Source organism: Schistocerca nitens, chromosome 9 (genome assembly GCF_023898315.1).
Source record: "Schistocerca nitens isolate TAMUIC-IGC-003100 chromosome 9, iqSchNite1.1, whole genome shotgun sequence".
In the NCBI taxonomy this organism is placed as follows: Eukaryota; Metazoa; Arthropoda; class Insecta; order Orthoptera; family Acrididae; genus Schistocerca; species Schistocerca nitens.
Genome location: NC_064622.1, coordinates 457,881,400 through 457,953,488, shown reverse-complemented (window position 1 = coordinate 457,953,488; position 72,089 = coordinate 457,881,400).

Genomic DNA, 72,089 nt, shown 5'->3' with positions numbered 1-72,089 from the left:
TGAATTAATCGACTCCGCCGTGATATCAAGGCCGCCATCAACACACATACGAACGAGCAGTGGGCCCAGAAGCTTGCATCCTTTACTCCTGATCCTACTCTCTAGGATGCAGCGCGCTTCTTTACTAAGTGGAAGCACGTCACGCCATCGTTGGACACGACGACAAGCGTCGCCTACACGGCCGAGGATAAAGCCAATGCCCTCACATGTCTTCAAGGCGAACTTCGTCTCTCTCGATGACCCAGTGGACGCCCAGCACATCAGAGATGTGGACTGCAGCCTCGAGGTTTATCTTGCAGCTGAACGCCACGATGACGATCACCTTCCGATTTTCATTGTAGACGAGATGACCTCTTGCATCAAGGCAATGGCCAACAAGGCTCTCGGCGCCAACGACATCCCTGGGAAGGAGCTTAAGGGGCTCCGGAACGCCCTATACTTGCAATGTTAAAATAACGCTTATAAATTACATCTTTCCTCACAAAGTATTTGAGGTAGGAAGTTGAACTTTTTACAGATGATTTATTGGAATTTGGGCTACAACTTAACACAGGGATTTTACAAAATTTTAGTTCAGTTATTAAAGATGATTTTTTTCAATTGTAATGAAAATTCACAACATTTTTTTGCAATTTTTTATTTATATATTCAAAAATATACAGTTTTTTGGAAAAAGGCTGTGTTAAATTATGCAGAAGGTACTGTGTAACATTTACTGAAAGTTTGAAACAAATATGTTTGGAAGATCCTTAGAAAACAAGTAATTAGTATGAGAAAATAAAAGTTTTGGGAATCGAGCGACAAAGATTGGATTAACTTTTTAGTGCATTCCAGGTCCATAGGATGGATTATCTTCATCCTCTGCAAACTCCTCCTCCTGTTTACTCTTGCTTATATTTCTAGACTCTTTACAGCCCTGTCTGCAGCCCGAAGGCGTTCCTTGTCTAAAACAAGCATCGCTCGTACCATGTTAGAACCTATATCTTCATTCCCATATTTCTAAATACCTTGCACCTTACAATGTTGCCATCATTGAAAGTCGCAACAGCATCATACACACCAAAGTGAAGTGTTTCTATTCCAACAAATACAGTCTTGGGGATTCTCGACCATATAACACTATTTAAACTTTCATTGGGGTTTTGAGTTTTTCTGTGAATACACTTTTTCAACAGTTCAGGTGCTGCTAAGTCTCTGAAAATAGGTTTTATCACCTCCATTATTGCATGAGGCAGACTATGCTTATGAGTGTACACTTCACCAGTTAGCAATCCTTTGTTATATTTACACCAACTGTCTTCTTCTTTGGGACACAAGCTATGTTGGGGATTTTCATCGGTTGAAGAAGTATGAAAAAAAAAAAAAGAGCCCAAACAGCCTTCTTCATTTCGTCGACACTTTGTGTATTTTGCCTAATAGCCATTCCATAATAGTTCTGTATTTTGTCAATTACACTGTCAGTTAACCTTCCCTTCCCATCCAACCCTTTACCATCACTGAGTTTTTGTTTTTTGTACGAAGCTTTCAGTCGCCGAAGTCTTGTTCCCATTCGCTTCTGTACGTGTCCAATACACTCAAATTTCTGCACTACAACATCATCACCATAGGGCTTCAGTCCTCGAACATGTTTGAAACTTTTAGAATCACCGTCACCAAGGTAATTAACATATCGCACTTTATCACACGCCTCAGAACGCTGGAATATACTGGCAACACCAGCCATTTCCATTCCTCCACTACTGCCACTATAGTTAGCTTTGCAATTATTTTCATGTGTACCTTTATATTTTTGTGGACATCTACAATACTTTGATATTACTGCTACATCTAAAACTTTCCCTGTATACATACTGGTGGCAGATACTACACCATGAAGAGATGTGTGTCCCCGTTTATGCCAGGTACCATCGAACGCTGCAGTCAAATCTCTGTTACCATTATTTTCCATTACTGCCTCTTCCACAGCGTTCTTCATAGATTCTATACAGACATCTTCTACTTTAGACCCTATTAATTTATTATAGGTCGTAAATTTGGTTGGGGGATTTGGAAGATTCATGATGCCACAGAAAATTGCACCTGCAGTAGCACCCTTACCAACTGAACGCAAGGAATAAACAAATCTAACGTTGTGTTCGTAGATTTTGCTACCATTTTCTTCAGTTGCAGTTACTGCAACACTGTTCCAAAAGGTGGTCATGTATGAACACTTATCACATTTCACTAGCAAGAACTACGTGCTTTATTATGGAGAGTTCCAACCAACTTCACTACTATGAATATATCTTACACAGTTTGAAAAAATTCCTTTGAGAACCGACATATCAAATATTTCATTCACATCCGATTCGCCCATAAAACATTCATAGTTTTCACTCATTGAACCAAGCTTCTTCTGTGAAGTATTTTCTTTCCCACTTTGACTGCTATGGGCAGGTGTACTTGAGAGGTTAGGTTCACTCACTTGGTTATCGTCTTTATTGTTTACACTAATAACACATACCTTTGGCTTTCCAACATTTCTCCTTTTCTTAAAAGCCTTCAGAGGATTTCTAATAACTTTACTTTTACTCATTATTATACTTCAACAAAACAGAGACTCAAGAAACAGAATTAATTACGAATATTTTCGAGATAACGACAGAGTAAATAAACATGACACAATCGACAATCACACCAGCGATATATATTGTACCATCACAGGTTAGCCACAACACATACTTTATCTCACATCACTAAAATGTACCTGATGAACACGGACGTTAATAATAACACCATTTGACAGCAGTTTAACAGCGCCACAGTGGGTCACGCCCATGTAGAACACATTTCAAAAAAAAAAAAATTAAAAATAGTTGTAGTCTTCGGAATTGAATAAATTATATATCTATTAAAAGGTAATAGTCTGCAGATTCAGAAAACGCAAAAAAGTAAAAATTGAACTTTTCATGATTTTGAGCCTTTCCGGAGCCCCTTAATGAACTTCCTTCTGTAACATATAACTATTTGTCACGTCTCTTCACCGCCATGCTGCAGAAGCATATCTATCTGGCTGCCTGGAAGCAGACTGTCATCGTAGCCTCTCAAAAGGAAAAGACTAGAAAAACCTGAACCACTGTCGGCCAATCAGCTTGCTTCCACAGCTCAGCAAGGTTTCTCCTACGGCAGAAGCTCATCATGGACCGTCATCGGATGTTACCTCCAGCGCAGTTTGGCTTCCGGGGAGGCCACTACTCCACGCAGCAGCTCATTCGGGTTGTTGAATATATGACTACTGCCTTCAACAATAAGAAGTGCTGCAGTGCTATCATTCTCGACGTTACCAAAGCTTTCGACAGTGTTTGGCATTCTGGGCTGTTGTGGAAGTCCATTTACGTGGATTTCCACGCCGTCTCACCCGTCTCATGTACAGCTATCTGCGGGGGAGAACCTTTGTGGTCCACATTGATGACAACTTCCACACTACGACCCATTGTAGCTGGCGTCTCACATGGTTCGGTCCTTGGTCCGATCCTGTACTCGCTGTACACTGTCGATCTCCCTACATCTCCCAGAGTGGAACGAGCGATTTACGCCGATGAACGGCGATCTTCACTCGAAGCTGATGGCCCCAGGCAAGGTATCACAGACTCCAAGATGCCTGCACTGCCATAGAAGCATGGGCGACTCTATGGCGAGCGAGGTTCAACGCACGGAAGAACCAAGCTGCTATCTTCACATGCAAGAGGATCTCACCCCAAGATCATCAGCTACGACTTTTCGGCGACATCATCTGGACGTTGATGGCCACCTACCTCAGTGTACTGGTAGATAGGACAGATTGGCAGTGGCTCAAATGGCTCTGAGCACTATGGGACTTAACAGCTATGGTCATCAGTCCCCTAGAACTTAGAACTACTTAAACCTAACTAACCTAAGGACAGCACACAACACCCAGCCATCACGAGGCAGAGAAAATCCCTGACCCCGCCGGGAATCGAACCCGGGAACCCGGGCGTGGGAAGCGAGAACGCTACCGCACGACCACGAGATGCGGGCGATTGGCAGTGGAAGGGTAGCCCACAACATAGACAGACAACAGTATTGACAATTACAAGCACCCAAGCTTTAATGATCTTCCAGCAATAAAGGCTCGTAACAATCTCAATTAAGCAAGGACATAAACTTGGTTACAAACATATGTTAACCTTCAACCAGCGATTAACCCCAATAAAGAATTACCAACCAATAAAACGTAGATGAAGGACTGATTTACAAGAATGCTTAAATTAAGTAAAATCATGAAAGTTAAGTTACAAATTTTATGTTAAGCTTCAACAGGTGAATAACCCCAAATAAAGAATTCTCATTTAAATAAAACATAGATAGGAAAATGTCTTACCAAAATGCTTGAATTGTGTAAAATCATGAAAAGCTGAGTTACAACTTTTCTCACAAACTACACTGCTGGCCACCGTAAATGCAACACCCTGAAGGAAGCATCCGAATCAAGTGAAATTTACACCATGGGTTTGCAGCGATGAGATATGCAACTGATTAGAATTTCAGCGCAGACGCACATCACGCGCGCCTGTGGCGCCACCTCATAGCGCCATTTAAGGCTTGGCGATTTCGACGAGTGTACGTTCGGCACGTGTGTTTACCTTGTGGTTGTTTCACAAGACGATCAGTTATGCCTCATAGACAACAGCAAACATCTTTTGATCAAGTATCAGAGTTCGACAGAGGAAGGATAGTGGCTTACCGAGATTGTGGATTATCATACAGAGAAATCGCTAGTCGTGTTGGACGAAACCAAACAACTGTAATGCGGATATGTGACCGTTGGATGCAGGAGGGTACGACGGACCGACGTGGTCGATCGCATTCACCTCGGTGCACCACTGCACGTGCTGATAGGCAAATTGCGCGCATGGCAGTGACGGATCGCTCAGTGACATCCCGAACCATAGCACAGCACATTGCGTCTGTAACGCATCATCCAGTGTCTGCGCGTACCATTCGACGCCGTTTACAGCAGAGTGGTCTGTCCGCAAGACGTCCATTGCGTCTACCATTGACGCAGAACCACAGACGTCTCCGTCGCCAATGGTGTGATGACCGACAGATGTGGACGGCAGAATGGAATGACGTTGTCTTTACTGACGAGGCACGCTTCTGTCTGCAGCTCCACGATGGTCGGATTCGAGTGTGGAGACACCGTGGAGAGAGGATGCTGGACAGCTGCATTATGCACCGCCACACTGGTCTTGCACCGGGTATTATGGTATGGGGCTGTATTGGATAATACTCTCGCACGCCTCTAGTACGCATTGCCGGTACTTTAAATAGCCGGCGCTACATATCCGAGGTGCTGGAGCCAGTTGTCCTTCCTTACCTTCAGGGCTCGGCCACAGACATATTTCAACAGGATAAGGCGCGACCACACGTGGCACGCATTGTCCAAAGGTTCTTCGTCAATAACCAGATTGAATTGCTTCCCTGGCCGGCTCGCTCTCCGGATCTTTCGCCGATAGAAAACATGTGGTCCATGGTTGCTCAACGAGTGACCCAGATTACATCCCCAGCTGCCACACCAGATGATCTTTGGCAACGTGTGGAAGCTGCTTGGGCTGCTGTATCCCAGGAACACATCCAACGTCTCTTTGACCAATGCCGAGACGTGTGGCAGCGGTGATCTCCAACAATGGCGGCTACTCTGGCTACTGATTCTGGCAGGAACCACATGTCACAGACGTCTGTACACGTAATCATTTGATACTTGGTCAACATGTTATCTACAAAATAAATCTTGTTGTGCTACCTCTTGTCTTTCTTGGTGTTGCATTTACGGTGGCCAGCAGTGTACTTAGGAATTTACAGCAAATAAACAAGTTTGGTTTCGGTCGCTTGGACTTGGCAGTTACCTTCTGGTTAAACAGATCACTCAGAGCGGACGACCGCCCCAACGCTGGTCATCAACCGACATCGTCACGGCCCAGTGGCCACCGTGCTAAAACAGACTAACGTTTCGGTAAGCGACCGACAGCAACACAGGAGTAACAGTGACTGAAAGTCGGCGTACGCCTTACGAAACACGGCACACCCTGAAGCGGGAGCAGGCACAGCTGACTAGCGACCATACAACCGCGAGCAAACAAATCTCACGACGTCCGTACTAACGCGGGAAATGATAGCGAGCGACAAGACGCCAAGCGCAAAGCAGCAACCGTGCCACAGAATGTGCCCTGTCTCCTTGTCTATGGTAGTACAATTTATAGCACACAAGAAACGATTTAATAATGGCATTAGTTCAACGCAAGATCAGTTAACAGTTAGGTCCAGTAAAGATTTACCAACGGATTTACCTTCAAACCAACTTCCGGACCACAGGCGGAAATTAGTAAACTTGGCGTAAGTTTTCACCAGACCGATAAACAAGAAATGAAATTAAACAGTTGCCAAAAATACAGTCACGATACGCAAGTCCTTCAAGACCTTGCTATCTTACTCACAGTTATCATTATCGGCGAAACATACACAAATGAATGACAAGAAATTCACCATTAAAAGCAAAAACACAACACACAGCAAAGGTTAAATTAATTAATTTGCAGACGAGCCGGTCACTGAAAGCTCAGTTCCACAAGATTAGGACTAACTTCACTCGGCAGCAATACATTTGTGTGCGTGATAACTAGGTTGCCCAAACAGGGCTCCAAAACCTAAAACAACAGGTCACACGTTAGCTGTCTTGTTCTCGGATACTAGGCACCACCGGGCTAAGACAACAGCGACGAAAAAAATCTCTGAAATTACAGCTGCCTGCAGCAAAACAAATGAGTCAGGGTGCATGAACGTAAAGCACAAGCCACTGTTGCAGCCGAGCGTAACCTTTTCTATGTACATACGGACAGAACAACACACGTGGGCATAAAGGGAGCAGCAGATGCGTACCAAGCAAACTATACTGCGCCAAAATACGACCCACGTCACGTCCACGAACCGAGGCACTGCTCCCGGAGCTGATGTCTGCTCGCTGGCCTGCCGCAACTCTCTGTCCCCCGGAAAGCGATGCTGACTACCGCCTTGCTCAACGCTCCCTTCTCGGCCGTGCACCTCTCTTCTCTTGTCGCCTCAGAGTGCGGCCGCAACGTCCGTTCTCCCCTGCTGTCCGCCCCAGACTCCCGTACTCGCACTCACTCCCTCGTTAGGACCCGCTCCGACAGGAGGCGCTCGCGATCGCACATAGTGCCAACCTCGACCAGAGGAGTAATCGATAGCGTCTTGCGCCCGAGAGCCGCGCCACGGCTCACTCAGTGTTGTCATAGATCGCAGCTCATCTGGCAGCACCAAGTCCAAGAAGTTCGACGGAAAGCTGAGCAAGGGCTGGGGGCCTTGAGAAAAGGCTCCCGAACGAGCACTCGGCACTTTCTGTAAATAACGAGCTATTTATTTATAGAATGTTTGTTCGATCAATCATGGACTATGCCCGTGCTGCATGGGGAATGCGGTGCACAGGCATCTCCACTGCCTGCAAGCGCAACAAAATAAGGTGCTTCGCCAAATCTTCCATGTTCACCCGCAGTTCCCTGCAAGATATCTTCACGAAGCAACCCAATAAAAGGAAGTCCTCACCCGATTTCAAGATATCGCCGAGAAGATGTATCGGAAGGATGCGGCTTCTGGCAATCCCCTTATCAGGAACCTTGGGGGTCCTATGGACGACAGAGACCTCTATAAGAGGCCTGTTGCACTGCTCCATCGTTAAAAAACGGCAGTCGCAACATGAAGTAACAGAAGTTCCCACAGACAATAACTTCCCAATCCACATCCAACGACGTAAATAAAGAACAACCTTAAGTCTGTCCTATCTTACCCTACAATAGTCACAGTAAATGCCTTCAGGTAAAACTACATTTCCCTGCTAGAAGTAGTTTGACGATGGTGGACCGGAGGGTAACTCACATACCTGACATCGCCCACCTCATGTGCAGCCACTTGCTCTTTTTGACCAGCCAATTGAATGGACCACTACAGCCACTTATGTAGGAGTAGTAGTCCTGGACCGTCAGCTGACCTGGAAGGCCCAAATCACTGCAGTTCGTCAGAAGACATCGCCGAGAGCTGGGACATTATACCCTACACTCAACTCTCCCTCCTTGTTCCCTGTTGACAGCGATCTGCACCTTTTCTGCAACCGCACCAGACCAGTTATGGACTATGCATGTGAGGTCTGGGGTAATGCTGCCACCTCTCAAGTCCAGAAACTTCAACAACTTCAGGACAAAATTTTGAGAAGCCTCCTAAGTACCCAATGATTTTCCTCACCATCTACTCCATGAAGCTATTGGAGAACCTTTCGTCATGGGGCAATTCCAGCACAATGCGCACAGGTTCTATGCCACCAACTGCTCTTCTGCCAACCCCCTCGCCCAGCAGCTGGGACGACCCAACGATATCAACGACCACTACAGGTAGCACGTTGCCCTGACTGAATAATTGCACGTGAACATCAATTTCTCCCCACCACTGATTCCTCTCCCAGACTCACGCTCTAAATCGAGGTGCACACCACCACTCAACTCCATCTCAGTGGTAGGATATGTCCCTCGGGTAAAAACTGTAGTGGACTGACAAGGCAGCCAGTCCACAGTGACGGGTAGCCGAAAGGGCACACGTACACACACGCCGACTGGCGCGAAGTCTGGAACAGGATTCGTAATGAATGTGATAAAGAAAAGAACGTAGCTACTAGAACACTTAACTTTTATATCGTCCTTTGGTATACAGCATTCTTGATGATACAAGTGAGACTATCTTGAGATACATGCAATGGTACAAATGGCGCCTTGCTAGGTCGTAGCCATTAACTTAGCTGAAGGCTATTCTAACAGTCTCTCGGCAAATGAGAGAAAGGCTTCGTCAGTGTAGTCGCTAGCAACGTCGTCCGTACAACTGGGGCGAGTGCTAGTCAGTCTCTCGAGACCTGCCTTGTGGTGGCGCTCGGTCTGCGATCCTGACAGTGGCGACACGCGGGTCCGACATGTACTAATGGACCGCGGCCGATTTAAGCTACCACCTAGCAAGTGTGGTGTCTGGCGGTGATACCACAAAAACTACATTCCAGGTAGACTTGGGCTCGTGCCTGCAATCCAGAAGAAATGGGGCCACGCAGGTAACACACATCAGTCTCTGAGCAGCCTAGCTGTGTGTGCGCAACAGGAGCGTGGTGTTACAACCCGTCTTTCCTCCTGGCAAGTAACAAGCAAAGTTGTCGTGAAGTAGGACGTGATAGGAGATAGGCGAGAAACCCCAGGCTAGCTGGGGTTAGGATATCTAGCGTCGGGAATGATGAGGGGCCAGAGCCTCATCCCTAGGAGCCTGACTGACAGAAGCCCTCCCCCCCCCCCCCTCTCAAGCAGGGTGTATGTCTGCATTCCCCTAGGCCAAGAACAAGGAGTAGGGAACAGGCAGCTCTCGCGGGTAGGTCTGAACCTAACCAAAACCCCCGCTGCGTCGACAGATTAAGAAGTTCCAGGTGCAACAACACGACACTGAAATCGCAGCCAGCTCTGACGCCAAGATGGCCAATCACAGAACGACAAATGACGGAAACAAACACAAGACGAACGACGACGATAATCACCAAAGAGATGTCGACGAAAAATACACCAGATATTATCATTCCTCTGACCCTGAATCAAGCCAACCAGAAGAAATGGAACAAGACGATGCGGAAGCGGAATTTCAGACCCCACCTCCACGAAAGACCATCAGACAGAAATTACCGATGACAACAGCGCACCACACAAACAGTTTAATGTACATACGGAAAATCGTTTTGAAACAATAACAGGACATGCACAACCTACAGACACCACCGGAACTGCAGATACAACAACAAAAAAACCGTCTAACTTGCCTCATACTACACAGAAAGAAATAAAAAATACCACCAATTACAGTAAGTATGAAGGCCGCTATTTAATACTTAACGCCGCATTAAAAAAGTGCATGGAAGGACCAATTAAAGCCATCTACAAGGGTAAAACTATCAAACACCACTTTAAAACTATCAAGGACCAAAGAACCGCTCTGGATTTCTTCCGCCATCATACCATTGATAACTATACACACCAATCTCAGAGCGAACGACACCTCAAAATAGTCATAAAAGGTCTTCCCGAAACGATCACAGAAAAATAAGCACAGGAATATCTCAAATTACTAAACTTTCAGCCACACAATGTACACCAGTACAAGGAGAGGGATAATTACACCAAAGATTTATGCCTTATGGGCGTCTTTTCATCGACTGAGTTGGTTGAAGAGCTGAAAAAAAAAAGACTAACGTACGTCGGTAGTCTGCGAAAAAACAAGCCGCAGATTCCTCCATCGTTGTTAGCCAACACCCCTGTCTCGATCTCAACATTCACTTATGATGACGACAAAACGCTCTTAGCATACACTCCCAAGAAAAATAAAGTCAGCCGGGTACCATGAATGCATTTCGATCGGGAGGTAGACAATGTCTCGAAATTACCAGAAATAATTCGATTTTACAACATGACTAAAGGAGGGGTCGAGGTATTAGATAAATTGCTTTTTCTCTTCGTGAACGAAGAATAGCACAATCGATGGCCGATGCGCTGATTTCATGGCATCCTTGACATCGCTGGGGTACACGGCCTGGTTCTTTACAAATGGAATATGAACACGTAGTCATATCCCAATACAATTCGTTCGACTTTTCTCAAAAACTTAGCCACTGCGTTAGCTACTCCGTGCATGGAGGAGAGATTCGTTAACGAACGTCTTCCTAGGTATTTGAGAACGAATATAGGAGAACAGGGTGAAAAGCTGACAAGACCTGCTACTTCTTCAGCCGCCAGTACGACCAAAAACGGAGACGGTGCGACTTCTGCGTCATCAACAGGAAAGCAAATACGTATTTTACTCCCTGTGGGAAATCTATGTGTGGGGAATATAAAATTGTGATAAACAATTGTGATTATTTTATTGTCTTTTATATTTTATTATGTGGTGTTAGAATTGTATATTTTGTTTGGTAGCATGTCGATATATTTTGAGTCTGTAACTAAGGGCTGAATTTACCGGACTGTCAAACTGTAACGACTGAATTTACCAGACAGATAGGTCCCTAACTTCCCGACATCATCTCTCCAACGTGGCCGCAAAAATGAAGACCTGAAATAATATCATTCAGAAGTTTGTTGGTACCTCCTGGGGTTGCAGCGTTCAAACCCTAAGATCAACTGCTTTGGCACTATCATACTCTGTCGCTGAATACTGTTGTCCAACTTGGGTGAATAGTGCTCACTGTAGCAAGATAGATGCGCAACTCAACCAGACAATGCGACTTATCACAGGGTGCATATCTAGCACTCAAACTGTATGGCTACAAGTTTTAAGTAACATTCAACCTCCAGCTCTACGAAGATCAGATGCTCTCCTGAAGCTCTGGAGAAACATTCAGAAGAACCCCCAGCTACCAGTACACAGCGATATATTAATAGCAGAACATCAGCGTCTGAAGTCAAGAAAACCACCTTGGCGAACTGCACTACATCTTGAAGCCTCCGACTTTAACATCATCAACGAAGTATGGGAGAAGTCAGTGGGAAGAATCGTCAAGTGTTCAACGGTCATCTCGCTGAAAAGCCTTCCATGCGAGTTCCAGGTTTCACACTCCCCAGACGCCAGTGGAGAACCATCTACCGCATCCGAACAGGACAAGGGAACTGCGGATATCTAAAGCACAAATGGGGCTGGGCAACATCTCCAGATTGTGACTGTGGAGCTGCCCTGCAAACAATAAATCACAATGCTGGTGAATGCCCGAAACGAGCATTCGTGGGATCGATGAATGACATCAACCATGCATCACCTGAAGGCTCATAAATGACATCAACCATTTATCACCTGAAGGGCTCAACCAGATCAACAGATTGGACTTAAATACTTCAGACATTTGATTCTGTACCTGTATTTTGCTTGTCATCTCCTACACTGTATACTTTTAAAATTATGTATTTGATTCAGCTCTGTATCATCATACGATAAATATATAAATCCGTTATTATTCAACAGGTACAGATTCGAGTAATCACAAGGCTGAAAAAGTATTTCCATTAATTGCTCAATATTCTGCACCTTAGAATGGCATTCAAGTGAAATTGCTTAAATTAGTTTCGCTGCCAAATGCAACAGCCACTACAGAGTACACACTGTATTAGAAGAAAATAAAATTGATAAATGTTTTTGCATTTTCCGGTGAGAATGCTAACACTGATTTTGGAGGAGTGCGACGAGCAGGTACAAACAATGTATTTTCTAGGCTGAAAAGTGAAATAAACGAAAATCTTTTAGTAGTTGGCTGCCCTGCTGAGATACTAAACAATGCTGCCAAGACAGCCGCTGATGTGATGAGTGTTGACGTAGAAACCTTTGTATATGGAGAAGTAATTGAAAAGTTTGATTATACAGTACGAACGGAACGTCTAAAGGAGTTTTGTAAGTTTGAGGACATACGAGTATCATGCATTTTCGTCACATACAAAAACAAGACGGTTATCTTTGTTTGTTGCTGTAGAGAGAGTACTTAAGTTGTCAGACGCTCTTAAATAATTCTTCCTATTGGAAGAAAAGGCACCTAAATTTCTGACAATCATCTTTCAGAATCCGTTAAAGGAAGCATGTCTGTGGTTCCTGCATAGTCAGTTGAGCGTGTTTCAGAGACAAATACTTAAACTTGGGAAAGCCGACAGCAGTGTTATAGAAGTAGCTGCGATTTTGGAAAATGCTAGCAGAATAATAGTACGTCGTAAAGAAGAAAGTTTTATTCCACTCAAAGTGACGTCTCTCTTGCAGACAGCGAGGTTGCATTAACTAATGAAATTCAAAAAATTCTTGTTGATGTAAAACAGTCTTCCGTTTTTAAATGGATGTTGCTGGACGCAGAACCTGAGTGGAGCGATGTGACAAGGACAATAACATTTGTACAAGGTAGACGATTGCCAGTACATGATAATTTATTATGTGACCTGTTTTCTTTATTCAAGCAGTTCAATGAATCAGGAGTCAACAAAAATAGCGATAATTGGGGTAGTAATTCATGTCAGGAGAAATGGACATACTTCTTTCGCCAGACTGGATGCGAAGAACAGTATTCTCAGTTGCTGAATCTGTGTGAATTCGTCTTCAGTAGTCCAGGGCATAATGCAATCGTGGAACGAGTATTCTCTCTCATGAATGTGCAATGTACTGAGGAAGGAAACAGATTACAAGTGCCAAAGGTCGAAGCAACATACCGAGCGAGGTGGCGCAGTGGTTAGCACACTGGACTCGCATTCGGGAGGACGACGGTTCAATCCCGCGTCCGGCCATCCTGATTTAGGTTTTCCGTGATTTCCCTAAATCGCTCCAGGCAAATGCTGGGATGGTTCCTCTGAAAGGGCACGGCCGACTTCCTTCCCTAATCCGATGAGACCGATGACCTCGCTGTTTGGTCTCTTCCCCCAAAAACCAACCAACCAATCGAAGCAACAATTACATGTGTTTTTAATTATCAAATGAGTTGCTCTAAGTTTTATGAATACATCATACGGCGGAAAGATCTTCTCTCCACAGCTCAGAATTCAGATAACTATGAGGCGTAGGATATCGAATTATGTGAACTTTGCACTTCAACATAAAGTGTTTCAGCTGACAATTCTGTATCTCGTATTAATGTTTCAAAATAAAAAATTCTCTGTTACCAGCACTAATGTTGTAAAATATTATTACCATCTGAATGTCCTCCCTTGGGTTTTATTAAATTAATTACAGTACAAAGTGTTCATTTGTTTATCTATTTTACTGAATCAGTTGAATACAGCAGTAATTTGCACAAATATTTCCACTTTTTTAACGTTAAAAAAGTGTCCCGAAATGTTCCGGTTTATGATTCACAAATTCCGGCCGTCTTTAGTTAATTTTAGAGAAACGCCACGGTTTGTTAGCAAAAACTTCTGGCAACCCTATGTTGCGCTCTAAATCTCTTTTAAGTGGCTACTGGCGAAGGAAATGAACATTTGTTCGGGAAGGGGAAAACCAGACAATGCTCCAACACCTACCCCACCACTAAGACTAGCACTAAACGCTAGTGGCCGTGAGACCGCATCTAGGACGGCAACGGTTTGTTTCAAGTACAGAGCTGCAGACCGACGAACCGCCATACAACATCGATATCAGAAACTTTTTTCATGAGTGACTGCTTTCAGTTTTTATATACATCTATTTATGATTGCTTATTAGTATTGTTACAAACGCCAGCTTTTGCGTAGTGTTAATTTGAGAAAACAGTCATTAATATTTCGACACCATATTTGTAATCCTGTTCGAAATTGGGGCTTTGATTAAGCTTTTTAAGATGCTCACAAGCAGCAGAGCAGCGTTAAACCATCTGGAAGGAGCGGGTATAGAAAATAAGCGTGACCCCTGCCGACTTCATGTGCCGGTAGGTCTAATTCATTTTTGTTTCACTCTCTCACTAATGACCGACTATAATAGCAGCGAATAAAAGAACAAATGGGCGAGAAGTGCGAGTATCTCACAGCTCACAAACATGTCACACGTGTTTGAAGTAAACCTCTTCTTATTGTGGTTAAAGCCAATACCCGAACCCACGCCTACAGAACGGACGGAAACAGAGGGGAACCTCTTCATCTAAAAGGAACTTTTCCATTGTGCATCTACACAGTGACTTAATTTTTGAGGTGGATTTGAATTCTATATTCTATAAATACATGAGACTGTAGAATACTTGCAATGGTAACCTTATAGATACTGACGACGGTACTGTGCGTGGAGCCCAAATCGAAGGTAATGTACTGTGTCACGGAACCAACACACTTTCTGTTGTAATTACAATCAATTAAATCTAATTCATTGTTCGAAAAATAAGTACTGTTTATAAGACATTCGAATCGATTTCTCAATACATTTTACTTTACTTAGACCGACAGCAAAACATATTGGCGATACCCGCTCTAAGCAATAATTAAAATTAAAGAGCAGCGAAGTCGCACCTCACTGGACCTTAGTAGGCCTACATGATTATTTTAAGCAATTGTTGCTAATGCAAACTTTTTCCTGTCGAACAGAGCGCTATAAATAGAGTCTTGCTATTATTGTCGATGGAAGGATTCATTCAAGCATCTTGCGATTTGTTAATGCCCTGCGGTGAGCAATCATGCACGCTTTTATGGCAAAATGCGATAACTCTGCTTCTAGGCTGTGTACAAAGATGAAACATATATAAGATTTTTTAGTTTTTTCGTCATGCAACTATTAACATACCGACAGACAGACAAAAAGTCTAAAAATAACTTTTGTTGTCCATTTCCGTTATAATGACCGCTCACATTAAGTTTTCTTAAATATCTCTTATGTATAGACATCGTCCAATTACAGTTTTAGTTATATGTACAGATGAGAAACCGGGAAAGAGAATTTACATGTTTATTGCTAACGATTCTAAATTTCAACAGTGGTTTGAAAATTGTCAGTTAAGGAAATACTTATCACGCTTCGAAGGAGTTGCCCTCGGATCAACAGCTAAGGATACGCAAATTTGAAGGCCAATCCTTTGGATGAACTAGGGACTTGGATAATCGAATCGACGGCGCCTTCTGTTACTACCTCCCGCCATTCGGTCGTATAAAAATAAATAAATATTAAATTTAATCACCACAGAGTTACTGAAAATCTCGGAACGCGATCATTACAGGAAATCACACGTTATCATGCGAAGTGAAGAACTCCCAGACGACCGGAAATGAGCACTCATCCACCCACTCCACAAAAAAGGAGACAAACCTGATGTGAATAAGTACAGAGGAATCTCCCTCCTTTCCGTTCCTCACAAAGTCATCTCCGCTTGCCTCTTACAACGTGCACAGGAACAACTCCTATATAGATGAATATCAAGCAGGGTTCAGACCACACAGATCAGGCACAGAACATATTTTCAACTTGAAGTCTACTCTGAAAATTCGAGCTACACGAAATCTCCCAATCATCTGCACATTTGTAATTACGACTCCATCGGCCGACAATCCCTGTTTAACACTAGAAATACCAAGCACGGGCAAAAATTGCCCGTACATTTTTATTTTTTCAAAATGTCATAGCAAATATCCTTCTATGTTTTTGGGTCTTTTTCTGTTTATTTATTTATTTTTTTTATTTATTGATTTATTTAACCTGGCAAGATTAGGGCCATCAGGCCCTCTCTTACATCTAACCAGGCGTTCTGCTTATTTTACATTCATATGTTTTAGTAGGCATGTTAAACTACATCTAGTACAAAAAGTGAAATAAACAATTTGAAAGGTACACCTGGAAAAATACATACATATAGAGTTTATATTCTTAGATCACAAGTACTGTTATAATTAGACATTATTGAACAGACAGATTTGAGATAGGAGTGCTGGCAGCAGGGAGTATGAGGGAGACTCATGGTGAATGGAGGAGAAGAATAGAGAGACATGATGAAACATAATTAAGGAAATATAAAGGAAAAGAATATTGCGTGGCTAATAGAGATAGATGAAGAGGAAGGCATCTCAGGAGCAACATAGGAGACGCTAGCTTTGCTATTTGACAGATGAGGGGATTGTCCTTGTACATTAATTTTGTGGAGAACGTTATAAGGACGATAGTAGGAAATGCTTCAACTTCTTCTTAAAAGCAGCAGGAGATTGAATTTTGCGCAAGGTAAGGGGCAGTTTGTTCCAGAGGCGGACAGCGGCAACTGAGAAGGAGTTTGCAAAAGTTTTTGTTTTGTGAGTGGGCACAGTTAGGATACCAAATAAGAGTGACCTCGTGTTTCGATTATGATGACATGACAGGTTTTTAATCTCTGAAGCAAGGTACTGGGGTGTTTGCGCCTCGAGGAGTCGGTGGAGTAGACATAGAGTGTGGTAGTCGCGCAATTTGTCCGGCCGCAGCCACCCTAGCTGGGAGTATGAAGCACTAACATGATCGTATCGGCGAATGTTGCAGGTGTAACGCACACAGGCATTCATGGTTAGCTCTAGCCGTCTTTTGTTTTCACTGCTCATGCCTTGTTGAATCACATCACAATAGTGGAGGTTCGGTAGAACGAGTGCTTGCACGAGCTGGCGTTTCAAGTCCTGTGGAAATATGTTCCGAAACTTTTTGAGAGCATAGAGACAAGCAGACGTCTTTCGGCACACTGCGACTGTATTCTCCGCCCAGTTGAGATGCTCATCCAAAGTTACACCCAAGTTCTTCACTGTTTTCTGATATGGTATTGGAGTACCGTCGAGCAGAATAGGAGGTAGCCGTTCGCGGAAATCTGAACTTATTAATTTCTGATGGGCTATTAAGATTACTTGCGTCTTTTTTGCATTTAGTTTAAGCCCCAGGTTTTTCGCCCATGTCACTACTGAAGACAGATCATCATTCATCTGAGCGATTGCAGTGTTTACATCTTCAGGTCTGACGCTTAGGTAGAGCTGGAGGTCGTCGGCATAGAAATGATATTTACAGGAGGACAGAACCGATGAAATATCGTTGACATATAAAGAAAACAAAAGTGGTCCTAAGACTGATCCTTGTGGCACTCCCGAGGAAACATGTTTCCAGGAAGATTTTTCATTTACGCAGACAACACATTGCTGTCTGTCTTTTAAGTAGCTTTCAAACCATCTCATTGCACTTTCAGAGAAATTAAGCTGTTGCATTTTTCTGAGCATTATGTCAAAGTTAACAGTGTCAAAAGCTTTGCTGAAGTCCAGTAGCGTCAATATTGTTGCCTTTCGATTGTCGATGGCATATTTCAGGTCATCAGTTACTTTAATTAGAGCAGTGTTTGTGCTGTGATGTTTACGGAAACCGGATTGAAATTTGTCATATAGGCTGAATTCATGCAAGTGTTCAGTGATTTGGTCATGAACAATATATTCAAGTGCTTTGGAAACAGCAGGCAGTATGCTAATTGGTCGGTAATCACTAGGCAGTTGCGGGTTTTCGATCTTAGGGATGGGTCGAATTAGGCTTCTTTTCCATGCAGTGGGATATATTCCGTTCACGAGGGAAAAATTAAATATGTCAGTTAAGACAGGCACTAAGATATCGGCAACATTCTTAATCATGGTTATACCGATACTGTCGTTGCCTATTGCATCAGAAGAGATTCTCATTATTGCTTTTCTTGCCGTATTTGTTGTTACATGTTTTAGATGGAAGGTATCGTTGTTAGTTATCCTGTTTAGGGATTCTTGTGGACGGTAATTATCAGCTGTGCTGGTATTCAGAGGTGCAGAGAAGAATTCATTTAATTCGTTAGCTGACACATGAAAAGTGGTTTCCGATTTTGCCTTTCCGACCCCCAAGCTACGGAGATTCTTCCATAGAGTCGTGGGCGTCAGATCGCTGCATACAAGGGAGCGAGCGTGCCTGATTTTAGCATTGCGAATGCATTGTTTCACTCTGTTCCGTAGCTTTCTATATTCTTCGAAACGCTCGGGTTTCGGATCTGCCTTGAAACGCCTGTGGGCAGCATCCCTATTAGTCATCATTTGACGTAATTCAGCTGTCAGCCATGGAGCAGGAGATTTTCTTACACGGATTGTGCGCACAGGTGCATGTTTGTCATAGAGGGCAGTGAGTTTATCACCAAGTTCATTAATTTTGCCGTCGATTGTGGGTTTTCTGATTATTTGATGCCATGAGATTTCTGAGCAATCGGCTGTTAGAGCGTCAAGGTCAATACGTTTCATGTTCCTACAAGTTATGTAACGCGATTTGATCCTTGGGGGCTGCACAGAGTAGGCCAGGAATATTACATCATGTGCTGAGAGGCCAGGGGCCGATGTTTGACCAACATCTCTTACTTTGTCAGTCTGTTTCGTTGCGATTACGTCTATAAGAGTATGACTGTGCGCCGTATGGTGTGTAGGTTGTAATGGAAGAATGTTCATGCTATTGCAACTAAACAGTCTTCTTAGGTTTATTGCGGAGGGAGTGTCTCTTAACAGGTCTATGTTCAAGTCACCCATTACGATGACATGTTCGTATTGACATTGAAGTGAATGTAATTCCGACTGGAAGGAACTCATTGAGCTTATTTTTGGCGGCTTGTACACGACGCCAGTCAAGAATTTCCGACTTTGTATATTTATTTCAATGAACATGAATTCAGCCTCTTTTTCTTCAACAGGATTTGACGTACATAAGACTTTCGCTTTGAGATCTGTTCGTATATACGCGCCGACGCCGCCACCTCGCTTTTTTGATCTGTCTGCCCTAAGAAATGTGTACCCTGGGAGATGAATAGATGCAGAGGATATGTGTGGTTTCAACCACGTTTCGGATAAGAGGATTACGTGGTAGTTTAGTTGGTTGAAGAGGAGGCTAAGTTCTTCGTAATGTGCAGGTAAAGACTGGATGTTGCAGTGAGCTGCTAAAAGCTCTGACGCGTTCCGCTGGGCAGCCTGAACTAGGGTGGCAGACTGGTTTGTCCCTTTGTTAGGCACTACCTGCCGCGAGGGGCACTGGCCGCTGCTTCCGCCAAGTGACATAACACAGGGGTGTCCGAGATTTTGCGCGCGCTGTGTGTGACACCGCGAGTGCCGAAAGAAAGGCGACTGCTAGAGATTTCCTGAGGTTGCGGGAGTATAGAAAATGGATTAGTGGTATTCGGTGCAAGGAGAATATGACCAAAATAGTGACGGCTGTGTGTCACTGTGTATCCTCTGTCGTACGAGGAGAAATGTAATTAGCGTATTTGAAACAGCTTAGGGTGGAAATAAGGGAAAAGGGAGTGATTTAAGAGGCCGATGCTGCCAGCAGAGAGAAGTAAGCTTAATAATTAATAGATTATCGTAGGAAGCTAGAATTAAATTGAAATTTACTAAAGTGATGCTGGTAGTGATTATCGTAGCTGTCTGTTACCTTATAAAAATTTAACCATAGAATTATAATTGCAAGTACAAAATAGGAATTTTACGCCCAAGGGCACATTTTGCCCGGGGTTGGTACTCCACGCGACCGTAATTCTTATTATCTTCCCTACAACCACCAAGCATGGGCAAAATTTGCCCGTACGTTTTTCTTTCTTTTATTCAGTTGGCAACCTCGAACAGGAGTTTTACAGTGGTTTGTTGAGCAGTGTAATTGTTGAGTTTCACTTTCATTGTTGATTTTAGACTTGCCATTATTGCTATTAGCAGTTTGCCACAGTAGAACGACGCCTTTATTGTAAAGTAGATTTTGTAAGATGAGTTATAGAGGCTTGAACGACGCGGAAGTTCTTGTAGATCTGTTACTCGACGACGAATTATCAGATTTAAGTGATTTTGAATCAGATCATACAGAAGTAGAAAAGGATTCCAGTAAAGAAGCGGAGGACCATGAAGAAAAAACAAACCCTGCAGGTAACGCTCCAAATAAATATGTAACAAATTCTGGCAGAGTGTATCTACAGAAACTCCAAGACATAGTAAAAGGGATTTTGGTAAAATAGTCCGTGAACGTCAAGGAATAACGAGTGCTGGGAAACTAACAAGCATATGTGAATCATTTAAAAAGAAATTCACTCCTGAATTAGTACGGGGAAAATACTTGACCATACAAATGAAGAAGCTGAAAGAGAAAACGTATCTCCCGTTAGCGATTCTGAAATATATGCATTGATGGGAATTTTAATTCTAATGGGAGTTTACCAGGACACCAATATTTCTTCATCTGATTTATGGTCAAATTTATTGGGAAGAGCGATTTATAGAGGAGCTATGGGTAAGACAAGAGAATATCAGCTATTGAAAATTCTTCGCTTTGATGATAAAGGCACCAGGTCAAAAAGACGTGTAAGTGACAAATTGCGCCGCTGCGTGAAGTATTGAATGGAATATTCCCACGGTACTTCAGAAGTGGACCTGACAATGCAATTGATGATATGTTGTGTCTTTTCAGAGGCAGTTGTCCTTTCAAGGTTTTCCTCAAAGACAAACCTGGAAAATATGGAATATTAGTCGGAACGCTTTGTAGTGCACCTGAAAGATACATCATAAAAATGGAAGTGTATGCTGGAAAAGACAGTAGACCTGCCAGTGAAGGAGGTCCTCTTGAGATTGTGAAGAGACTGGAGGAGCCAATAAAGAATACAGGCTACAATTTCACAATTGACTGCTTCTACACTTCTGTGAAGTTCGCGGACATTCTCTATCAAGACTACAAACTTACATTGGTTGGGACACTCAAAACAAACAGAAAACATGTACTGCAGGAACTTTTAAAGACGACAGCAGGCAAAGAGCTGTATTCCTCCAAATTCGCATTCAAAGACCCAGCTTCTAAGAAGCCGCCAGTAACAATTGTCTCTTACATCACAAAGGAAAAACTAAAGAAAAATCTGTTGATGTTGTCTACACAACATCGTAATTCAGGGGTAGAAGTTGATACACCAAAACAGAAAACACAAGTAAACCTGTACTATAATTCCACTAAGGGAGGAGTGGAGGCCGTAGATCAAATGGTTAGGACATATTCTACAAAAAGGGGTACGAGAAGATAGCCACTGTCATTGTTCTACAGCCTACTTGATATAGCTGCAGTTAACTCACACACACTGTTCAAGATGAATGCGCCTAAATGGAATGAAGGGAAACCAAACGCCAGAAAACAGTATTTCCCTGAATTAGAACACGAACTTTTGAAACCATATGTAGAAGAGCGAGCCATGGATTTGAAAGGACTCCAGTTGCCTATTATTTGCGCGATGGGAGAGATCCTAGGAAAGAAACTAGAGATAAACAAAATTGGTGCAAATGAAGAACCAATTAGGAAAGCAAGGTGCTACTTATGCTTGAAGAATGCAAGTAACCAGAGAGCAAGAGACAACATCACAAAAAGCAAGTTAACATGTGGAAGCTGTGGGCGCCATCTGTCTAAGACTCATTCAGAACCAACCATTTTGTGTGCAGGAGGTAAACGTCATCTGTAAGTGAAAAGTGTTTTCCGAGAGTTTTCAATGTACAATGACATATATTTTAGCAAGTGTTTTCATTTCTGTTTTTGAAACTTTCTCTCAATAACAAAGCTGTATTATTCAGTTAATAGATCAAAGAGTGCGTAGAAACTTTAGACAGTCTTTGTATTCAATTACAAACCTTCTTATCTTGTTTACACAAACTTTCATTGACCAAGATTTGACCGTTCTTGGTTGTTATATTCACCCTATGAGTGTTAAAAAATTAAGCTTTCAATTATGTTGTCACTATTTCCTGTTAAACTAATATCTCAATGGAAACAGAATTATATAAAATAAATACATATAAATACATATTACAACAAATTACAAGATTTACAACTTACTGTAACACGGGCAAAATTTGCCCTTGGTTGGTGCTCCATGTAACCTAAAATACCTTGGTGTTTCTAGGGTTAATATATTCAACGAAAACAATCTGGATCCAAAAAGACAACGGCTCATCCAACAAACCCTAACACACACAACTTCCGAAGTCAAATTCAACAGAGAAATCTCTCAACCTTTTTCCATCAAGACGCGTCCGGCAGGGCTATGGCCTCTCTCCACTACATTTCAACATCTTTTTAGCCAAAGTCATCGAAGAATGGTGAGGCATGCCGGCTTTGCAGCTATCGATATTCGTTCAGAGATGCTAACTTTTCGCCGCTTGTGAGTCGGTCGCGAAGTAGCGCGGCATTGAGCGGATCGACGTGCGAGTGCGAGAGGTTCGGTGGACGTGGGGGGGACGGTGCGATTGCCCCGGGGAGGGGGAGGAAACCCGGTCGGAGAAGAGGTGTTGTGAAAAGGCATTGTACTGGCGACAGTTGTAACGGCTTTGTCGTGAGATCGTCTGCGCAGCCAAGCTGTTGGTGGCCGCTAACCGATTACATTTTAACGGGAGACTGTACTGGTGACCTACCTCTCTGATGCTGTTGGACGATTATTCACTGACCTGATAAGGTGACATCATTCTATTCATGTCTTCCACTGGCCACGCACATTCTACCTTCCGTACTGCAAGTGTACCTCACCTGATAAACTATTAGCGAGTGCTCAGTTATGAAAATCTTTTAAAGTGCGTACTACCGACAGATGTCTCTACAGTCACGCAACCAACCTAGCTGCGGTGGATTATGGGAGCGTGAATAGTACGACGTTCAGAGCAATTTTCTTCTTTTCGGGTGGGTTTCTTGCGTTTTGTCTGTGCAGCAGAACAGCGTATATATATATATATATATATATATATATATATATATATATATATACATACATACTCCTGGAAATGGAAAAAAGAACACATTGACACCGGTGTGTCAGACCCACCATAGTTGCTCCGGACACTGCGAGAGGGCTGTACAAGCAATGATCACACGCACGGCACAGCGGACACACCAGAAACCGCTCATGACTCCTAAGAAGAAGCGTAAAGTTGGTGATAAGTGCCGTCTGTTTAATGAAGACTGGACAACCAAATATTTCTTTACTGATGCAGGAAATAAAGCCGCATGCTTACTATGCCATGATACAGTTGCCGTATTCAAGGAGTACAATCTGAAGTGACATCACGAAACAAAACACAGTGACTTTGGCTGCAAACTTTCAGATGAAGAACGAAAAATAAAAGCAGTGGAGTTCGTGAAACGCTTGAAGAAGCAACAAGCGTTATTTACGAAGCAAACACCGCTTCAAAATAGTGCTACAGAAGCAAGTTTCATGGTCGCCTATAACCTTGCTAAACGAAACAAACCTTTTTCGGATGGCGAGTTTATTAAACAGTGCAAGGTAAGAGTGTGCAAGTGTATTGTGTCCTGAGGTTAAAACCAAATCTGAGAGCATTTCGTTGTCAAGAGGACTATAGCGCGGCGCATTGATTTAATTAGTGACGGAACTTGCAGACCAGCTAAAGACCGTGAGCGAATATTTTGTTTGGTTTTAACTGGCAATGGACGAAAGCACAGATATTGGAGACACTGCACAAGTACTCATCTTTATCCGTGGAATTAATGAACATTTCGTCATCAACGAGGAATTACTTGGTATATCCATGAAAGATAGAGCCACTGGTCAGGAATTGTTAGAATGTGTTGTTAATTGTGTGGAAACAAGTAGCTTATCCCGGAACAAAATGGTAAGCATTATAACAGATGGAGCCAGAGCTTTCTGTGGGAAAAATATAGGTATGGTGAAACGTTTAAAAAACAAGTTACAAGCCGAAGACACAGACAGTGATATTTGGGATTTTCATTGTATTTTACATCAGGAACGTCTCTGCAAGACTGCACTAGACTTAAAGCATGTGGTAGATCCTGTTGTTGGTGTTGTGAACACAATCAGAGCAAGGGCACTCCATCACAGACAGTTCAAATCTCTTCTTGAGGAGGTGGGGACAGAAAATGAAGATGTAATTTACCATAACAGTGTGAGGTGGTTGAGCTTGGGCGAAGTATTAAAAAGAGTCTGGGCATTGCAGGATGAAATTATTTTATTTCTGGACACTAAGGAGGTATCTCATGATTTTGTTGCAAAAATAGGATGTGAAGAGTGGCATTATGAGATAACGTTTGCAGCTGATATTTTTGAAAAACTGAATGAGCTGATAGTGACATTGCAGGGAAAGGGGTTGTTTGCTCATTAAATGAGGACACATGTCAAAGCATTTAATACAAAACTAGGTCTGTTTGCAAGGCAAGCAAATGAAGGCAAATTTTGTCATTTCCCTTTACTAGGGAAACAAAGTACCTTAGGAAGTGTATCAGCTAAGATTATGGATTATCTGCAGAGTTTAGAGGCTGAGAATTTTAAGAAAATTGGCCTCAATTTAATGTTTTAACGTATCCCATCACTGCTGATATTGACACTGCACCACAGGAGCTGCAACTTGAACTGACTGACGTGCAGGCAGATCACGCAGTGAAAGAAATGTTTAGCGCTGTAACTTAATAAATGAAAATGAACACAACCATCTTACTTGAGGATGTCAGAAGGAAAGATGAACATGTGACTTTAGTCTTATCAAAATTATAAGAAGTATACTTATACCCCTTTGCTTCTGACTCTTTCATTTATATCTCATGATTTTTATGATACCTTTTATGAAATGTAAAGCTAACTAATCAATGCATTTTAACGCTTTCACTGCTACTCCCGAAATTGTAACTCTGTGTGTGATATGTGATTAGAAATAAAGAAAACTTGCAATTTCATAAAAATTTTGGGAACACTACACACACACACACACACACACACACACACACACACACACACACACACACACACTTCTAATGCCTGAAACGTTTATAAGGTGCGGCCCTCCGCTAACCTCTGTGTGGCCCCCGAGCCAAAACAATTGCCCACCCCTGCACTAGATGGTAGAGCAGTTGACATTTCTTGATCTCACATAGTGAGGAAGTAGTCATTTCCTGTGTGAAACAACCCAAAGCCACAGTAAAAAGGCGCTTACAAAGAAGAGGTTACGTCCATGCGTAGCCGAAAAAGAAGATTCCGAGACAAAAATGGCCACTTCTTCAAAAGATTATTCGTTCAGTGGAAGCAGTTATTGTCCCTCTGATGCATTTCACCCGAAAATGACATGGTTAAGTCGAAAAAACGCTGAGGCTAGGATTCTATTAGAGTAAAATATTACTGCGTCATTGTAACTATTATATACTTGCTAATTAGAATATGGATGTGTGAATCATGCACAAATTATACTTCTATTAATTACTGCATTATTGGTAATAATTTTAATATTATAAGGCCATTTGTATAATAAATTAAAGTATGTCATATTTGTTAAAGTGGCTTTGGTCTTTCTCATTCTGAATATTTTGTTTGGCTTAGAATGCTGACGAATGCAAAAGCTTCTGCTTCGGTCTCCATTGTGAATTGGATGCTGGGATGTATGGAGTTCAAATGTATAAGGAAGTCCAGTAGCTTGTCTCTACCATGGGACCAGATGGCGAACGTGTCTTCCACATATCGGAAAAACAAGCAGGTTTCATTTGGATGACGCCAAGGCTTCGTCCTCTAAGTACTCCCTATACAAATTCGCGACCACAGTTGAGAGTGGGCTGCCCATTGCGACTCCTTCCGTTTGTTCATAGTATTTTCTACATTAAACAGGCTACACGTGGTCAGGGCATGCTTGAAACGTTTGGTGCGCACCATCAAAGATCAGTGTCGAGAAAATCAAAGGCACACACGACTGAAGTATCCTAACACGTTGGCGGTCGCAGAGCACTGTTTGTCCGAAAAACACGAGATGGATTACGAGCGTACCAAGTTCTTGGCCGGGAATTCTAAATACTGGGACAGCATTGTCAGAGAGGCCATCAAATTTCGCACCAGGGACGAGCTCATCAACCGAGGCTGCGGTTATAATCTTAGCAAGTAATGGGAACCAGCAACGAGTATAATTAAGAAGACACTCAGCAACGAGAACTATCTGGCGAGCTGGGCAGACATAGCAACTACACCGACGCTGCCACAGACCCCTGCGGCCCCGCTACTGACGACGCGTGCCAGCGGGGGCTGATCGCAGACGCACATGACGGAGGGTTGGATCCTCTGCTAGGAGCGAAGTCTTAGCGGCTCTGGGACGCTTCTCCTTCCTGCATGGTGTGGTGGTGTGGAGATGACATGGTGGTTATGGTTTTTGACTCGACTTCAGTGCTGTGGATTTTTGAAAGAATAGTCGGAGGGAAGAGGCAGGAAAACGAACGGCCCAATTGACTGGCCAGCGTGATATTTAAATAAAAGTCGACAGGAAAGTAGAAGGGACAGTAGGAGTGTGAGGAAAATGAACGACCCATTGGCTAGCCGGGAATTACAGCTAAATGACAGATTAAAGGAGAGAAGGGGGGACAGTAAGAGTTAAATGAAAGCGAAAGGCCATTATCCTGGCCTCTTCTTCGTGGCGGCGTCAGTGATGGCGGTGGCAGACAATCTTGAGGCGTTGGAGTGGGGGGGGGGGGAGTGAAAAGAGTATGGGCTTGTCAGGATTAGGCCAGCATTGGGGGCGGTAGGGGTGGTGTGTTAGGGGGGGGGCTGAATGGCATGATGTGGTGAGGAGATGGATCGATGATATGAGAAAGATTAATTGGCATGAAATGAGGTGGCTAGTGAATGTGGAGTCATGGAGGGGGGGGGGGGGGGAAGAGAAGGTCAGGCCATCGAGTGGTGGCCAGATGGTGGGCACGGGTGCCCAGGGAAAGGATTACAGGATTGGGAGAGTGGCGGGTTTGCTGGTAAAAGGAAGTGGCTGCGGAGAGGATGCCGGATTGGAGGAGAGGCACCTCGGCCAGGATATGGAGTTCTTGGCTACGGAAGTCGAAGGGGAGGCAGAGGACACGCCAGAGAGCCCGATTCTGGACAGTTTGGAGTCGACGGAGCTGGGTGGGGGCAGCATTGCCCACACCACCGTCGTGTATTCAAGGATGGGACGAACAAGGGAGGTATACAATCTGACAGCAAGGTATGGAGGGAGTGAAGAGGTGAAATTGATGAGGGGGTAGAGCCGCCCTATCGCCTTTCGACGCACGTCATCGATGTGGGGGCGCCAGGTGAGGCGCTGGTCCAGGGTAACGCCCAAGTACTTCGCAGTACGAGTACAAGGGACTGGGGTACCAAGGACCAACACCTGCAGGAGCCGAATAGGGATATGGCGTCGGCAGATGATAAGGGCTTGGGTTTTGGAGGGATTAAATGCCAGACGCCAGGTCCTAGCCCATTCGGTTACTGAGTCTGTAGCCCCCTGGAGCCGCTGTTAGAGACCTGCCGCACTCCGAGAACGAGCGATGTACCCTCGGCGCAGAGGGCAGGTTGGCCATGAAGAGGGAGTAGAGTAGTGGTCCAAGTACGCTGCCTTGTGGTACTCCTGTCCTGATACGTCGACGTGTAGATTTCCCATCAGGGATCCTAACGTGGCAGGTGCGACCTTCCAGGTATGCGGCTATTAGCCATACATGGGACACTGGAGAGCCAAGTGAGAATAATTTGTAAAGCAGCCCTTCGTGCCAGACGGAATCAAGCGCCATGGACATGTCAAGGAGTATGGCCCCGAAGTATTCCCTACGTTCTATGGTGTCCTCTTCTACAAGGCGCAGGAGTTGGTGAGTCGTTACATGACCCTGCTTGAAGCCAAACTGCTCACCAGGGAGGACTCGTCCTCGGGCAATGTGGATGAGCAGTCGTTTAAGGTATAGCATCTCGAACACCTTGGAGATGGCGGGCAAGAGGCTGATGGGACGGTAGCTAGCAGGGGAACGAAGATCCTTCCCAGCCTTGGGGATGGCGACCACCTCGGCATGTTTCCATGCGGTGGGATATTGCCGGGTTGTGAGGATTCTGTTGAAGGTGGCCGTCAGGATGGGAATAGAAGCTGGGGGTAGCTGCTTGAGGAGGGCGTTCGTCAGCTTATCGAGGCTGCCAGCTTTCTTGGGTTTGAGGTACCGCAGTTGCAGTTCAACCTCTTCTTAATTCATGGGGGTGATTTCATGCTCAGAGTCCTGGACGGCACGGAGTTGACAGAGGCATGCCGTTACCATGTGGATATGTTCGGGGTCGACGAGGTCATCGACCGGGGTGAAGTTGTGTGCGAAGACGTCGGCCAAGGCATTAGCTTTGGCGTCTGGTTCGGACACAAAGTCATTACCGACCTGGAGGAGGGGATCCGTTGCCCTAGTCTCAGAAGGCTTTCTGTGAGCCGCCAAGCAGACGGATCACTCAGGTCAATGGCGGAGATTTTGTTCTCCCATGCCTGATTGGGGTGGTCTTGCACCACAGCCTTGAATTGGCGCTGTAATCTATTGATTAGGCGCTTAGTTGCTGGGTTCCGAGTAAGCTGCCATTCTCGAGTGGTCCAGTTTTTCTCTGTGATGAGACCACGGATATGGGGAGGGAGTGGACGAAGATGGTCTGGGGGTTGATGTGGACGGTGAGGGGTCGCTGCAGCTGCTGCATCTAGGGCGATGGTGGTGAGATGGATAAGGGTGCGATCTTCGTCCGTTTGATCGGCAGCAGGGATGGTGGGTAGGGCTGCTTCGACCCGTCGCTAATAGGAGCAGATGACCAGTCTGTGGTCAGAGGCCTGAGTGATGCGGGTGGCTGCAGTGATGGGATGAGGAAGACTTTCACCACTGCGATGTCTAGGGCATCTGGGGGGTGTCCTGCAGTAGGATATATGGTGGGATCAAATGGGCCAATGGTGCGGGCATGATGCCACTCAGCGACCCGGAGGAATCAGCGATGTTGGTTACTCTGCTGTTCCAGGCAGCATGCTTGGCATTGAAGTCACCACCAACGAAGACGTCGTTGCCGAGCGACAGCAATGCCTCATAGTCTGGTGTTTCGAGAAGGTCTCGTGGTTGTCTGTAAAGAGCCACGAACGTGATGGACAACAACGCCAGTGGCTTCCACAGTGTTGAGTTGGGGGAGGGGATGGGGTGGTGGCGGAGGGAATTACGCACGTACATCGCCGTGCCGCCATAGGCGGTGGGCCTGTCAGTCCTGTAGCAGAAGCAGTTTGCTACACGGACAAAAACAATAGGTTTGAGGTGCGTCTCAGTGACAAGGCAAATGTCGATCCACTCATCACGGAGGAACTGTCGGAATTCACCTTGTTGTTTGTGGAGACCACTGGCATTCCAGATCATGACTGTCAACCCTTGTTGTCTAATAGCCATGACTGGTTGGAGCAGTAGTGGTGGTGGGGGACATGGATAGGGAGAGGGCATTGACAAGTTGGAGGGGGATGGTTTGGAGGAAGGAGTTGAATGCAGAGGGGATTGCCGAGGTCAGAGCCTCGACAACATTGGTGGTAAGGTCACCAAAGGGGGTGGGAATGGAGGATCGAGTGGGGAGAGGGTGTTGCTGAGATTGTATCGGGATAGGGGAGGAGGTAGCAGAGCTTGACGCCTGCTGCTGAGGTGGGGAAGGAACAGCAGAGCATGACGCCTGCAGTGGGGAGGGGGAAGCAGAGCTTGACACCTGCTGGGAAGGGAGGAGAGGGAATGCGGATGAGGGTGTGGGATAGGGATGGAAAGGATGGGGGTGGGTAGGAGCCCAGAGGGGAGGGATGGGAGCGAGACGCGTGATGGGGGTAAATCCGCGGCGCCGCCCCCCCCCCCCCCCCCCCCCCCCCGAGCGGCAGAGTAACTGACGCCCGGACAAGTCGCTGCCAAGGGCCCCGAGAATCGTTTTTGATTTGCCCTGAATGAATTGATTTTTGGGCAGCCCATGTAGCTGCCCATATGGTTCCCACCACTGCGGGCGCAGGTGGGAGGGTCGTCTTGTGGTTTGGAGCACTCCGAGGAGGTGTGAGCACCGGCAAACTTCACACAGCGCACCTCACGAGTGCAGTCGCCCGCAAAGTGCGCTAGGCCCTGACAGCGATAGCACACCAGGATCAGCCTCCTGGAGCGGGGCTTCTCCATCGTCATGCTAATGCGGTCGATGGAGGTGAGGGTGGGGAAGAGGCGGCTCTCTGGCGTGTCCGGAGCAGAGACGAAGAAGAGTGGGGTGGGGCAACGCGCGCGGGGGGGGGGGGGGGAGAGATGATTGGGCGTAATATTCAATTATGTTAGGGCCACCCTCAGGTCGCCATCAGTGTACTTCATAGGAAGACTCCTGACGACGACCCGGAGGTGGCGAGACTTGGTAGGGTAGGTGTAGTAACCAATGTTAAAGGAGCGAAGGGTGTGGAGGATTTTAAAGTAGTCCTCTGGGGACTGGACAGACACTTTATATTGGTCGTTGAGGTATGTTTTTATATAGTAGGGGGAGGTGATGACCGAGTCCAGGGTGTCAAGGAGTTCTTTAGTGGGCCCGTTGTAATCAATGATGATGGGTGGGGGGGAAGGGGGTGGCTATGGGTGGGGGGAGGAGGGTGGTGGTGTGGCGTCAGCAGCGCCATCAATGGCCGCAAATGCGTTGCGGACGGGCACATCCACTGCGGTCGCGGCGTGTTGACGGCGTGATGCCGTTTTATGTGGCACTTGAAAGCCTTCCGCATCGACTACCACTTTCTTCTTCTTCTTCGATTGACCGCTAGCTGCAGGCGCGGTTGCCTCCGAGTCGGAGGAGGAGGCCGCTTCCGACGGTCAGCGACCGGGCGCCGATGGTCGTCATCGTAGTCCATCAAACTCCCGTCGTCGCTGTCGTCAGCCGCGGCAGCCATGTTGGGGTAAAGGAGGGCCTGCAGCCGAACACTGTCGACCTGCTGGCCCCCCTCCTCTGCGGCGTCGCAGAGACCGATTAGTTGCTTGGTCAGCCCCTCTTGTATGTCTGCGTCTGTCATCAGCGCCTCGTCAAGGTTTTCCTCTGGTGCAGACGACGGTTGCGGGACGTGCACGGCGTCCTGGATATCTGGCATGTCAAGAGCGGGTCTGGAGGGGGGAGCGTCACCTTCAGCGCGGCGCACGTGGGCCTGTCCCTCGTGAAGGGGGTCCTGATGGGCGTAATTCCCAAGACCTAGCCCTAGGTGCAGCTTTATTGATGGCTGCAGCAATGAAGCTGCGACCGGGAGTAGCAGTGGTGGGGCAAATGACGGTGGTTGTGATGGTTGTCGTGGTGATGGTGGAGGTGCAGATGGCGGAAACCGGCAGCGCAATTACGTCGCCAGTTGCGGCAGGCTTCGTCCGCTTCGCAGTTTCAGTCGTGTCCGTGGACGTATGCGTGGTCGTTGTAGGTGGGGTCCGGATGGGGCCGCCGACGGAGCAAGCTCCGCCGGACAGCGATCCGCCACACCCATCGCATCGCAGCGCACGTCCTTCCCTCGCGGTATCCCAGCTCGGAATGGGGCGTTGATCGCGAGGGAACCGGTCCTTGGGTGGAGGGGATATAAGGCGGCCGCCCGCCCTTGTTTCGCAGTTAGAGTTAGCATTCCGTTGCGAGCAGACGCGTGATGCTTGCCCTGCGATGTTTCCGGGTGATAACTCAGCGGAGGGTGTGGCGGATCGCCGTCCGGCGGAGCTCGCTTCGTCGGCGGCCCCATTCGACCCCCCACTGATGACGAACAGGCAAAGGAGGCAGGATGATGAGCATACAACGACCGGCATTCGACAAGGCCAAGACCATGGCAAGCGTTTCCGGATTTGTTTGTACCCGCGCAGGCTGCATCTCAACAGCCAGAAGAACTAGCAGCATCTCGACTAGCTGAGAAGAATATGGAGCTGGAAGCTGTTTCCATCACTCACAGCACGTCGAACAGGAACGACAGCATGACACAGCAGGCGGCAGCACATAGCTACGAATCAGTAACCGAGCGAGGTGGCGCAGTGGTTAGACACTGGACTCGCATTCGGGAGGACGACGGTTCAATCCCGCGTCCGGCCATCCTGATTTAGGTTTTCCGTGATTTCCCTGAATCACTCCAGGCAAATGCCGGGATGGTTCCTCTGAAAGGGCACGGCCGACTTCCTTCCCCATCCTTCCCTAATCCGATGAGACCGATGACTACACTGTCTGGTCTCCTTCCGCAAAACCACCACCACGAATCAGTAAGTCATGGAGCACGACGATGCCAATGGCAGCAGTTCCACCAGGCGCAAAGGAAGTGACGTTGGCAACACCCCACAGCAGCAATCTAAGATGCACGACGGCTTCCGCAGTCCGCCGAGGAAGCGGCAAGCTAAGCAGCAGGAATTGCCTATGCCCCAAGTGCTTACAACCAGCAACAGATACGACGTCATCGCGAACGCGACTACAGCAGCGGACGACGGCGTAATGTCACCGCAGCAGCCACCTCCACGACCAGCACAGAAAATTCCACCTATCGTGATGCAGTACCCCGACACTTATAAGGACATTTATAAAGGAAAACATGAAGCTTACTGTCTGCTCTACTGAAGACTACGTTCGCGCGACGGACGTTGTCGGCTCCAGGGGTATACCCATCTATACCTTCCCAGCTGTTCAGCCACCCACACTGAAGGTGGCACTGAGAGGAGTCGTCGCATTACTAAAAAACGATGGTTTCAGAGAAAAACTACAATGGATGGGCTACACCATTCACATTGTAGACTATCACAGAATGCCTCGCAACAAACAGAAGTCTGGACTAAGGGTGGCCGTCTTTCCCGACTCCCCTGACAGCAGAAAAGTCTTCCAGATAAACAGACACTCTTCTCTGGGAGAATCTGCGGAAATACTGCGAAAACAGCGCGGAATCACGCAGTGTTTCCGCTGTCAAGAATTCAACCACGTTGCCAGGAACTGCACCATGGATTGGGTGTGTGTTAAATGAGGCGGACCCCATGGCACCCGGCAGTGCACGGTTCCTAAGGAGCAACCTGCTAAATGCGGATTTTGCGGGGGTAACCACCCTGCAAACTACAAGTCGTGTCAGAAGCATAAAGATGCTAGTCGGAGGATGAGAGGCCTGCCTCCACATTGTCGTCAGAGGCATCCCAGCCAGCCAGCACTAGGCAGAAGATCAGCACAATGGAAAGCCACTTCTGGTGCAACGCCGCATCGCCTATATGCAGAAACAACAGCATCAGCCTGGAACATGGGCACAACAATGAACTACTACACGGATGTCAAACGACGAGTAGTACACTCCGGATCCATCTATCTTCCCCCACTATGTGGAAGAAGATATGAAGCACCACCAACACCACAACCACCATAGCAGCAGATGTCACCATCATTCGCCGAGATCACGCAACTCCTGACACGAATGATGACAGCCATCACTGAGATGAGTCAGGCCATACAAGCCCTGCCGGCGGCCCTGGTAGCAACGGTCGAAGCCACAATCCGGCATGTGCTTCGACCAACTGGCAATCCAACACACTATCCGTAATGGACAGAGCTCGAAGAATTGAAGACCTTTGCGTGGCAACCTATAAAGCCAACAGTATTTTTCACGATCTCCTGGAAGTGCATCAACTATGGACTGATAAAATGTAGACATATGCCTCATTTCTGAGACACACCTGAAGCCACAACTTCAAGCAAACATTGCCAACTACTGTTGCTATAGAACTGATCAGCTAACAGCGGACAGTGGAACAGCAATTTACATCAAGCGCTCAATTAAGCATTACCCTGTGCTGGTACCAACCACGGCAACAACTGAAGCTACAGCAGTTGCAGTGGAAACATCAACGGGACTTGTGACCTTTGTGGCAGTGTATCGACCTCCGAACACTTCATCGCTCATCGCCGGTGACATGAGCGCGAAGCACGCCGCATGGAATTCGCGGATTACTACATACAGCAGACGGCGGCTTCTACAAGTACTGGAGCAGGCTGATGCCTTCATGTGCCAACCAGATGAGCCAACCTGCTATCAGTCACGTGGCAACCCTGACGTTATTGACATTGCTATTACGAAGGGGCTCAACCAGTTCTTGACAGCTGAGGTGCGGCACGCCCTCAATACCAATCACCTGCCAACCTTCTTTCATCTTGCTACAGACTCAACACATCAAACACCGAAGTTGAATTTCTGACAGACTAACTGGAATCGATGCAGGGTATCAATCAACCAGGCATTACCTCCTCAACCAGATGCTGATGATATTGATGCCGCATTGGAAACTCTTGATGAAGCCCTTAACACAGCAATCTCAACATCTACGCCAACATCCAGACAACCGCCAGCACGACCATGCCTACCACAAGAAATACTGAACATGATAAGGGAGAGGAACAGGCTCTGCAAGGATTGGCGACTGACAAGGGAGCAGGCCCTGAAGCGACATATCAACCTACTGCGGCGAACCATCAAGGCTGTCATCATTGCCTTCAAGAACCGTCAGTGGGCGGACAAACTGCATGAGTTTATGCCAGACCCAGAACCATGGGATGCAGTGAGGTTCTTTACGAAGCGGAAGGCAATGATTCCACCCCTCGAAACGCCTACTGGTTTCCTCTACAAGCCGAGGGACAAAGCGAACGCCATAGTGGGTGTCTTTCAAAACACCTTTGTGCGCGTGGACGACCCAATTGATGACAACCATGTACAACGGACGACCCAATTGATGAAAACCGTGTACAACGGATTGAAGACGAAGTTCAAGTTTTCCTCCATGCACCAGAAGGGAAGAAGAAGACATACCACCTATCACCAGATGAAGTCTCTGGCGGCATTCATGCCTTAAATAACCAAAAAGCACAGGTTCTCGTCAATATCAACGGAAAGATGTTGAAAGAACTTCTGTCTCAAGCATTTCTCTACATTGCTGCTCTCTTCAACATCATCCTCCAACTGCATATTTTTCCAACTGTCTGGAAAGCTATAGTTGTGCTGGTCCCCAGGCCAGGAAAATCCAGGAAGGACCCTCAGAGCTACCCACCGATCAGCCTCCTCCTCTCATCTCATTAAGGTGTATGACAGGCTCCTGCTGCTGCCCGTCAATGCTCTCATGGATCTCCACCATACGCTGCCAGACGAGCAATTTGGCTTTTGAAGTCAACACTCAACTATGCAACAACTCCTGCAGGTTGTGGAACAGATCACAAAAGCTTCCAACAAGCGGGAATACTGTGGGGCCACTCATACGGTTATAGTTGGTGGGGACTTCAACCTTCCCTCGATATATTGGCAAAAATACTTGTTCAAAACCATTGGTAGGCAGAAAACATCTTCCGAGATTGTCCTAAATGCTTTCTCCGAAAATTATTTCGAGTAGTTAGTCCACGAACCCACGCGAATTGTAAATGGTGCGAAAACACACTTGACCTCTTAGCCACAAACAATCCAGAGCTGATAGAGAGCATCATGACTGATACAGGTATTAGTGATCACAAGGTCGTTGTAGCTAGGCTCAATACCGTTTCTTCCAAATCCACCAGAAACAAACGCAAAATAATTTTATTTAAAAAAGCGGATGAAGTGTCACAAGAAGCCTTCCTAAGAGACACTCTCCATTCCTTCCGAACTGACTATGCAAATATAGAGGAGATGTGGCTCAAATTCAAAGATATAGTGGCAACAGCAATTGAGAGATTCATACCTCATACCTCATAAATTGGTAAGAGATGGAACTGATCCCCCGTGGTACACAAAACAGGTCCGAACGCTGTTGCAGAGGCAACGGAAAAAGCATGCGAAGTTCAGAAGAACGCGAAATCCCGAAGATTGGCTAAAATTTACAGACGCGCGAAATTTGGCACGGACTTCAATGCGAGATGCCTTTAATAGGTTCCACAACGAAACATTGTCTCGAAATTTTGTAGAAAATCCGAAGAAATTCTGGTCGTATGTAAAGTACACAAGCGGCAAGACGCAGTCAATACCTTCGCTGCGCAGTGCCGATGGTACTGTTACCGACGACTGTGCCGCTAAAGCGGAGTTACTGAACGCAGTTTTCCGAAATTCCTTCACCAGGGAAGACGAATGGAATATTCCAGAATTTGAAACACGAACAGCTGCTAGCATGAGTTTCTTAGAAGTAGATACCTTAGGGGTTGCGAAGCAACTCAAATCGCTTGATACGAGCAAGTCTTCAGGTCCAGATTGTATACCGATTAGGTTCCTTTCAGATTACGCTGATACAATAGCTCCCTGCTTAGCAATTATATAAAACCGCTCGCTCACCGATAGATCTGTACCTACAGATTGGAAAATTGCGCAGGTCGCACCAGTGTTTAAGAAGGGTAGTAGGAGTAATCCATCGAACTACAGACCTATATCATTGACGTCGGTTTGCAGTAGGGTTTTGGAGCATATACTGTATTCGAACATTATGAATCACCTCGAAGGGAACGATCTATTGATAGGTAGTCAACGTGGTTTCAGAAAACATCGTTCTTGTGCAACGCAGCTAGCTCTTTATTCACACGAAGTAATGGCCGCTATCGACAGGGGATCTCAAGTTGATTTCGTATTTCTAGATTTCCGGATAGCTTTTGACACCGTCCCTCACAAGCGACTTCTAATCAAGCTGCGGGCCTATGGGGTATCGTCTCAGTTGTGCGACTGGATTCGTGATTTCCTGCCAGGAAGGTCGCAGTTCGTAGTAATAGACGGCAAATCATCGAGTAAAACTGAAGTGATATCAGGTGTTCCCCAGGGAAGCGTCCTGGGACCTCTGCTGTTCCTGATCTATACAAATGACCTGGGTGACAATCTGAGCAGTTCTCATAGGTTGTTCGCAGATGATGCTGTAATTTACCGTCTAGTAAGGTCATCCGAAGACCAGTATCAGTTGCAAAGCGATTTAGAAAAGATTGCTGTATGGCGTGGCAGGTGGCTGTTGAAGCTAAATAACGAAAAGTGCGAGGTTATCCACATGAGGTCCAAAAGAAATCCGTTGGAATTCGATTACTCGATAAATAGTACAATTCTCAACGCTGTCAATTCAACTAAGTACCTGGGTGTTAAAATTACGAACAACTTCAGTTGGAAAGACCACATAGATAATATTGTGGGGAAGGCGAGCCAAAGGTTGCGTTTCATTGGCAGGACACTTAGAAGATGCAACAAGTCCACTAAAGAGACAGCGTACACTACACTCGTTCGTCCTCTGTTAGAATATTGCTGCGCGGTGTGGGATCCTTACCAGGTGGGATTGACGGAGGACATCGAAAGGGTGCAAAAAAGGGCAGCTCGTTTTGTATTATCACGTAATAGGGGAGAGAGTGTGGCAGATATGATACGCGGGTTGGGATGGAAGTCATTAAAGCAAAGATGTTTTTCGTCGCGGCAAGATCTATTTACGGAATTTCAGTCACCAACTTTCTCTCCGAATGCGAAAATATTTTGTTGAGCCCAACCTACATAGGTAGGAATGATCATCAAAATAAAATAAGCGAAATCAGAGCTCGAACAGAAAGGTTTAGGTGTTCGTTTTTCCCGCGCGCTGTTCGGGAGTGGAATGGTAGATAGTATGATTGTGGTTCGATGAACCCTCTGCCAAGCACTTAAATGTGAATTGCAGAGTAGTCATGTAGATGTAGTGGTTCCATGGTGGGGGCGAGGTCTGGGTATTCTTGGCTGGTGTTTTGTGCTGCCGTACGCGCTGGTTGGGTATATTTAAATTTTGGTCGTCTGTTCCCTCGTGGTCTTGTCAAAATGTCTTCCATGTCTGGGCGTTTCGTTAATGTGTGTCTCCCGTAGTTCGGTCTGAGTTTGGTCAGTCTGTTTTGTAGTGGCTCCACGCCTGTCATATACGTCGTCACTGGGCGTGAGCCTTGGCAGTCTACAGATGCTGCGTAAAAGTCGTCTTTCGGTCGAGTAAAGTCGTTCGGCTACCGGTTTGTGCAAGCCTCCTAAGGGGGCTGCTGCATATTCTATCACTGGTCTAATGTACGTCTTGTAGGTGTGGATCGCCGTGAGGTCGTCACATCCATGGAATCGTCCTTGTACTTGTCTGATTAGGCATTGTCTTTTCCTCGTCTTGTTTAGCAGGTAAGTGAGATGTGTTTTCCAGTTAAAGTACTTGTCTAGGCACTCTCCTAGGTATCTGGCAGTGTCGTTAAGTCTTAGTGGTGTGTCCCACAGCGTCAGTTGTAAGTCATTTGTGTTTTGTTGTCGTCTTTTGGTCAGGTCTGTGTCTGAATAAAACCATTTGGGTTTTGGTTGGGTTTGGTCGGATTCTCCATGTCGTCATCCAGTTTTATAGTCTTTGTAGGCAGGTCTGTGTCTTTCGTTGTACGGTCGTCGTCTTCAAGTCTGTGCACCAGTAGACGGTGTCGTCAGCGTACAGTCCTACCGTTTCTTTGGGGGTTGTTGTCGTTGGTACGCCAGCCGTGTAAAGCGCGTACAGCAGCGGGGATAGGATACCTCCTTGTGGCACTCCTGCTTGGGGTGTGAATTCTTGGGAGGAAGCGCCGCCGACATGTACCTTACACTTCCTGTTTGTGATGCACGTCCGTATTAGTCGTATAACCTTGGTCGGGAGGCCCAATTTGCTCAGTTTGTAGAGCAGTCCTGTATGCCAGAGCTTGTCGAAGGCACGCTCTATGTCTAAGAAGACTGCAAGCGTACAGTGTCATCTGTTGAAGCATGTGTTATTCCGTTGGTCAGTCTGATTAACGGGTCGTTAGTGCCCTATGGCGTTGAGTAGAGATATCGGTCTGTAAGATCTTGGGTAAGTCCTTGGTTTGTCAGGTTTTGGTATCATCATTGTTTTGCTAGTCTTCGAAGTGGCGGGTAGCGTTTCATTTGTGAGACAACAGTTGTAGATGAGGGAGAGGATGGGTGTCAGGAGGTGGGCTGGGGCTTTCTGAAGGTGTATACGTCATATCATTGTGTCCTGGAGCTGTGTTACGTCCTCAGTAAATGGCATTAATTATTTCTCCGTTAGTGATCTCTGCTGTCAGTGTGTTTTCGTCTTCTGTTGCTGTCGTTGGGGTGTTTAGGATTATAGTCAGTTGCTGCTCGGCGTGTTGTCTGAAGTTGTCGTCAAATTTTGCGTCTTGTGGGAAAGAGTATACTTGCTGCAGTACTTGTCGAAATGCCTCGGCTTGTTCTGCTTTGTCTGTTGTTGGTTCGTTATCCACTAGTAATGTAGTGTTTGTTGTCTGTCGTTGTCCCGTGAGTGTTTTAAAGCGTTGCCAGAATTTCCCCCCTTCCCTGTAGTTAAGTCTTCTGCATGTGTCGTCCCATTGTCTTTGTCGGTATTCAGATATGATTATTTTAATTCTGGCATTCAGTCTATTCCATTGTCTTTTTAGGTCTGGGTTGTTGTCGCGTCTGATTTGTCTATAAAGTTGTTTTTTGTGTCGAATTAGGTTGAGGGCTTCCTGGGGTATGGCTTGTTTCCAATTTTCGACTACTATGGTGGGTATGGCTTCATGTATTGCTTGATGTATGGCAGTCTCCATCAGGGTGTATACGCGGACAACGAAAAAAAATTCCCGGATTTCCCCGTTAAAAATACGCTTTCTCCCGGGTGAAAACACACTTTTTCCGTGTTACGTGACAGTATATTTTCTCTCGGAACTGCAAAACTTATCAGTCCTTTGAATCGTTATGGTTTTATACACGGGTGTAGAATTTCCCGGCACTTTAGAAAACGAAACTCAGGGAAAAAGACACGTTTTGGAAATATCTTTGACGTGCAGCAACATGTAAATTAATATACATATGTTGCTACAAGGAAAGGAAGGCTTTCACATATAATATTAGTCTCTAAGGTTAATAAGCTGCAAGAAAAGCTAAGCTTTCGCATATAATGTTGATCTTTTTTGCGCGTTTTACACTTTAAGATATTTCACACAAATGTGCCACTAAAAGTTTTAATAATGACATAAATATCTGATCTTCAGGTTCGAAATTATTCTAAATGGCTCTTCATCAGATAGTTGATTTTTAAATGAGAGTCAAACCCTCTGTGATTTATGAAATACATGGTACATTCTCGCACATAGTTCAACTTACGAAAAAGGATATTTACTTTGCAAGTAACGTTTACTTTGAAAGTGTTGTGTACATAGTTCTGCGTAGTAAGCACGTACACAACTTTCCCACTAGAGCGCGCCCCGCTAAGCACAACAGCGCAGGCGCAGCGCTCGTCCGTCTCCGCACTACGAGATGGCGCTGCCATAAAGACGGACCAAATTCTGCTTCCGCCGATCCGCGTATTAATATGTCACGCAGCCAATGAGATTGCTGCTAATGTAGAACCTTTTCTCCTCGCGGATCACACTCGCGCAGTAATACCTGAACGCGCGAGGTATTATAACGAGTGTACAGACCTCCGATTAGTCAGTCTGCATTAGTTTGCATTTGTCTGTACCAGTCTATAGTCAAGTTTCAGTCTGCGCCTAACAAGACTACCATATTCCTGTACATAGTCATGAAGAGAAATGTATAGACACTCTGTCAAGTGTCAGAGATATGTGAGAATAAGATTAACGTACCAAGACCATAGGAACTTCAGATTGTCAATTGTAAATAGCATCCAGAATCAAGTTAAGTTATTTTTATGCTTGTTATTATTTTAATAAATGTGTTTGAAAATTAATCAAGTTCTGTTTAAAGTTGGTCACCGTCAGTCTGCTACTCTAAGCGTGCAAGTGGCATTTCTATCGTCTGACTTAACGGCAGAAGATAAACACGCCACGATAAGACCACGAGACATATTGCTGACACTCGCCTACTTCGTTAGAGCGACAAGTCAAATAATCTGATGGTGTGTGTACCGAAGGTCTTACAGTACGCACACCACAGAAAGTATCGCTTTTCAAACTACCATTCGCAATATTTTCCCGCGACCTGTCAGAAATAGGTTCATTTCAGCAGTTGCCAGAGAGCGCAGATAACAGGCGACACCACGCTTGCCAAGCTACCATGTCGTAGGAAGCCCGTATCTATGTATGTGTAAAACACTGAAATATCATACATTGGGTCATGAAAGAAATAAGACATCAGTGGATACTCCAAGAGCATCGGAATTTCGTGAACCATACTAAAATGTGCAAATTTAACGTGCATACTTAAAGTGCACATTCGTAAGTCCAGATTCCCAATGAAGTAGACCTCGACCTGATATTAAGCTTTTCAAAATTCACTTGATAGCTCCCGGCCACAGATATGCGTTTTGTTTCCATTTGACGTGAGAGTAAACGAAGGGGAAACATCAAAATCACTAAATGTAAACAGAGGTCACGTGGTGACTACCCACTATAACTCAAGACTGCTCTCCGCATCTGCCCACGATCAATACTAAAAAAAAATCGAATTTTCTAAAATATTTTCATCCTGTAGCGCACATCTTTTTGAAAAGTCTGAAACATAAAACAGACGTGTTCGAGGAAATGTAAGACATGTTATTTGTTCTCAAGTGTGCCAAAGTGCAGTACCACGCCTCTTCATACAGCATTCCTCTGTCGCACGTCACCGTATTTCGCTCTGTGGAATTGAAACGTATAATTTTGTAATGGATGCCATCAAACTGTATTCAGGACAGTGGAAACTGAAATGTCCTGTGGTGCCCCTCCTGCTCCCAGTCGGCCGGTTTAACGCCTACCCCTCTTTTTTAAAAAAAATCTCGCAATTAATAGCGAATGGGATTAGCTATAATCAGGAGAACATGAACTCTTCAGAAAATTTGCACTCTTTATTGCCTATTAGATAATAACTTGCTGTTTTGTGTGACATAAAATTAAATATAGGATACATGAAACCAATAAAGGCAAAAGACAAGCAAGAAAGTACACGTTTCTTCAATCCTTAGCTCCTAGCATTTTTTCTCTCTAATCTTGCAACAGCTTTACGTGGCATGCTATCCTTTCTGCGAAAGAATCTATTACTTCATCAAAGTTCGTCAAACGTTTTGCTACATGAAAAATCGAAATGTCGTTATCTAATACTGAAAAAGCTGTTAACACAAATAATACCGAAGACTGGTGCGGTTTCTCGATCTGATTACGTCTATTTTGTCATTGTCTGCTAGATAAAACAAAATAGGCCTTACTAATATTGCAGCAATTTTGTAACACACACCAAATAAACGAAACTGTTTTGGCACAAATGGTCATTATTACAATATGACAGAATATAATTTACGAAGTACCAACATCAAATGCCTATTACGCCTTCTACAAGCAAAAAGATTTATGTTAGGAAATACTCGTAGTTTCATATTTCATTCATATGCACCAGTTTCTCAAGCACGAGATTGAAAAGTAGTATAACGAACCTGTTATATAACTTTGGAATCGTCTTACTCTTAAATAATTTGTGTGATGTCCCCGTTTCTTCTCCTTCCTCTTTCTAAAAAACAATCTTGTCATCACCAATTCTGTAGCTATTCCTGCCATTGTCAAAATTTGTTCGCCGATTAACTTTACTAACCATGCCAGAATCACAGGTTTAGTTATCCCGCGATTATTCTCCGGGTAGGCGTTGTTACATGTCTTCCGCGTTACTTCCAGAACAGAACTTGAGCGGCTGCTAGCCGGGGGCTGTACAACTGGTCCTTACTAGTGTGGCGATCTTGCCTAAAATTTTCTGTCAAAATTTCATTTTCTTGGATACACCGAGAAGATAATATGTAATCTTTCTCACCTGTTATTCCTATTAGTCGTTTATTTCCATTCTGGTAGTCTGAATGTATGGACTTCGCTAGTAATTATAACAAAGCTGATCATTCGCAAACCAAATCAACCACATAATCGGACAGCGATTGGCATTCATCCGTCCGGCTTTACTCCGCTCAGCTTGTATAGCCCCGTCCCCTTTTTTCTGCAGAAAGTTTATTTCTAGATGCGACAAGGATTCACCTGACAGGGACATCACGTACATTATGCACGCATCCAAAAATCAACTTATGATTCATTCAGAAATCAACTTAAAATGTGTTCAAAAACCAATAGGGATGAGTTTCAAAATCATATGAATAATCGATAGACCAACGCGCGCTGGACGCTAGGCGCTGTAACGTTCCCTGGCAAACTCACGTTATTAAAGAACAAGAGTTTATTTGTACCATATACGCCGCTCTGGGCAAGTTGTATATACCGTAATTATTGAACAAAAATATTACTGAATTTTGTGTAAAAGACATTTGTTATTATCGTAATATTTTTTGTTGTAATATTTCTCTGTATTTAGGATAGTAATTTTTCTGTATTTATTATGTGATTGTAAAATGTGTCAGTATTTGCCATAACAGAGATATGAAATTTTGCCAGAGGAGAATAATCTCGTCAAATTACAAAGAAATGTTAATAGTCAGCACTACTATATAAACACAATGCATTATGTATTCTTTGGTCTTCTCTGTCTAGATGTCATTGCGGTAGGACACTGTGAAAAAGTTTTTTACGAGTGGGTAGACTTCTTTTGTCTCTGTCTAGACTTAGCCGCCATTAGACGAGGCGTTACGAGTTAATGTGAGTTGAATTATTGTTTGATCTAAATATATCAGAATTTATCAAAAGTGTGAATTATTAATGTAAATTAGCTTGCCCATGTCATCTATAAAATTTCTTTAAAGAATTTTCAGCATTTTTTAGCGGTGTTGCTGGGCTGTGCCGCGACCAACAATTAGCAGCGGCGGCACATTTAAAAAAATTACCAAACCCGTAAATCGGGAACAGATACATAAAAATCAACAGTGAATTAAGAAATTGTTCTTCTTTTACAGTGATCCTGAGGCTGATAAAATTTGAATTAATTATACGTTTGTGCATTCGTAGGCGGATAGTTAATGTTAGTTAACATTGAAATTTAAACAGTTTGGTTCTTTCAAATAACTTAAATGTATAGCGAAGTAGGTTTGATCAGTGATAAATGTCGGCTTGGCAATAATTAAACCATTTTCTGTAATAGAGATAATCTTGTGTTCTATGGCTAGTACCGGGATAAAATTCAGTAAATATTTAACAAAAAACCCACTGCATCTAGAAAGTGTGTGCCAAGGCCGAATGATCTAAAGGACTCAATTCTCAACTAAATATTCTTAACCAGTTAATATGAGTTTACGTAATTTTTCTTTAAATGTACGTAATTCTTTTGAAAGTGAATTTTTTATTACCACACGAAAATAAGAGAGAGGTTCTACAACAAAGTTCGCACGAAAGGAAAGTAAGGTAAAGAAAATTAACGTATAAAAGCAAAAGTAAAAATAAAATTTATTATTATTCTTTAACGAAATTTCAATTCATCCGATTTCGTTAAATTGGCGCCCAACGTGGGGCTCGAATATGCAGTGGCCACTAAATACCCATGAGATAACTAGGGAATTATTATAGTCGAACTTTGTTGCAGAACATTTAATAATTTTTCCATGTATTGTATGTATTGTATAACCAATATTGTGTGGTAATACCTGTGTATGATTTTTTGCATGAGAACACTATATACCCAGAGGCAAGCTGAAGAAGAGAGCTCATTATAGCGAAAAATTAATTACCTACCACAATATCAGGGGGCAGCTGCACCCAAGATAGATCACCAAAAGGTAAAGCTACAGTGTAGTTGTCCTGTGGGTAGTAAAGTAGCCTCAGTGCAGTGTTCTCGGATCATTAGTGGTGTGCTTGTTGTTAGTACCTTGTTTTAAAATAACAGGACATTTGAGTAGTTAGTAACTGTAGTATATAGTATGACCATTTCTTGTGTGATTATGTCAGTGAAACCTGAGTGTTAGGATATTTAGTTCAGATTTTATTTCTTTTGTTTACTATGGTTAGATTGCGTAGTCAGAAAGATATCAACATGGATAATGAACAACAGTTAGTAAGTAGTGATACCGAGTTAGAAAGTGGGACACAAAGTAATGTTAGTGACGTAGTTCAGGAAGTACAATGTGAGAATCTGGGGGCAGAAGGGCAAGAAATGTTGCCACTGCCACCCAGTGATTCAGTTGATAGCGGAAATACTGTGCCATCCGCAAGCACTGGACACGGACCAGAGAGTGGTGAGATGTCAGAAGTGCAATCATTAAGAGTTATGTTCGAGCGCATGCTCAATTTCCAAGCTGAATTTGTACATAAACAAGCAGAGCGTGATAGAGAACGTGATGCTGAACAAGCAGAGCGTGACCAGAGATTGGTAGCTGAATTTGCATGTATGCAAGCAGAACGCGATAAAGAACGTGATGCCAAACAAGCAGAGCGCGATAGAGAACGTGATGCTAAACAAGCAGAGCGTGACCGACGCCTGCATGAGAGGGACTTGCAGTTGATGCAAACTTTAGAAGTTATGCAAAGTGAGATTGTTAGTTTGAAACAAAAATATGAAACCATACCCAAAACGGTGCAAGAATTAAGCGAAAGAGTAGATAGTATTCAAGTGGCTAACGCCAATATCGTAGAGGAAATCAGTGTCCTGACTAACAGGGTCGAACAATTAGAAATTGACACAACTCAAGTAATTGAGGACAAAGTGTCCGAACAGGTGCACAAAGTAGAACGTAAATTCATAAAGGAAATAGACGAGAAAGTGCACGCCGCGATTGGGGCCAAGGATGTGGGCTCGAGTGCGGATGTGCAGGACCTTAAAAAGGCGGTGCAGGAGAGCGATTGATTGCAATTTGTGAACAATTTGATCTAAAAATTACCAACACATTTTTCAAACATAAGGACATTCATAAATATACTTGGCAACAGAACACCAAAGAACTTCGTTCTATAATAGATTATATTATCATTAGGCAAACAAGTAGTTTCAAGGCAGTAGACGTCAGATCTTATAGAGGAGCCCAGTGTGGATCAGACCACTATCTAGTTAAAATGAAGTCTTTCTGGCCATGGAAGAATGCAAGGAGTGATACAAGTAACATAAATAAAACGAACCAGACTGAGAAAGATGAAAATTTACCTTTTAATATTGACAGCCTACAAGACGAAAGTATCAGAACACTCTTTGCGGCCAGGATGGAAAGGAAACTGGTTGAATCATTTGAAGGAAGTACAGAGGAAATATATGACTATATAAAAGCTAATGTGAAAATCATAGCAACAGAGGTGTTGGGTAAAAAAGATAGCAACCACAACCGTGCAGCAGAATGGTGGTCAGAGTAACTAGAGGTCCTCATTAGAGAAAAACGAAATGCGTTCCTTCAGTGGTTGAATGATAAATCAGAAGAAACAAGGTCAATATACAAGGAAAAGAAGAATGAAGTGACGAAAAAAATAAGGATGGCAAAAAATGAAGCATGGGAAAGAACATGTGCCAAGGTCAATAGCAAATTAGGATTTGGGAGAGCAAAAGAAGCATGGTCAGTATTGAAAGGGCTTCGACAGGATACAAAAAGCAAAACTAATCTACAACTGATAACACAAAAGGAATGGGAAGAGTATTTCCAAAAATTATTAAATGAGGACAGAGAAGAATATCTAGAAGACGGAACAGGGGAAGATAAAGGACATGAAGATGATGAGATCCATATTTTAGAAAGTGAAGTACTTCAGGCGTTGAGAACAGGAAAGAATGGTAAATCACCGGGACCAGGCAATATCAATCTGGAGTGTCTGAAATATGGTGGTGACAAAATTGTGAAACTGATAACACAGCTCTTCAACAAAATGATACATGGAGATTCAATACCCAACGAAATGAAGCTAGGTTACATTAATACAATATTTAAGAAAGGGGATCGCAAAATTTGTTCAAACTATCGAGGAATTTGTGTTACAAACTCATTAATGAGAATTTTTGCGAAAGTAATTAAAAACAAACTGGAAAAAAATTTTAGAACCCAAGAAGAACAATGTGGATTCACGGCTGGGAGATCATGTGTAGACCATATTTTCACATTACGACAGATTTTGGAAAAACATAGGGAAAAATCAAAAAGTATAGGATTAATTTTCATAGATCTAGAAAAAGCGTATGATACTGTTCCAAGAAAATTACTTTGGAGAGCACTACATATGGCAAACATAAACCCTTCCTTGATTAAAATAATACGACAGATGTATAAAGATAACATTTGCCAAGTGAAAGTTGGTAATAAACTTTCACAGAAATTTAGAACAAGCAAAGGCCTTTTACAGGGCTGTCCCATGTCACCATCATTATTTAAAATCTATATAGATATTAGCCTTAGAACATGGTCTCGTAAATGTAATAGTATGGGATTAGAAATAAGAGATGGAGTTTACCTACATCATTTATTATTTGCTGATGATCAAGTAGTCGTAGCACAAGATGGGGAGGATGCTAACTATATGTGCAATCAACTAGCAGTAGCATACAAAACTTGGGGTTTGAAGATTAATTACCAAAAAACAGAATACTTGACTAATGATTCAGATGAGCTTTACATTGAAGGAAAGAAAATCAAAAAGATAAACACTTTCTGTTATTTGGGATCCATTTTAGAAATCGAGGGAAAATCAGACTCAGAAATCAATAAAAGAATTAGTAGCGGACGGAGGGTCATTGGGATGCTTAACTCAGTCTTATGGAGCAGGAATGTAATGAGCAGAACTAAAAAATTAATATACAAATCCATATTAGAGAGTGTGGTTCTGTATGGAACGGAGACCTGGACAATTAACATGAAGCACATTAAAAAATTACAAGCTCTAGAGATGGACTTTTGGAGAAGATCGGCAAGAATCTCCAGGAAAGAAAAGATAAGGAACACCGAAGTAATAAGGAGAATGGAAATAAAAGAAAGAATATATGACGTAATGGATAGGAAGAAATTACAGTGGTACGGGCATGTACGACGAATGGAGGAAGCCAGAATACCAAAATTGATACTGGAGTGGGAACCGGAGGGGAGAAGAAGAAGAGGACGACCTGTGACCACCTGGCTCCAAAATGTACAGCACACAATGAGGAGAATGGGCGCAGAGGAAGAGGACACGCAAGATCGAAACACCTGGAGAAATATTTTGAGAGTATAGTTTAAGAACGTTTATTGTTTGTATTGTCATTTCCAGGTAAATTATTATGTTTGGAGATAAGCCTCTGTAATGAGGAAAAGCTCAAAAAAAAAAAAAAAAATTGCGACTGCGAGACAGAACAGGCACCCAGTGTAAGCGAAACAAATAAATGTCATTCCAAAGTAGTGATTGAAGAAAGCCTGATTAGGAACCGACAGTTTCAGATCTTTACACCGGAGAAGAAATCTGTTCACCCTGTAGTGTTTATCAAGGGATTTAGAAACATTTTGCCTAGCGTTTGGAGTCACACAGAAAATACAGTTCGTTATGTCTTACATACAAGGAGATGCTGCATTATGGGCAACCGAAGCAGCTGACAGTTGTGATACACATGAGCAATTTGAAAAGGCATTCTTGGCCAAATATTGGTCAACATGTATTCAGGAGAGATTACGGAAGGAGGTATATAATCCAGAGCCGTATTCTCCACGACTAGGCAATTTGCGAAAATATTTTGAGAAGTACATTAATAAGACCCGTTACTGGGACGAGCAGATTTCATCCCGGGATTTGATCAGACTTTTGAAATCACACTTGCCGATACATGTAAAGGAAAAACTTATACACGTGCCCGAAAATGATATGGAACATTTCTTGTCTGTTCTGGACTCAATTGACCTGATTCAGGAGGATGTTAAGGCAGCCTCTGAACAGGCTAGAAGTAACGGAAACGGTTACAGAAATGGTCGAAATAACACGCCTCCACCAAGTAATGGAAACGGCGGAGGTAACAATAGGAGACAAGAGTATGTACAAAACGGGAATAGAGGTAGAGACCGGAACGGCAATAGTCCGCCGGTGAATAATGACCGGAAAAGGAGGCCCACCAAGCAATAATAGGTGGAAAAATGCCAGGGGGCCGTGGAACACTAATACTTATAATGATGCAAACCGAACTTGGCCACAAAACCAGAGGCCCAGTCCGGACCGGCAAAACAGTGAAAGATATGAAAATAACCGACCGCCACCACAAAATGCGCCAATTGCGCAACCGTGGCGGCCGGCGCAACACAACTTACACATAGTGGAGGTCAGTGACACAGAGCAGCCACACCCATCCACTAGCAATAATTCAACAAACTAGATGCAGCCGAGATACGCTCTCCATCGTCGGCTGAGGTTTGGAGTGAGAGCAGCCCGACACAGAACAAAACATCGGGAATCTGTATCCTTAGGTATAATGACGGGGTACAGATGGGAGATGAATTAATAACTGAACCATCCACGTGCATAAAGGAGCACAAAGACAAAGTACAAGCGATAATAGAGATCAAAATTAACAATATTGATGTGCAAGCAATCGTAGATACAGGTGCTACTGTTAGTGTCATGAGTATGGACTTATTCAAAGTACTGGGGAAGGAAAGGCGTATGCTGACTTTTCCCGTGAATAATTGTAAAGTCACTGGAGCCATAAGTGCACAGCGACAAATAATTAAACTCCAAGTGCGGGTAGAGATGTATATAGGGGAAGAAGCCATGGCGAGCTCATTCCTGGTAGTAAAGGGTTTAAAGGTAGCCTGCATTTTGGGGGTAGATTTTTTGAGGGAAAGGGACGCAATAATCGACCTTTCTCGGGGAAAATTAAGTTTGATGAATGCTGGTAGGAGAATAGAATTGTCCATGCTCAGATCTGAAGAGGTACCTGTACCTAATTGTAATGCTATTAACTTAAAATGTAGGAATCAGAGGATACTACATTTAGACAATCATTGTCAAGGACAAAATCTCTATTATCCAGACGTACAAAGTGAGCAATTAAAAGCAAATGTGGACGCATTAGTGAACAAAGCATCACAGTCCGAAAATTTGAACTCTATGCAACAGCAGGATTTGGTACAGTTATTATTTAATTGTTGTTGTTGTGGTCTTCAGTCCTGAGACTGGTTTGATGCAGCTCTCCATGCTACTCTATCATGTGCAAGCTTCTTCATCTCCCAGTACCTACTGCAACCTACATCCTTCTGAATCTGCTTAGTGTATTCATCTCTTGGTCTCCCCCTACGATTTTTACCCTCCACGCTGCCCTCCAATACTAAATTGGTGATCCCTTGATGCCTCAGAACATGTCCTACCAACCGATCCCTTCTTCTGGTCAAATTGTGCCACAAACTCCTCTTCTCCCCAATCCTATTCAGTACCTCCTCATTAGTTATGTGATCTACCCATCTAATCTTCAGCATTCTTCTGTAGCACCACATTTCGAAAGCTTCTATTCTCTTCTTGTCCAAAGTATTTACCGTCCATGTTTCACTTCCATACATGGCTACACTCCATACAAATACTTTCAGAAATGACTTCCTGACACTTAAATCTATACTCGATGTTAACAATTTTCTCTTCTTCAGAAACGCTTTCCTTGCCATTGCCAGTCTACATTTTCTATCCTCTCTACTTCGACCATCATCAGTTATTTTGCTCCCCAAATAGCATTATTTAATTATGCAGATGTATTTTCTGAACGACCAGGAATTGTTAAGGGATATCAGTACAATATCGAGGTGAAACCTCACAAAACTTACTGTCGAGCTTCATACTCCATTCCTTGGTCCAAGAAGGAAGTAGTAGCTAAAGAAATAAGAAAACTGATCGAGTGGGGAATAATAGAACCGTCTTTGTCCCCTTATAGTAGTCCTTTGGTGGCGGTAGCAAAAGCAGACGGACAGGTACGGTTAGTATTAGATGCTAGAGACATAAACGAAATTATTGTACCTGTCAGGACTCATCCGGAAAACCTTGATGAGCAAATTCAAAAATTCCATGGAGTGCAATATTTGACATCTATTGATATGAGAAGTTCATTCTGGCAAATCCTGCTCACACCCGAGTCGAGGAAATATACTGCATTTATATTTGGGGGAAGGAGCTACCAATTTAGGGTACTACCTTTCGGCTTAAATGTAAGTGCAGGAGTTTTCATAACAGCCCTCGACGCGGTTTTGGGTCCCGATTTGCTGCAAAGGGTAACAGTGTATGTAGACGATCTGGTGATTGCCACTGCCACCTGGGAGGAGCACGTAGAACTACTGAGTAAAGTCTTAGAAAGGTTTAAGCAAGCGGGAGTGACAGCGAATCTTGATAAATCCAAATTTGGACGTAATCAGATTAAATTTCTGGGTCACATAATAACACCACAAGGCATCAAACCTGACAGCAAAAAACTTGATGCAATTCGTGGGTTTCCTAGTCCGAGAACTAAGAGACAACTCAAAGCGTTTATAGGTCTAGCATCTTTTTTTAGACGGTTTGTTCCAAACCAATTAATGAATAACGAATCTTTATTGAGCCTGTTGCGCAAAAATGCGCACTGGGTGTGGACAGAAGAATGTCAACGCGCATTTGACGCTATCAAAAATGCCTTGGTGAATGCAAACATACTGCGACACCCAGACATGACGAAAGATTTTTGTATAGCGACAGATTCGTGTTCATACGGTCTGGGCGCGTGTTTATTTCAGTGGGACAGGAGCAACGACCCCACAACAATCAATATAATCGGATTTGCCAGCCGCACACTAAACAGCTGCGAGAGAGCATATTCCGCTACCGAATTAGAGGCTCTTGCAGTGGTTTGGGCGGTAAAGAAATTTAACTATTACATCTATGGTAAAGAAGTCAAAGTATTCAGTGACCACCAGGCTCTGAGCTATTTAATGTCTTGCAAATTATACCATACCCGCTTGCTAAGATGGAGGTTAGCATTACAGGAATATAAAATTAAAATTATGTACCTAAAAGGACAAGACAATGTTGTAGCTGCGCCTTGTCGAGGCTCCCACTAGGACAATCCTCAATGTCAAATATTTTGGAACAATCGGAGGAATATCGAATACTCTTACTACAAGATAAGGTACATAGGAGGGACTTTTTACATATGTGTAAGAATATGTCTATATTGCAGGAAACTGATCCGATTTGGCGAGATATCATTAGCAAAATTAAAGAAGGAACCAATCTTAAAAGTGTTCAGAATTTCAAAATAGTAGATAATATTCTGTACTATAAAACAGGTGTGTCAAATGACCATGGAGTCGTGTGTATACCACAACAGGCTATCCCAGCTGTAGTGTGGCACACGCATTTAGCATGGGGTCACGCTGGGATAGGCAAAACAATAAGGATTTTGTCCAAATTCTGTTATTTTAAGGGGATAAGCCAGCAGACTCGCACCATTATCAGGACTTGTCCTCTGTGCCAAAAAGCTAAGTTTCAAAATAAGTCCACAAGGTTTGAACTGCATCCTATAGTGCCTCATCGTCCACTTCAGTTAGTATCTATAGACATAGCAGGACCCTACCCACGAGCCAGGGGTGGATTGAAGTACATTTTAGCGGTGTATGACCTTTTCTCTAAATACTTAAAAATATACTGCCTTAAATCAGCCACTGCTCGTGGAATAGTTAAATGGTTAGGGAAAGAATATTTTACACAAGTGGGTAAGCCTGAAGCGATAATATCGGATAATGCTTCCTATTTTACAGGTCATACCTGGAAAAACTATATACATGAACAAGATATAAAGCATATACTAATTTCCCGCTTTCACCCACAAGCAAGTTTAGTAGAGAGAACATTTGGAGAGTTAAATAAATTTTTCAGGTTATACATTGCATATAAGCACACAAGATGGCCAGATCTGATACCTAAGTTTGTAGAAATTCACAACGCAACCCCGCATGCTTCTACGGGGTATCCACCAAACGAGATTATAATGAATAATAATAGAGTTCTGAATGAGTGGCTGGCACCTTTGCCTAAGGTCCCAGTCATTCCTGAGCCTAAGGAAGAGAAGATAAGAAAAGCAGGGTGCAACCTTACCAGGTGCGCTCAGAAAAGGAAAGAAAAATATAATCGACATGTGACGAATAACCAAAAATTTAGTGTTGGGGACTTGGTACTCTTACGCAATCATCCTAAGTCCTCGGCATCCTTGAAACAGAATAGCAAGTGGCAATTGGTGTACAATGGACCTTTTAGAGTAGTAAGTGTGCCACATGAGTGTAGCTATCTCTTAGCAGATCCCCACTCAGGGAGAGTACGGGGACTGTATCCGCGTAAGGATGTAAAAGTATTCCTACAGTAAAAGACTAATAGTCCTATGTGGACACCATTCTTTTGTAAATAATGAACATTAATAATATGTGTACTAGTGTAGAAGTGTTTAGTTATAAGAATATGATTGACTTTCTCCTGTGTATGGATATTTGTGTTATGTACTCTTTTAATTTGTGTTATCTAAAACATGCTCTAAATGTCTGCACAGATAATCTGATTAGTGCAATTATTTGTAGTGTTAAGCTGTGACAGAGTTCAGTCAAGAAGAACATTTTAGTAATGATTAGTTAGTGTACTGCATAATTTCCTATATGTGTGTCAAATTTGAAATATTTCTTGGCACAATCTTTTCTATTATGTGTATGTATGTATATATATATGTGTAGTTGTCAGATTGACAGATTCGAACCCAGAATAATATCAATAATATGAGGCCCTGAGAACTTTATTATCTCACCAATGTTATCAGAGAGAATAATGCACCCAGTAGTGACCCGAGGGCACCACGGGAGGCAAACTTGTTGCAAATTTATGTAACGCAAAGTTACACACAAAGAAGCTTCAATTGAAGCATGTGCAGATTCAATCAGTAAAAAAAGGGCTAGCCAGATACAGTCCAAGTCAATTTTTGCCTACAGAAACTACACTGTAGTTACGCAGGACGTTGATAGTAAAGTGTGACATGAGTTCAAAGGAGTTATTGAACAATATGCCTGAATCCGGCTGGAATGCACAAATAAAATCTACTCGAACACGAATATAGATGACTTTTGGGCAAACTAATACGAATTTTTAATATTTGTTACCATGTACGCAAATATCACACACCTTGGTAAAGAGTTACGAATGTGCCGTTACAAAAAAAAATTGCACAGCGGACATTGTAAATAAAAATAAAGGAACTTAAACAAAAGTGCAGTATTGTGCGGCAGAGACAGACAGTGACTGTTAAACCTGCAGCAATACGTCACGGAGTAGTTGTGTATAAGTAATAAAAAACTGTATCGTCGCCATGTGTGCAAGTGGACAAGGAACTAGCACGACACGAACAGTGAGCCGATAACGGACGGTGGATCAAGTTAGTGTCAAACTTTAACTCTTTGTGTGTCAAGGGACGCTAGGAAAGCGCATTGACTACAGAGATACATTTTGTCCTAAGGTGAAAACTTGCGTGTGACTAATGACAAGTCATGACATAGTGAAAAATATTGTGTGCCCATAAAACGTGTTACTGTGACAACGAAACATTGTGCAAACCAGACTAGTGAAGGCCTACTGAATAATAACTGCCAATAACTGTGTGCGTTCTTTCCCACAGCAGGAAAAATGCCTATAAGGATAGTACACTGTTTGTGAACTTGTTGCATGTTTCCTGGAGCACTGCAAGAAGACGTCGCACGGGCGAGCTGATATCCAACGCGCATCCGGCTACATCAGCTATGCAGCGGCCGCAGCAGCCCGTAGCAGACCAGACAGCCACGCCCCTCCGCGCCGTAGCTGTCAACGCCGGGGGCGGTGACCTACACGGAGTCAGCGCGCCGCGCCGAGCGCCGCTCAACAATCACTCCACACCGCTCACCAAATACAGCATTATTGACCTTTTTTTTGAAATGTTCACATAAACTGAATAACATGTCAATGACTCCATTTTGATAAACATTGAACATTTACTATGTATGTCCGTAAACTGATAGGATGAAATGAACACTAACATGTACAAGAGATGAATTTGTAACACGTAGGTAGTGGAACCATCATGAAAAGTGATTTAAGAAAAAAACAACCCTAAGTGATATATCCTAGGACAAGTGACCTTGTAGTGTATCACAAGAATAATAATATCACACACAAAAAACTTCCGTTGAACTGTATGTGACTGTCACAAACGGTTACACAATATCACAAACTGCTAATTTAATTCAAATGAATAACTGTTAAAGAGACAATATTGACCATGAACCAACTGGAATGGCTGGGCTCCGGCACAGTTTTGCCCAGGTTTCCTGTCTGCCTACGCCCAAATGGGGGAGCCATAAACATATATAACCCTGGGACTAAATAAAAGAGCCATTCCGTAAAAAATACTGAATTGTAAAGAACGTTCCTGGCACCATTGTGTCAAAGTATAAAAACTCTTTGCCAAATGCTGCCAGGGGGCAATGTAACGTTCCCTGGCAAACTCACGTTATTAAAGAACAAGAGTTTATTTGTACCATATACGCCGCTCTGGGCAAGTTGTATATACCGTAATTATTGAACAAAAATATTACTGAATTTTGTGTAAAAGACATTTGTTATTATCGTAATATTTTTTGTTGTAATATTTCTCTGTATTTAGGATAGTAATTTTTCTGTATTTATTATGTGATTGTAAAATGTGTCAGTATTTGCCATAACAGAGATATGAAATTTTGCCAGAGGAGAATAATCTCGTCAAATTACAAAGAAATGTTAATAGTCAGCACTACTATATAAACACAATGCATTATGTATTCTTTGGTCTTCTCTGTCTAGATGTCATTGCGGTAGGACACTGTGAAAAAGTTTTTTACGAGTGGGTAGACTTCTTTTGTCTCTGTCTAGACTTAGCCGCCATTAGACGAGGCGTTACGAGTTAATGTGAGTTGAATTATTGTTTGATCTAAATATATCAGAATTTATCAAAAGTGTGAATTATTAATGTAAATTAGCTTGCCCATGTCATCTATAAAATTTCTTTAAAGAATTTTCAGCATTTTTTAGCGGTGTTGCTGGGCTGTGCCGCGACCAACAATTAGCAGCGGCGGCACATTTAAAAAAATTACCAAACCCGTAAATCGGGAACAGATACATAAAAATCAACAGTGAATTAAGAAATTGTTCTTCTTTTACAGTGATCCTGAGGCTGATAAAATTTGAATTAATTATACGTTTGTGCATTCGTAGGCGGATAGTTAATGTTAGTTAACATTGAAATTTAAACAGTTTGGTTCTTTCAAATAACTTAAATGTATAGCGAAGTAGGTTTGATCAGTGATAAATGTCGGCTTGGCAATAATTAAACCATTTTCTGTAATAGAGATAATCTTGTGTTCTATGGCTAGTACCGGGATAAAATTCAGTAAATATTTAACAAAAAACCCACTGCATCTAGAAAGTGTGTGCCAAGGCCGAATGATCTAAAGGACTCAATTCTCAACTAAATATTCTTAACCAGTTAATATGAGTTTACGTAATTTTTCTTTAAATGTACGTAATTCTTTTGAAAGTGAATTTTTTATTACCACACGAAAATAAGAGAGAGGTTCTACAACAAAGTTCGCACGAAAGGAAAGTAAGGTAAAGAAAATTAACGTATAAAAGCAAAAGTAAAAATAAAATTTATTATTATTCTTTAACGAAATTTCAATTCATCCGATTTCGTTAAAGCGCTTTGTGAAACAAATTTGTTTCCTCAAGAATATGAATTTAGCGCCCCCTTTTCCCGGTAGCATCTAGCTGGTTGCTGCGACTGCTTGCGCAGCCAACAGCCACATTTCTGTTGCCAGAAGCGGGAGAGTCTACTACTCAAACGCGACTCAACTGTGCATGTCCATGAGCCCGCTCGTAACTGCTGAAACGAATCTAATGAAAACAGTTGTGACTTCACACTCATCGGAGGCATTTTTTTTATTTTTTTTATGAAGCATTCTTCCTATGAAGCAGTCTTCCTAAAGCCTTTGATACATTTTGCCTTTGGCAGATGCTTGCATGAGCACTGTGTGTCGTCGCTGTATACGGCGCATTTCCTTTGCAATTTAAGTTATTTTCGTTTTTTTGTCTCGTTTATGTTTTATTGTTGAAGTATTATTCTGCAGTAGCGGGATACAGTAATATCCTTTTTTGGTGTATCGGTTCTTATCATTCAAAATTACAAAAATCTAACTGAAAACTGAAACAAAGAAAACTTCCCGGAATTCTAAAAAATTCCCGGTTTTCTCCCGGATGAAAGAATTCACGGGTTTTTCCCGGATCTCCCGGTTGTCCCGGGCCGTATACACACTGTCTATTCTATCGGTGGCGTGTTGGAGGTCGTCATCGTCTTTTATCGTCAGTGCTACTGATAGTTGTTCCGTGAGTACTTCTTTATATTTGTCCCAGTCCGCATTTGCGTATTTGCGGATTGTTCGTCTTGTGGGTATATGGTCTGGGGGCAGGGTGGCGCTGGTCAAAAAAAGGATTGGCAGGTGGTCGCTCGTTATAGAGGTGCCCACGACAGCATCTGACATTGTGTCGCTAATGTTGTGTCCATATAGTACGTGATCTGGTGTCGATTGGCCTCGGTGTCCTATGAAAGTCGGTTGGTTGACTGGTAGCCGGTCCATCGGTTCTGTCGTCAGAAAGTCAAATAGACTTCGTCCGTTTCCGTTATCGGCTGTGTCCCCTAGCATATGGTGTCGTGCGTTAGTCTCCTAGTATTATGTATTTATTGTAAGTCATCATGTGTCGTAGGAAGTGCAGTGGCAGGGGCGTTCCAAATGGGTTGTACAGGCAGGCTATCGTAAGAGTGCGTCTGTTCTTGTCTCTTATCTGTACTATGACGTGCAGAACACGATTGTAGCAAACGAGATTCCTCTCCCGGCACCACTCAATAACGTAGAAGCAGAGTATAGCTACTCCTCCTCTTCCATCCTGCCTGTCTTTTCGGAATGTATTGAACCTGGGGATGTTAAAGGCGTGTGTGTTCCTTAGCCATGTTTCGGTGATGCCTGCAATATGGACACCTTCCTGTTGTATGGTGTGCGTTAGTTGTGGGCGTTTCGATTTGACGCCTTGGGCGTTTACCGATAGGAGACGTAGTGTGTTGGCCGTCGCGGAGGTGCCTGGGAGGGAGGGGGTTGGAGTTAGGGTGTGGGTGCCTGTTTAATTCGTGTCCTGTTGTGTGTGTTGCGGTGTGTGCTGGGGTGTGTGTTGTGGTGTGTGTCTGAAGCGTGTTTCAGGATGCCAGTGGTCACTTATTGTGATATGTATTTTGTTTCCTGCTTGCGTCACCTCAGAGTCTTTTTCTAGAATCTGTTTAGTGGCTTGTTTCAGTGACTTTTTGATGGCTTCCCTGCGGTCCTGGAACAAGCCCAGCAGAGTTGCAGCAAGGACTCGCACCAGGTCTTCTTTCAGCACGAGCTCTTGTTTGAGGTCGTCACTGTCGTTTGGGAGTGGCGCTGGTTCGTCGATGATTTTGACTGGTGCGAGTGTTTCTTCACTTGTTGCCTCCTTGGGACGCTTGGGACACTTGTATGAGAGTGCGGAGTGGTCGCCCTTGCAGTGTGCGCACATGACTTTCTCTTTTAGGTTACAGCGAGAGAGATCGTGCGGTCCACTGCATCTTGGGCACTTTGTTTCTCAAGTGCAGTTCGCAGTGGCATGCTCGAAGGTTAAGCACCTGCCACATTGTGCCGGTTGGGGGGGGGGGGGCGTCACGTGGGGGCTCTGCATGTTTTACAGTGAAGTCTATTTTTGCTCCCTCAGTCAGGAGCGTGTCAACAGTTTTCTGGCAGTACGTAATTACCCTGAATTTATGGGTAAACGCGTTGCGTTTCCTGTCTTTTATACGCCACGCTTTTACTACGTCGAAACCCTGTTGGCGAAGTTGTTCGGTCACAGTCTCGTCCGTTGTTCCGTGGGGCATTTGTTTTAAGATGACACTCAGAGGGGTCCTTTCTGTGTCTCCCTATGGATCCTCGTGGTTCCCTTGTTCGTCTGGTGTTGAGGGTGACCCCAGGGTACCCACATCCCCTAAGTTTGGACACGATTTCCCCCTCGGCGCCACCCATCTGACTCCAGATGAATGCCGCCGTCCCTTCGCGGTTTGTTTTGAAATTTGTTATGCTCCTCCACTGCAAAACAAGGCTCTATGAAGAATCATGCACGCACACTCACAGTCCCCGACGAGATTTATTCGTGAACTTGCACTTGAACCAGAAGTTCTTCAACGTTTCCAAGAAGTTGCCACACGATTCTACGAGAAGAAGGAAGAAGCTGGAAATCCCTTGATCCGGAACCTCGGAGCCCCTGATGATGACAGGGCAATATATCAACGACCCACCCTGCTACAACGATGAGTACCCCAGCAGATCTACCCGATGCCATTCCAATTCCCCAATAGATGACAGATACACTCCACTAATGAAGATGATTCACTTCCAACCCTGATGTTGCCTCTCCCGTACATTACACTGATGAAGTAGGAAATGTCCATCAGTAAAACCTACATTGCCATCAACTGAAGTTAAGAAGAAGTGGCTAGGAGCCCTTGTTTCGCACTACACCCGACGATGGAAGTAATTGCGCTCGAGATGCTGTACGAGGACGATTATGTTACTGCGAAGGGTGTGGCGGATCGTTGTCTGGCGGAGCTTGCTCAGACGACTGAGTCGGCCCCATCTGGCCCCCCACTTGTGATGGACAGACAGACGACATGCGACCACGCACCAGACTATCCAGAGGGCTTTCTCGAGCTCACTGCCATCGAACTCTTATGTTATCATATATCATCTCGCTCACGAGCGTGAATACCTGGCGCATTCAGACGACGAGAGGTGCTTTTGTGACTATCAGCCTTAACAGTTGCTGCGTGACTTGCCATGCACAGCTATGCAAGAAGCGATTGTACCGTCGGGAGATCCGCCGGACGCAACAGGTCAAGATGTTTCTGTCCCGCCGGAGGCAGCACTGAAGGGTGTTGCACCACCAGAACTAGCTAATCAAGGAGCCATTGCTCCGCTTCTTGCCCCATCAGTCGATCCCAGCCAAGAAGCCCCACAAGGACAGATCGACCATGACTACATTCACTAAACAGGACAGAATTCTGCTCCAGAAGCACTGGATATACCAGAGGCAAATCTGGAATCGCTTCTATCTGCGGAGACGCCAATGGACGTACAACAGGCCTCGCGTAAACGCCCGGCCACCACAGACATGGACGATTCGACTGTAACCACTTCAGAGGCACCTGAAGATGGCATGGAAGCTGAATCCACTGCTCAGGTGCGAAAGCTGTCCCGACCACCGTCAGTAGTCATGAAGTGGACAGAGGACTTCATGAACTTCCGGCAGATGATCAAAGAGGTCGTCGACGTTCAGTCACTCAGTGTTACTGGGAGCACAAGAAGCTTATGGACTTCGTTAGGGCACAGGGGCTGCACTGCTACACGCACAATGCCGAGCCCATCAAACTCCTGAAGGTGGTCATTCGCCACCTCCCTCTCAGGATAGACCCCAGTCACCTTAAACAAGAGCTCGCGGACCTGGGCTATCTGTCCAGCAGATTACGTCACCCACGACACACAAGAAAATGCTGGTGTTCCTCTTTGTTCTGATTAGCAACGAGGGCAACCGCAAGATCTTCCATCTACAGTCAATTGTGGACACTGAAGCTTCGGTTGAACCCCTCTGGGCCAAGGGCAAGAGGCCGCAGTGCTACTCTTGTCAAGGCCTGGACCATGCGGCCTACTATTGTACCATGCCTGCGTCAAGTGAATCAAAGCAAAGAATGTTCGAAAAAAACGTGAATATCCCCTCAATGCTGCAACTGTAGCGAGCCGCATGTGGCCAGCTACAGGGGCTGCAATGCCTTTAAACCTCGCAAACGTGGCAAGGCGGCACGGGAAGTGCAGCCTGGCGTCAGTTTTGCGGCCACTGCTACGAGGCAGGCTGCGGAATAGCAGGCTCCACCCCGTGGGGAGCGCCGCAAACCTCCCTGGTCACTGCAACCGGCTGAAAGTACACAGACCATTCCTAACACTGCCAGGTCACCCCCTCCTCCATTCATTACTGAGGATGGACGGGTTGCTCCTGCTACTAAGAATCTCGCTCACGACCAGAGTCAATTGGGTCCTGGCCCCCAGGCACCAGCGCCCAACGATAACCGTCTCCTACCACAGCAGGGGGAATTTAAGGAACTTCTTCGCGACGCAGCAGTTGATATCTGCCTCGTCTGTGAGACACTCCTAAAACCAGGAGTTCATGTTAAGACAGCAAACTACTGCTGCTGCTACCGCACCGACCGGCTGATTGCTGGCGGCGGTATACGTTAGGTCGTCATTCGGCACTTTCCAGTGCAGGCAAAGCCACCTTAGTGACGGCCTACCTGTCTCCTAGGGGTGTACTGCAAGTACCTGACTTCCCTGTTGGCCATGGGACGGCGGCTTTTCATTGGAAGGGACTTCGCATTGAAGTCCAGTCGATGGAACTCTTGCCCCACCAATGTCAGAGGGCCCCGACTAGAACGTGTTGCACTGCGACACGGCGCCATTATTCTGGGGCCCTTTGACCCCACTATTCACGCAGCCCATGGACAATCTGATGTGCTCGACATCGCCATTCTGAAGGGGGTCGATCAGTTCACGTCTGGCGCAACGAGGACAGCCCTGTCATATGACCATGTGCCAGTGATACTTGACATTGATGTAGTCGGTGCGGTGGTAGAAGCTGGCCGTCTGACCTGCAGAAAGGTGGACATCGAGTGCTTTCAAACCGAGGTATTGATGTACATTCCTGATGCACGGGTCCTTTGGAGGTGGGAGCCGAAGCAGCTATCGCCCCTCTAAACCAGGCACTTCTACGTGCTGCCGACGCTGCCACGCCTGGGTGTCCCCATCAGCCGCGGAATAGGTCTCGCCGTCTCCTATCACCAATTTTCGAGGCCACTGCGGTGAAAAATCGCCTTTTTCGTGAGTGACAACGCACGAGCAGCCAGTGACGAAATGTCGAATAAACCGCATGCGATGTGCCATCTCTGCAGCGGTCCAAGCTCACCGCAACAAGGCTTGGGCAGGCGATGTCGAGTCCTTTGCTCCAAGCACTGCCTTCGTCTGGGTCAATGTCGCGGCTTCCTGCGCCGCAGGCAGCACACACGCCCAGCCTAAGATAGCCTCAAAGGTGTCTGCCAGGGCACTGGCCTTGGCGTCCGGTTCGCAGAGGTAAACTTCCGGCCTGTAGTTGACGAGGCCCGCATCAAGCCCGTGGAAGAACGTCTTCCAGCCTTCCTTGCTGCAACAAAGAAAGATGACGTCATTGACCCCATTACCGTCGAAGAGGTAGCTTCCCTACTTCGGACGCTAAACGCCTGGAGGGCTTGTGGCAACAACGGCATCCTGAATTTATTACTCGGGAATCTGCCTCTAGAGTTTCATCCATATCTGGCGGATATTTTTAACCAAATACTTGCTTTGTGTGTTTACCCTTCTGTATGGAAACGTGCGGAAGTGGTGGTCATCCCAAAGCAGGACAATACCCCCTTTCCAGAGAAACTCATAGCTGATATAGTTGAGCAGGCCAACTTATACGCACATCAGAACGGAAAAGATTATTCCTCTACTTCTGTTTCTGAACTGAAGATATATTTTGGAATAACAATCGCAATGACCTACTTGAGATATCCGAGAATACGACAGTATTGGTCTGAGGAAACTGGCTTACGCAAGAACCTGATTGCTGATGCTATGTCGTTCAGAAGAGATGAAGAACTGCGCCGTTTCCTACATTTCAAAGATGTTTCTACAATTCCTCCGGACAATACTGACAAAAGCTATCCGATTACGACCAATTCTGGAAGCCCTGCATGATAACTATCACAAGTTTCTCGAACCTGAAGAATTTCTGAGTGTTGTTGAGATGGTGATTAAATTCAAAGGGAGATCATCATTGATTCCCAAAAAGCCCAAGAAATGGGGCTACAAAATGTGGGTGCAAGCAGGTGTGTCTGGTTATGTGCATTACGTCGACCTGTTTCAAGGCGCTGGAGGAGGACGCATAATATCTCTGAATGTGGGGCAGCAGGAGATGTTGTGCTCCGTCTGTGTCACGACATTCGTGGAAAGAGCCACGAAGTCTATGCTGACAATCTCTTTAGTCGCATTTCCTTGGTGCTAAAACTGAAAGAGCTAAACACATGGTATGTTGGTACCATTCTCAATAACAGACTGAAGTCTGCAAAAGAATTACAGAAGAAGGGAAACTAAAAGCCTGTAAACTGCTAGGGTAATTTTATTTTTTGAATATTTTATGGGGGTTTTATATTTATTATTACATGTACTATAAACAATAAACATACAGCAAAAAGTGAAATTTATAGTGCAGGGTGTGTGTTTTCATAGCAGTAATATTATCATGCAATATTAAGTTCATTTTGTGCTGTTTTCTGTGTAGATGCGCTTTGTCACAAAAATAAACTTTGAAATTTATTTAAATGTATTTTTTGTGAGGTACTAATGTAACCTTTTACATAAAAAACTGAACTGTTTTACTGAAATGGCTGAATGCAATTTTATAACTACTTAAACACAGCGACCTGCCAGACCACATATGGGACAGTGTGAGACAAAAAAAATGTGACTTGGGAAGCTAAGGATTACGCAAATATCAAATTCTGCACTCTTCAGCTATCTATTTCTCTCCGTCCGTGATTCTGGGTGGATGTATTGCGTGTATATCAGACATCATTACATGTTTGTGTAAAAGTTTTCACAATGTATCTTCTGGAAAGGGAGGCAGTTTATTTCATTTCTAAATTGCTTCATCCTGAAAATGATACCTGTGTATACTGTAGCCTGCAACTTTGAAATACGCGGCGACATTATTTATGATTGTATTATACTACATTTTTTATCCCGGAGCTGGACGCTGCATCTTCTTCTTCATGAAGGAATAGGTAAACATCACTCTGATATATGAAGTCTCCTTTGAACAATCAATTTAGACTGTTACAGTGGTAATCGTAGCGAGAGACTGGAAAATATCTGCCAGCCACACGCCTCAATTTCTTGTCTCCTTATCGCGCCGGTACATAAATATCAGTATAGTCTGTAGAAGAGGAGCTACTATTCTGCACTCCCTTAACAGAGAGAACTGAGGGGCTCGTATCTTGAGCCAATCTAATTTATCTGATCTTTACTCTGAGTTCATTCTTTTTCACATCAAAGGTAGCATACACTGATACTGATACAGTAGTTACAGAAGCAATGATCAACAGTTTCGGTTTCCGTCATTTGGCAAAGTTCTTCTGTTCTTGATTCAATGTTGGTACATCTATGTATGTAGCAATAAATCAGGGCTTCACAACATACGTGCTCGCGGAGCAAGATGTGAGCAGCAAGGCGCGAGCACGGAGCAGCGCGAGCACGCTACCCCCACTACCGGACCAGAGCGGAGAGTGGGGAAAGTCACGTGGGGCACACAACAGCTGCCGCCAGTCAATGTGAATCCGCGGCCACCTGCAGGGATATCACTCACGAATTATTACTGCGACAAATGAAACAAATAAAGGAGAATGTACACGTGCCACATAATTTTATTAGCTTAGTGTATGCCTCTACCATCTGTAGACACTGAAACTAAAGAATTCCACGACAATCCTATATTTTCAACACTTTCTTCAACACTACTTAAAATATCACCTCCGGTTGTAGTGTTCTTCATGACTACTACATCGAGGAGCTCCTCCCTCACCTGAAGATCTCTATTAACACCTCTAATAAATATGGAAAGCTGCGGTGTTCCAGTGATATCAACACTTTCGTCCAGAGCTAGAGAATACGCCATAAAATCTTAACAGATATTTGCAAGCTGGCTCTGGACGTCGTCTGCCATGTCCTGTATGCGACGCATAATGGTCATGTTAGATAATGGCACAATCCGAAACTGTTCAACTTGAGATGGACACAAATGTTCCGCTGCAACTACCACACATTCTTTTATTAAATCGCCATCAGTTAAGGGGCGCAGGGATTTTGCTAAAAGCAAAGCAATTTTGTAACCCACTCTGAGAGCTGCCTCAGTTGATTTTTCTTCGTCGTCCAGATCTTCTTCGGATAGCTTCCTTTTATGTTTAATAACTTCCTGTGCACCATCTGGTCAATCACATTTTCCACGTCCGTAGTCTTTCGCGTGGTACGACATATAATGTCGCTGCAAATTAAATTTCGTAAAAGAATTCAGCGTTTTGTGACATACTAAACATTTTGGTACGACATATAATGTCGCTGCAAATTAAATTTCGTAAAAGAATTCAGCGTTTTGTGACATACTAAACATTTTGCAACACCATCTTTTTCAGTAAACAGATACAATTCCTCCCAATGGGGGTTGATTTGCGAAAGCATGGTTGGGGTTACACAACGGCGACTTCACATAATTCTTAACCAGCGAAGTGACTGTTAAGAGCTGATCGTAGTACTTTAAACGTTATACAGTCGGCGCGAATTCAATAGGCACGCTGCGGCCCTATTCAAACGTGCGCGCGCATTTCCCCTCCCTCCACTCCCACCGTACTCCCCTACCTTGCAGCTGCTCGCGAGCACATGCCTGAGCAGACGCGAGTACTCGCGCTCAAAACCGGCCAGTTGTTAAGCCCTGCAATAAATGGAGAGTTAATTTGTTAGTATTTATGTTAGACGTAAGTCGTAACAACCATGGTGTGATATTCCTGCCATGTTGTTATTGTAGGTTATGTCAACCATTTATTACGTTGTTAGGTAGATAACAATGTTTTACTTATTTATTAATATGTATTAATTTTGATAGATGCCAATGAGCAAGATTGGTAACAAGTCCACCAGCGTCTCTGTTACCTCTGAAAGAACCTGCAGATCTTAAATCAGCGTCCTACAGAAATGTGCACTCGAACAAGTATTTAGTCCTGCGGAAGAAAATGAGTGGGTTGATGAACTAATATCTGCCTCCAAAATTCACTATGGATTGTCTCGAATGGAGTTACGAAAATTGGCATTCCAGATTGGTACGTCGCAGAATAGAAGCATGCTTCAATCTTGGGACAGAAACGGAGAAGCTAGTAAACAACGGCACATCAACTTCATGAAACGCCATGAACGACTAAGCCTATGAAAGCCTGAAGCAACGAGCCTAACTCGTTCAAGTTTTAATAGGCACATTGTTGCACCGTTCTTCAACAATTTACAATCAATAATGGACAAAATAACGTTTACACCGGAAAGAATATTTAATGTTAATGAGAGTGGTAACTCCACTGCGCATGTGCCAGGAAAAATATTAGCAGCTAAAGGATACAAGCAGGTTGGATCTATGACATCAGCTGAGCGTGGCAGTAATGTTATAATGATTGCATGCATTAATGCATTAGGCAACACTGTGCCAACCTTGTTTATATTTCCAAGGGTCAACTTTAAGGAACATGTGTTGAAGGGTGCACCACCTGGATCTATAGGTTGTGCACATCCAGGTGGCTGGTCTAAGATCAGTATTTTTCGGAAATATTTAGCAGCATTTTCTCATTTTCATTTGTCTTCACATGGGAAATGATTTGTTCTAATACTTGACAAGCACGAAAATGATATCACTGTGGAAGTATCACACTAGCAAAATGACAATGGTATAAGCTTTCTTACGTTGCCACCACACAGTAGCCACAAGCTGCAGCCTCTAGATAAAACTGTCTTTGGTCCATACAACATTTTCTACAACACTATGTGCATAATGGGTGCAGTCACACCCTGAAAAACCTATAACCACTTACGATGTTGCTGAAGTTTCAGGTCGAGCTTATCCATCAGCATTCACATCTCTGAATGTTCGATCTGGATTTCGAGCATCTACGATATGGCCCATAAATGGGAACATACTCCAAGATGATGAATTCCTCACGTCGTATGTGACAGATAGACCGCAACCTACTTGAAGTACAGAGGCTGTATCTAGCAAAGATGAACTGGCAGCAGGACAAAGTCTTATTTCTACTCAGCCACCAACGAAACTACAGTCGTCCCCTGTAGTCACGGGCAGTACCGGAAGGTCTTCCACGAAACAGTGGGCGTACGGAAGGAAAACGGTGGTGCATCAAGAGTGTTGGCAAAGACACCTGAAAAGCAGGCAATAGAAACACAGCGTACCGCAAGTGAAAAAAAAAGTGAAGAAGGGGTCATCAGCTAGCAAAAGGAAACTACGTCAAATGCAGAAGGAAGGAAAACTAAGAAAAAATTATAGATGACTCTACGTCAGACAGTGAGTCTGGTCCAAGTCATTTTTGTATGAATAGTGAGAGTGTCGTGAGCTTGAATGATTTCTCATTGCGAAGGTAGCACACGAAAATGAAGCAGATGGCATTTCATTTTATGTAGGCACAGACGTACAGAAAGCACTTCATTCTGGACAATGGATTTAGGGGAGGGGGTGGGGGAAACTCTTGTGGGAAGGATTGTTTCTGTAAAATATGGAGACCCGACAAACTTCTACGAAAGGGAAGAGTAAGTGGAACATTTGTACGGCCTTTAGTAGATGATGATTATCAAATTTCGCAAGAACATGTCAGATTAGGAAGGCGTGGGGAACTGAGATCCCTCTTCATTTTCATGGCTACAACAGAAATTAATCAGAATTGATTTAACTTTCTAATAGACATTAGCAATATGCCAACAAAGATTAACAATTCACAAGTGCTACAGGGGTTTCAAGCAGTAAGACTAACTTTTGTTTTTAAACTGTTAATTACGTGCACTTTGAGGCCAAACTGTTTACAACAGATATAGTAATATAGTGTGTGTTTATCTGGATGTTCCCTTTAGTAGCACTGTGTTTATGTCGAATTCTGATCATAAATGACTTGCCGATTTGTTTTTGACTGTGGCTCATGGTACATGACCACACTGTACCTTAAGCCAAAAACAATGTTTTGCAAAAATGTCTCTGTAACACAGCAGCTTAAAAAATTGTTCAATACGGTATCGAATCATTCATTAAAAACTTTATTTTCGGGAAACGTATTTCGATAGGAATCAAACAGAGTGCTTTGATATCCTTCACGGATTCCTGGTGGAAAACTATCGTTCTTTATATGAAAATGTCAAGAACATGTTTAAAGAATGTATGAAGGGAGTTGGAAAAACCTTCAGAGAATATTTCCCTGCTATGTCCAATACTAACTGCCTTCACAATCTCTTCGAAGACTCAACGATTTAGAACCGACATGAAAATGAGCAGCTTCTTGAAATTTTCGCCGGTTTTCCATTACACGACAGTTATAAATGTTTGTAACTACTTGGTTGAGTTGAAAGGAGTTCCCAGCGACACTAAATAAAGCCATAACGGCTGTATTACCTTTTTTTCATCTGTTTCCTTCCTATGCCTATTAAAAAAGTACATAAACAGACTGTGCTGAAAGTGATTTGAGACATTATTTAACTTCTGTAGTTCCTGACTTCCAACATTTCCTGACTTCCACAGAAAGCAGGCGCAACCTTCTCATGGAATTCCAAGGAAGAAGCGAGTAAATACAATGAAAACTTGCTATTATTACTGCAATTACGCATACACGTCACGCAACTTTTAAGCTGTTAAATTAACTTAGCACTTTTTGGTTAAAACCTAAAGTCACTGTAGTTAAGTTATTAAACCTTTTGCTTGGAATTAAATTTTATGCATTTCTACCATACGTATATTTAAAAGTCTGTTGTTAATCCAACTGAGATTGTACAGGAGTTCGCGAAACCGAGATCAAAAATGCTACTTCCAGTAACCGGTAAACATTCGAAGACAAAAATTCACAGACAAAAATAACACATACGAAGAAGCAGGCTCCCGAAAAAAACAGAAGCACTGCCGATCCGATACTGCCACTGATCAGTAGCAGCGTTGAGGCAGTACACACAGTCACAGTAGCAGCATCATTACTGCTCGATACAGAAAGAGCTTTTGACATAGTATGGCACACAGAGCTACTAAGCAAGCTAATAAGGTACGGAATACCAGTACAGATGGTTAAACTGATTAGAAACATAACTGAAAAATGCTTGAAAATAAAGGCAGGAAACGAATTCTCCGGAACCCTTAAACCAGCAGCACGTGTATCGCAGGGGGTGATATCGCCACTCCTGTACCTTTAATACAAGGCAGACATACCGCAGTCTGGTTGACGTTCGCAGCACACTTTCAAGAAATGCACAATTTGGTGTCTTTGCACAATTTTCGACTCAGTAGGAAAAGGGGAAAGTGGTGCCTCTTCATTTAAAAAATCGTAGAAGAACATAAAAGTGTATTTAATTTTTATCTCCGAACATACTGTTGAGAAGTACCTTATTACTGAAAATTTTTATTACTTTCATCTTAATTAGTAATACCGTATTGCTCCACTAAATTTAGTATTACAACCCACACACTCACTACTTGCTAAGCGTACGAGGCAAATACGACAAGAATTGACATTTTCTTTTAAGCATACTTATTCTTCGATAGTATTTTTGCATTGGAACCTTATGGGGATATTCAAACACAACATGAAACATAAATAGCTTCTGTTCTATCTGTAAATTTTTTTATTAACGTGTTACATGAACTGGACGCGAGTCTCAGTCATATAATTTACAACGTTTAGTTTAGTAACTAGGCGCAGAATGCTGACATCTTGATTTACAGGCCATTCTGAAGAATCTGTGATAAGAAATTTCTCACTCAAATCAAATTGTTTAAATATTCTCTTACATCACCCAACTAATGTGATGTTTCTTGAGAAAACATTCAGCTAAGAAATCGAAGTAAACAACCTGTCTACATTGGGTAATCAATAAATTTATCGCGCTGAAGTAATACTTGTGCGTACTTTATATTGTTCCTAAAAATTCATCTATAAACCTATACAACACAGAATTAGATAAAAAAGGAATAGTGGACGAGTAAAACTGAACGCCTTTCAAAAAGGAACGATCACCAGAGAACTAGTTCCCAAAGACGAAAGAGTTTGCCCATCAACAGCTATTCCACAGATCAGAACTGTGAATATAGTTTATTCGCGAAATTTTGCAGACCGATTCATTTTCGTACGGAGAACTGTAGAAGTATATCATATCTATCAAGAACTGTAAAAAAATGTTTATGCCTCGAAAGCTGTGTGTCAACTTCACACGACTGCATATCGCATCAGCGGGATTACACAAAGAGAGAGCCCTGCATGCCGACGGTACGGCTTTCTGGTATCAGGCCGCAATAGTAGAGCTAATATCGACGGAAACAAACACATATCAAGATCTTGGAAACATTGATGTCGATGTGGAGGATACGTCTAAATCCAATAAAATCAACATTTCTAATGATAAGAACACACGCACATTACGCAGTAGGGAAATTACAGGATAATGCTCTGAATACCCTTATACCCATACCAGACTCATATGACAGATTCATGGAAATAGTTAAAGAATGCTCACGACTCTCCATCCCCAGACGCTGCAACACCAACTATATCCAAGGTCTAACAACAACGACGGACTCTCAACTTTAAAACTTTCTTCGATGCCAATCTCTTGTGGAAAAAAAATAATACAGGCGGGCTATCGGTTCTGTATCACAGGCCAAGAGAGAACTGGATCAAACTAATGAAAGATCTCGATATGAGCAGTCACAAAGCTTGGAGACTGCTGAAACTCAAACAGCAACCCAACTCATTGAAGAGCATTTGTCATTGTATAGACAAACCAAATAGTCACACAGCTCGTAAAGAATGATAAGGCAGATCAAATGCCCCTAGACATGAAACCAATATGAACCGAATAGAGAGCAGCAAAATCAAACTGTCCTCCCCTTTTACCACAGACCAGCTAAATACTGCTATAAAGAAATGCAAACCACGGAGAGCCGCTGGACTAGACGAAATCATGACTAATCAGATCAAACACTTCAGACCGATGGCTAAACAGTCGCTACTGGACATGTTCAACGACTGTTTACACCAGTGCAAAATTACTAGTATCTAGTGAAAAGCTAAGGTCATAGCTTTTCTTAAACCGGATAAAGAAGCTAGCAACCCAAACAGCTACTACACAATCTCCCTGTTATACCATAATTACAAATCGAAAGGCTGATACAAAATCGCCTCACAATGGGCCATGGAACCTATCCTCGTAGCGCAACAGGATGGATTCCTGTACTGAGAAATGCTGTACCACAAAACGCACAAGGGCTCAATCTAATTCAGCACATCCAAGGGGACTACATAACAGACGCTGTTTCTATCGACCTTACGGCTGCATATGACACCACCAATCTCCGACACTCGATGCAGAAGGTATATGCTACGATTAAAGACAATCTCGCAACACCATCAGAAAACTGCTCCAAAATCATAGATTCCTAGTGGAGTTTGAGGGAAATCTAAGCAGATGTCGAAACCACAAGAATGGCCTGCCACAGGGATTTGTGTTGACACTACTAATCTTTAACATCTACACCAATGATTAATCCCCCCGCCGCGCGGGATTAGCCGAGTGGTCTACGGCGCTGCAGTCATGGACTGTGCGGCTGGTCCCGGCGGAGGTTCGAGTCCTCCCTCGGGCATGGGTGTGTGTGTTTGTCGTTAGGATAGTTTAAGTAGTGTGTAAGCTTAGGGACTGATGACTTTAGTAGTTAAGTCCCATAAGATTTCACACACACATCTGATTAATCCCCCACCCCCCTTGCAGGTACAAACAGCAATATACAGGGCGTCCCACTTAAACCTTTCACCGCCAATATCTCTGATGTTAACAAACGGCTTTCACGGATATGAATGTACGGCAGGGGCTCACAAAAGTAAATACTACGAGACATTCTAAATCATGTGCAAATATTGGTTTCAACACAAACTTCTGTTTATTTAATGGGCACCTCACACATTTCCATTTGCAATCAATAGCATGAGAAGTCACAATAATAATGGCGTTGTGAAAGGTCTCTGTTG